We start from the raw sequence: 71,668 nt of genomic DNA, 5'->3' as shown, positions 1-71,668 counted from the left end.
ATGTTGTGCATCGGTTCTACAATTGTGTGGCTAAGAGGATCAAAATACGGAAGTTCCCATAGGACGGAGTACCGCACGCCGTATTCAGCAAAGATTTCCTTCCGGCGTGTTATCGTTTTTGCATCTCTCCAGGCCAAAGCCTGTTCGCGAAGTGTATGTGTGCATCGTCTTCTTTCTTTAGGAATTCGTAATAGATGTATGTCGTCTGTTCCGAGTAGACAAAGTGAGCAAACATGTCGATTTGATGAATGGCCTGCCATCCCCAAAACCTTTCGTATTGCGGGAAGATCACAGATAATGGGACCTAGCATAGCACGGATTACTCTACCATGTGTAGGATACTTGGCGGTAGAAGAAAACTTGACGCCCTTCCATAGGACCTTGAGTTCTTGGACTAAGGGTGCCAGAACATGGTTCATTTGCTCTACGTCCGGTTCGGAAGGACCAGGGGTCAGCCCTACCAGAAATATGTTCTCTTGAGATGAACGAATCTCTGGTGGCAGATTCAAACAAACTAAAGCAATAGTTCCAAGAGATATTTGTTTCGACGCAGCCTTGTTTCCATTTGCATTGAACCAATCAACATTCAAAGCAAACACCAGATTTCCGGGAGAGGAGGTAAACCGCTGTCCATCTTCCCCACGAAGCGAGTGCCACATTGAAGCGTCCCGGACATCCTTCATGATTGGACCTTGCGTTTCGAAATAGTCGTCTCTCCATTCCAGCAAATCCTCGATCCCAGGTCGATTCAAAAAACGAGCTAACCAATCAGTAAAGGATACAGTCGAAAAGAGCCGGCATGCTTTTGGGGTTGTCCCATCATGAATACCTGCTTCGTGTAAAAGCTGCTCTGAACATACACGGCTCCTGGGAGTAACTTGAGACGTGCAAAATGTAGGAATCTTATCACCATAGTACATACTGAAGCATTTGGGGCAGCACACTGTTCTGCGAATCTTTGGCTCAATCCGTAGTCCATCAAGAAATGTACTCATAGCCTTTGGTAAAGTGGCCTGCGAAGACTTTTCATCGGTGTTGAAGGTGGAGACTGCACCTATGACATGCAAGCAAAGCGTGGCAGCCTCCACACTGATATTTTTGATAAGGTGTAAACATGTGATCATAAGGAAGTAAGCCAGGTCAGAAGGCTTCCAACGTCGAAACTTGTCGTAGTGTGTTGTACTGTATATGCCTGCTTGTCAAAAATTCAAAAATTCAACGAAATTCACATAAAGATAGAACTCTATTGAATAAAAGATGATGAAACACACTTGAATCTATGATTGGCCCATCCCATGATGGTTGGAAGTGGCTTTCTGTGGCTTTACGATTGAAAGCTGTTGTTTCTAAGTTCGAAGAAGCAAGAGGCAAACTTTCCATTGAGGCCTTTTGGGCATCTTGTGATGGTGATCGTGTATCTATCAACCGCTTGCTCTCAGACTCTCAAGGAATATTAACAATTTAACAAGAGAGAACGTCTACCTACCTGAAATATCCGAGGATAAAGAGAGTTTTTGTGCCGTGCATGTCGCGCGTGTCCCGAAGCTCTTGACATGTTTTTTGTGATTTGCAGGTCTCCAGAGCGTTCCGTATACTTTAGCATTGGTCTGGGGATGTTGGTAGGTGTTTTTTTCACAGTCGGAACAGTGGCAAGGTATCAGAGCTAACGTTTTCATCTTTCAAGACTTTGCTTTCTTGGGTGATTGGCCTTAATGAATTGATAAATGGTGTCAAAGTGAGATGAAGCGAGAAACTGTTGAATATGAAGATGATCGCGTGAGTTGAACCCTATCTTATATGGATTGAAATGCGCATCTGGACTATTCATCCTCAGAAGAACACACTATTCTGAGGATGCATACATGCTGAACATCAAAGGAGAGTATTGGATCTCAGCCTCTCCGCATCACCCTGACTACATGGAAGCACTTAATCGCAAGAGTGGCTACGTGCTGAGTCTTCAAGGGCAAGTTCGAACTTCAAAGTCAAGTTCGAACTTCGAAGCTTTATATGTCAAGGTCTCTTGAGGCTCGAAGCCCAGACCTCTGACACTCGAGCTTAAGATTCGAAGTTCGAAGAGCTCGAAGAGCTCAGATTCGAAGTTCGAAGAGCTCGCAAGACAGAAAATTTTTCTGCAATTTTTGTGTCGATTCGAGACCAAATCGGTCCTACGCCGATTGCATCGGCTGCTTTTGGAATGCGTCGCTAAGATGCAACCGAAGTTGCCTCGCCAGCGAGATTGAATCGGGCATTCAGGGGATTGAATCGCGATTCAAACACCGACATGAAATCGAAAAAATGATTGAATCGGGACAAAAGGCCCGACATTTAGTTGCTCAGAGGGGATGCGATGCGATGATTGTATCGCACATTTGTTTTAGTCGGATGAGCGCTATACGAGTAGCCATCGGACCTGATCAGACTGAGGTTCAGTCGGCGGCCACCAATGCGGTTTGGGATCGGCGCTCAGTTTCATCGGTTGTGCCAAAGCGATCCTCAATCGGACTGCGGATCCCATCGGACAGTGAAGATGTGATTACACATCGCACAACAATTCTATCGCACAATTTGGCCCCGACCCTGCTTCGGAACACCGTCCACGATGTGACATCGGAAGGGGCATTCCGACGTGAATTTCTTGGCGGTGAAACCTGTTCCATCGCATGGCTTGGGCGTGATACTGAATCGGGGCACCGTCCCCGAATTGACAACGGGAAGGGCTTCCCGACGCAAATTTCTTGGCGGTGAATCTAATTTATTGTGATATGGGAATGAGTCAGATGTTATCAAAGGGGAAAAATGGATTCAACAATCAATTGTGACAACTACAAGACAACTACTTTACTCCTTTTAGTTCCTGGTCTCCAATTATTTCAGAGTTATAGTTTGTTTGTACACTTCTCTTGTTTGAATTTCTTTTGGTTTGTATTTATATGGAGTCAAGGATTGTGGTAAAAACAAAAAAAATCGGGTTTTTTCTCAAAAAAATGGGTACAGACCTCCTCTTTGGGCTTACCGCCAGATATGTGGCGGAGAGCCGGTTTGATTGTTGGATTCAGGATTTCCCAGAAAAAAAACAAGCTTGATCTTTTTTGATTGGATGTTTTCAAGAAAGAAAAACTTTATGTCATTGAGGATTATCAACTTAACTCATGCATTTATTTTTTTGGACATCCCATCTATAAACTTTTTTGTGAATCAAACCTCAAGACAGTTCTCATCTGAAGATCTATTAAAGAATTACCATATTTTAACTATCCAGCGGAGTCCCCTTTTCTAAATTTTCCACATGCAGAATGACTGTTGACGTTCAGGAATTTGCCTTTCTTTAAATATCCATCCAAAGACCCTTTTGTAAATCAATTTATTACCCATCCTCTCACTGCAACTGGGATTGGTTGAAAAATACCAGAAACAATGTGCTGCTAAACCTTGTCGCAGAGTTTGGCAGATACTACCATCAAGACTGTCTCATGAAAGCACAACCAAAGTTGTCCTCCAAAACCAAATCCACCAGATTTGTGTAAGGGGCTTGCTTGCACACAGGTGCGGGTAAAAATCATTATATACACAAAATGGATGTAAAAAAACAAGTAAAAAAAGAAATATGACCTTAGGGGGTTTCAAGTTCAATTTTTTGCATAATTTTTATAAATTCAGACAAGTTGTTTGTAAAAAAAATCTTTGTAAAACAACATATTTTTAATTTGGGACACTTAAAAAGGTGTCCTGGTTTTTTTTAATTTAAAGTATGGACAACTTGTTGGACTGTAAAATACCCTAAATTCCTTGACTTGAAACCCCCTATTACAGCTACTAAAATAAGTAGTTTTTGGCAAAATGTGTTGCACCAGGTATTAAACTTGAAGTCCAAAACTGGATTTAGTACCATTTTTCCTTGATATCCTCCAGTTGGACTTTCTCTCTCTTGGCTAATGACAGAGAGGTTCTTTGCTTGTCAAACATCCTTCTGTAGCCTCTCACCAATCCACTCTGATTTTGCCTCCTGTTAAGGCTAGTCTCTGGGATCACTATTGGTTCACGGGAATGGAGGAAAGGATTCTACCAAGCAATCTAGTTGATTACACAGATTGTCGGATGAGGAAGGAAAGAGGCTAACTACGTAATACAAGTATATAGTCAACTCTCAACCGTGACATGTGTTGTATCTTTCACAAGTGTTACATGTATGGATTCATAACATTATCCCCCTTTTAACTCCCCCTTTTAACGCCCAAACTCCCTCTTGAAAGTTCTGCGTTCTTCCCCCAGGCAGCATTAAAAAACCCATTGGGAAAAAGCTATGCCCTCTCTCATTTTCTCCTTCTTCTCCTATATCTTGACGCGCCATCTGGAAATCTTCTGTTGAAATCATTTAATAATTCTTTGCTATTGATAAGATTCACCTCAGGTTCCCAAGAGTTATGATTTGACTCGTATCCTTTCCATTTGACTAAATATTCAATCTTCTTGTGTCTTGATCTGCAATCTAAAATTTCTTCCACTTCCCATTCTTCTTCTCCATCAATCTTGATTGGCGGTGGTTGTTTGACTTCTTTTCTATGTTCAATTTGATCAATTTTATGTTTTCGTAATAATGAGACATGGAACACTGGGTGGATGCCTTTCATCGAATTTGGGAGTTTCAATTTGTAAGCTGATGTGGATATTCTCTCAATTATAATGAAGGGACCTAGCCATCTGTGTTCCAGTTTTGGAGTAGGTCTTGTTGTCGAAATGTTCTTTCCGTTGAGCCAAACCTGATTGCCTATGTTCCAACTTGGTGTTTGACGCACATGTTTATTGAATTGATTCTTCATTGATTCCTGTGACATTTCCAAACAGCTTGTCAGTTCCTTTTGTACCTCCTCTATTATACTTAGTCTATTCTCCACAATGGGGATGCATTGATCACTCGACGGAATTTTATTGAAGGTAGGGTTGTATCCGTAATTGGCTCTGAAAGGTGATATTCCTGTCGATTCATGATCTCTGTTGTTATAGGCGAATTCCGCTGTAGGTAGTAAGATTGCCCAATCGTCTTGTCGGTACGCCACAAAATGCCTGAGATATTGTTCAATTGACTTATTGACAATCTCGCTTTGGCCGTCAGTTCTTGGGTGAAACGCCGTAGAAGGATGCAATCGGATTCCTAAACGGTTGTCTAGCTGTTTGGTGATCTGTGATATAAAAATTGTACCACGATCAGAAACAATACTCTTTGGAGTACCATGTAGTTTCCAAACATCTTTAATCATTATGTCAGCTAGTTCGTTGGCCGTCATCGTTTCTCGACAAGGAAGGAAATGCGACATTTTTGTCAATCGATCTACCACAGTTAGAATGCTGTCATGTCCGTTTGATTCTGGTAGTTTAGTTATTAGGTCGTAACTAATGTCGGTCCATGGCCCGGCAGGAATCGGCAACGGTTCCAGCGTACCAAAAGGTTTCTGAGTGCTTGATTTTACTCGGAGACAAGAATCACAACCATCGACATATTTGTTTATGTAAGATTTTTGAGATGGCCACGTAAAACACCTACGTACTAAGCTGAGAGTTTTAGATCTCCCCGGGTGTCCTGCTAGGAGACTATCGTGTCTGCTTCGTACTATCAAGTACTTGATGTAAGTGTCATTTGGTACTTCGATTCGGCCTTGGTTGTAAAGTACTCCGTCCTTGATGTCGTATTTGTCTGCTGCGGTCTTGAGCGTTGAAGACATTGGATTCTTCTTTGCTTCCATAATTTCAATCAATTGTGAGTCCTTCTTGCTTGCTTCTCTAATTAAATCAATGATAATATCATCTGTCACAAATTGCTCTATTGATTCATCGGGAGTCTTCTCTTCTAAGTCATTTTCAATTTCATTTGAATCAGATACTCCCAACACGTCCACTTCAAACCAGTGTTCTGCGTTTCGCAGTTCAATCTTTTCGTCGTCAAAAAATGAGTCGAAACTGTCCACATCAACGATGAAAGAATCTTCGACTAGATTTTCCGGTTTAATGAGTTGTCCAAATGTTAATTTTTCAGTGTCGTTCGGTGCTAGGTCTGGTCGTCGTGATAATGCGTCCGGTTTAGTTGCCTTCTTCCCTGGTCTAAACTTGATAACGAAATCAAAGCATCCTAAGGTTTCCGCCCAGCGTGCCTGTCTCCTCGTCAACTGTTTAGTAGTCATGAAAGTTTCAAGGTTTCGGTGGTCTGTATATACAATAACCTCAAGGCGGTTTGGATTACCTTCTAGGTAATGGTGCCATTCCTTAAAGGACACCACGATTGCAAGTAATTCCTTGTCAAATATTTCATAATTTCTCTCTGCCTGAATTAGCGATCTGGAGAGGTAGGCCACAGGATGTAATTCATTATCAACATCACAGTACTGAGATAAAACCGCCCCTAAAGCAAAATCCGAACAATCACATTCAAGTATGAATGGTTTGTAAGGGTCCGCTATTTTGAGAATCGGTGCTGAAATGAAAGCTGTTTTGAGTGATTCAAAAGCCTTGTCACAGGCAGCGTCCCAGACGTAAGGAGTTTTCAGTTTCGTCAAATTATGAAGTGGCCGATTTGTACGAGAAAAATGGTCAATGAAGCGTCTGTAAAAATTGGAGAACCCGATAAAACGTTGGAGTTTGGTGACGTTCTTGGGTGCAGGCCACTCTTTCACGGCATTTACTTTGGTGGGGTCCATCTTGACTCTGTTCTTTGAGATGATAAGGCCGAGATACTCTATTTCAGTTTTGGAGAACTCACATTTTTCGGGCTTCAGCCATAGATCATGCTTGTCGAGGATATCAAGGATGCTGTCGACAGTTTTCTCATGATGCACATTCTTCTTCGTATAGATCATCGTATCATCCAAATAGGCTGCCGTATCATTTCCGATCCGTCCCACTAATATGTCTTGAATGAAGTACTGAAAGTACCCTGGAGCGCCTGTAGGTCCGAAAGGCATGGTGAGTGGTGCAAATTGGCCATGTTTGCATATAAAAGCCAAAATGTCCTCGTAGCCTTCAGCTACTCTCAATTTTCCATACGCGTTTCTGAGGTCTAATTTTGTATATTTATCAGCGTCCAATAGACTGTTGACCAAATCCATTGTCAAAGGCAATGGATATTTATTCTTGATAGTCAAAGAATTGAGCCTGCGATAATCGAAGCAAGGTCTCAAATTCCCGTCCTTCTTCCCTGTAAATAACACAGGGGCAGCCCAAGGTGAGGTCGTCCTACGGATAGTACCGTTTTGGAGTCCTTCGTCTATCATCTTCTTTAACACCTCATCTTCTGCAGGTGATAAAGGTATTATTCGACCGGCTTGCGGTTGAGCTCCAGGTACCAGATCCACTTTAAAATCGTATCGACGACGTGGCGGAAGTCGTTGTGAATTAGACTTGCGGAACATGTGTAGATGGCGGTGATAATAAGCTGGTACGAGTTCCTCAACGCTCTTAGTGGGTTCCTTCATCTTTAAATCGGCAGCAAGTCGAGCAGAAGTGGACCAGGACGTTTTTGCGGAATTGACATCGATCGTTGGGCAACTATTCAGGGGAAGATTACACTGGCCAGCTGCTTCGGGTTGTAAGATGAAATTAGGACTATCGGACTCACCTCGCGGGGATGCTAGCGTGTCTGTAATAACACACATCCCCTCGTCAACTTTCCTAGCTTGCCCCTCCGGCATCACGTCAGGATCCATGGGGGTGGTTTTCGGAATAGACGAAACTGCTGCAGCAGTCGCGAGTGATCTATACGGTTCGGTTGGTGTAGAGTCTGGTACGTTGATGTTTGAGATCGGCGTAGATGATGTGGTATCCTGTGAAATTGGAGGCAAACACTGCTTGCTAGCCATTTCACATGATAGCTGAGATACTAAGAGATTGGACTCACATCGCGGGGATGCTAGCGTGTCAGTTAGAACACACATCCCCTCGTCACAGTTCCTAGTTTGCCCCTCTGGTAACACGTCAGGATCCTTTGGGGTGTTTTTCGGATAGGACGAAGCTACCTTAGTAGCTGCGATGTTGTCAGGATAATCTGTTGGTAATGTGGCGATGGACGTCTTCGTGGAAATCTGTGAATTCATGGGAAAAAGGTGATCGCCCCATGTTTCTTGAGAGTCTGAGAGAAAATGAGAATCATACGCACGTTGCGGGGATGTTAGAGTATCTGCTGCGATACACATCCCCTTGTCACTTTGCCTAGCTTCCCTTTTGGGTTCCACTCCGGGGTCCTGCAAGGGTGATGTCGGCCTGGACAAAGCCACTAGGGCTGCAACGTTAGTTCTGTAATCAGAGACCTGTCCGATCGTCCAATTGATGCGGTTGTGATGCTTTTTGATCCAAGGGATTCCTAAAATCCCGTCATAAGTATCTTTCACTTTGGTGATAATGAAAGTGGTGGTCGAGTTGTCGTCGTGGTTGATTAAGGTCGCCTCATACATCGCATGGCTTGTAGATCCATCAAAACCAGTCACGACTCTCTTGGATTGGTTGGCGTACTGCAATAGGTTGCAGTCAGTGGCAAAGGTTTCACTCAGGACGTTATGTGTCGCGCCAGAGTCAATGAGAAAAAGGGCTTCAAAAGAGGGAAGTGGTGTGGCGCGGGATTGGGACAGTGACAGAGAAGTACGCAAGAAAAGACGAGGGTCGTCTGCATTGCAAGCTTTAATAGTACTAGCTCCTAAGTTAATATCATTTAATCCCCCCGGTTGGCTCAGGATAGGCACACTCATTCCTGAGCACCGCCATTTTTTGATTGGTCGGCTCGACTTCCTCCCTGTTGCTGATCTGATTGATTGACTTCTGATGTACTCATAGCTGCAATTTTAGCTTCTAATTCGGCGATCTTATGTTTGTAACTATTTGAACCAGTGAGACCCCCTCTTCTTTTTCCATAACCCTCATTTCTCTTTACAGGACAGTCCGCCGCAATATGACCCTGACCGGCACAACGAAAGCAGGAGCCCGTTCGTAAGCGTTTTGAACGTTCTTCAGCTGACAGTCTGACATATCCAGATGAGATATCCATGGCATTAGGATCCGCAGGAACATGGAAAGCCGGCGTCGTACTGGTGGCTCCGTGAATTTTGCTGTCGAGTTTGATTGCTAGATTGGCAATTTGCTCGATGGTAGTAAAATCTTCTTGAATCATTACCAGGGCGACTCTGATCTCCTTCTTGAGTCCTTGCTCGAAATGGCTGATGAGTGTAGGCACCTCCCAACCTGTAGCCGTCGCATACGTATTGAATTCGTGTGCGTAAGCAGCAACAGAGCCCTTTTGAGTCAAGGTACGTAAGGCACGTTCAGCTTTCGATTTCTTTTCTGTATCAAAATACATCGCTTTGAAATTAGTGATGAATCGTTCGAAAGTGACTAAATGAGACTTCGCGTCATCGAGTAGTTCTAGAGTAAGGGGCTGAGCCCAACTACTGGCAGCGCCGGTAAGGTAGGATACCGTGAATACCACTTTGCTGCGGTCATCCGGGAATTGATAAGGATGAGCCAGTAAATACAACTGGACTTGAGTTGCGAAGATCTCCGCCGCTGCTCCTCGAGTGCCATTGAATTTGTCCGGAGTCGCTACCTTAGGCCCTTTGGGAGTAGGTGCAGACGCAGACGGGAAAAACGTAGCAGTATTGGCCGGTGTCGAGTTTGATTGGTTACCAGCTTGACTAGCTTGCATAGCAGCGAGACGCGCCTCCGCCTCATGCGATCGAGCTTCTGCTTGCTCCCTAAGGGTTCGTTCTTGGTTCAACGAGTTAGATAGCTCATTGAGCTGTCGTTGAATATCCTTCATAGTGGGAGGCGGTTCAATAGCGAGGCGTTCTTCAAATTCAATAGCGAGAGGAGCTGTAGATGGTTCAATAAGATGCGTTTCAGTATCAACGAAGTTATGAGATGTATCGGTGTCGGAATCGACGTCGTCGGCGGGGAGGCTGTATGACGGTGACGTTGTGGCGTTTTTGAAAGTTTAAGTTCTAATTCAATCACTTCAATTCAGTCTAATATGGTTTTGATGTATTTGGTCGATTATGAGGCTTTGATAGCTTTGATGTATTCAATCAAGGTTTCAGTTCAGTATCAAATCTAAGTCTAACTATATCTGAATTAATATGATTCGTTCTTGAAGTGAGTCTATTCTAATTTCCTCGATTCCTAATTTGAGATCCGACAATATGTTAAGGCTAGTCTCTGGGATCACTATTGGTTCACGGGAATGGAGGAAAGGATTCTACCAAGCAATCTAGTTGATTACACAGATTGTCGGATGAGGAAGGAAAGAGGCTAACTACGTAATACAAGTATATAGTCAACTCTCAACCGTGACATGTGTTGTATCTTTCACAAGTGTTACATGTATGGATTCGTAACACCTCCATTGCACTGGACCCTACTCCTACTCCACAACCGCCTTCTGTTCTCAATCAAACAATTTGACTTCTCACCCAATTCAATTTTTTCACGAGTCAAATCATCCCTTGCTGTGATTTCTCAACTGGAGAAAGCATCAGTGTTGTTTCTAGAATCAATACCTGAAGCGTCCCGCCACAAAAAGCAAAAGCGGGGCGGCAGAAGAGCGGCTCGCTCTGCCTGCACTACAGTCCTAGCCAAAAAGCAGGTCTAAGTGCTCCGCCTGCGCTACCGGCTTCTCTGATTTCATAGAGCGGAGCGCGTTTTCAGCGGGGCAATTGCAAGTCTTGCTGTGCTCTCAAGTTTGGCATGGTTGACCCAGCAAGCCAATATGAAAGATCCTGAAAGATGTCAAGAGACAAATATCAAAACATGCCTCTTTGAATAGTGGTCAATATTCTATTCACATGAATGATTGAGGTCCAATCTGATTGTTTATGATGATTTCCTCCTGAATGTTTGTTCTATGTATCTTTCATATATTGTTTGGCTTCTCCATGATCATTGCATATACTTATTCTTGTGTTTGCATGAAATCAAACTATAGAACAATCCGCTCTGCTCTGAAAACCAAAGATCCTATGTGACGGGGCGCAAGCGGGGCGGGTGTGTCTCATAAGCAGAGCAAGAGCGGGTGTCAGATGTAGCAAGATTGCGCCCCGTTACAAAGAAAAAAGAAAAAAGCGGATCAAAGCAGAGCACTTCAGGTGTTGCTAGAATTCAAGAGTGATTCTAGAAACTCAGTCCTCCGCCCGGAAATCTCATCAATCCACTCTGCTTTTGTCAATTTGTCCACCTGAAAAATTCAACTTTGCCAACCAAACAAAGCACAATATTGTCCAACCCCACAAATTGAAACATTCTATACCAAAGATTGATTCTAGAACGTCAGACCTACAGACAACAAATTTGATTGAACCTTCTTTGGTTCAATAAATATAAGAGTTTCATTCTAGCACTCAAATGGACATCCTTTCAGCAACATCTCAATAAGACTCATCATCAGTGCGACTTCAACAGAAATCACAATCAAATGACTGTCAGAAAGGGCATAAGCCGCCTCAACAGCATATCACCTTCCTTACAATGAACCCATCACATATCAAAAAACTACATGTAATTAACCATTTCCTTGTAGTAATAGTAAAACCAAAAATTTAATACTTCATTACATACAAACAAATGCATGTAGTCATTAATCACATACAAACAAATACATGTAATCATTAATTACATACAAACAAATACATGTAATCATTAATTACATGCATATGTGCGCAAACTGTCTATTTTTTCTCTCATTTCATATTCAGTTATCATTTCTATTTACTTATTTTCTATTGTTTCTCTTTCTACGTGATATTTAAAAAGATGCACATCATTCAAACAAATAAATGACACACAGATCAATTTGGAAGATGATCCTACGTGCTTTGTTTTATGATAATCTTTCTAATAACCACATGTAGTCCTAGTTCAAGCAACTAAGTTAGATTGGGAACCGAACTTAGTAGCTGTTCATTTAAAACCGATCTTCTTGGCATGTGATGGCCGCCAAGAAGGGATGTCTAGGGTTCTTGTGCCAAAAGGAAGGGTTGTAATAGAATGAATTACAAGGGTGAATCAGGGATCATGGGAATTAAAGATCAGTAATACTAAAAAGTAGATCATTACACATGCAGATCTTGTTGTAATAATCATATGTGATCATCTACAGATGATTGATCAGTTGTTAACAGCAGATGTTCACATTAACCTCCTTATTTGTATTTTCTTATGTTGCTGTGCGCTTTCTGCTTGTTCTGACGGGTATATAAACCCTTGTTTTTGTCTTATTTCTTTTGTTCCTCATTGTAAGGTTCGAAGGAACCTTCACTCAATACTACGAACGGGACACCGTGAGAACACGGCAAAGGGTTTTCTAGAACCCAAGAGATCTAATCTGTGAATTGCAATATCAACGAAAGCACTGGTTCCGAATGATAAAGGGCAAGAGATTAGTCCCGATATCTCTAAGGAAGGCTATACTAAATGATAAAAGAGAAATGTAGAGAAATATAGAGAAAGAAGTCCTACCTGGTTCCGAATGATAAAGGGCAAGAGATTAGTCCCAATATCTCTAAGGAACCATAAATCAGAGGGACGCGTGAACAACTTTATAAGTAAATGAAAACAAGGCTTAAGCTTAAGTGTTAAGTATTAAGTATTTGTATTGGGTGATGTGTAATGACCGTAGGTCTTACACTCATCCTTTACAATAACCAATCAAGTTTACCAAGCTTTATAAACCAATCAGTCCGTCCATAAAAACCTCCAAAAGCCCTTACAAGTCCCTTATAAGCCCTTTTAGTGTTAGTATCCATAGATCTGGTCTTTATTCTGCTATTTCTCTCTTAATTACTATTGTCAACTACTGTCCTACATATGTGAATCATATGTAATCAACCTGTAACAGTTGTATATCAACTATTACACGGGTATTTCATTGCTCAATAAGCTTCCATATTGACAATGAAACTACACCAGATTGAAAACTTACCGCTGAGTTTATAAAATTAAGAAAACATAGAAAACTATACACAAGGCACAAGGGGTCAAAAAAATATGGAAAAATGAGGGTTGTGTTCCCCTTTATAGGTCTAGAACTGGAAGTCATGGAGGCCTTAACCTTGTGAGACCAATAAAATTGTCAATTTTGTGTCAACATCTGCAATGTCCGCCCATTCTGAAAGCTGTATGTTTAATTTACCACATACACATTGGAATGAGTGGTGTGTGCGCAAGAATGAATAAGGTACAGCAATCAGAGTCCCCATCAGCAAAGCTAGAAAAGTTTGTGAATCTTTGCTGCAAGGGTTTCAGCATCCAAATGAAAACTGTAGATCCAGTATGTGGCTTTCAGAAGTTGCAACTGCCAAAGTGATTGAAAGAAGATTGTTGTATTTGTGGGTTATCAAAAGTTTCTGCCCAAGCCTGGGTAGTTTTGGAAAAAAATTGAGTTTCTGACCAAATACACCTCAAAATCATTCTTCTTTGGAACATCTTCAAGACTCAAGGTAAAATTATGAAAAATTATGCAAAATCATGGGCCATCACAGGCAGATTTGACCACAATTTTTTCAAACTTTTCTAACCTCTCAGGCATTGCTGAGGCTTTTCTACATCTTGACTTTTCTAAACTTCATGGTATATTATTGATTTGGTGTAGTGTGATGTCAATGATTTTTGGCTGGTGTATATTTCACGTAATAAATTATACCAAAGATTCAATGTAGCAGTTGACCGGACTTCCAGCATCATCAGTGTGACTTCAAAAGAAACCAAGATCAATTTATGTTCACAATTTGCCACTAAAATCTCATATCAACATGTTTCTAACGTTCAGTGGACAACTTCCAGTTCAGTCACAGAAAGCACATGGTCCTTTTGACTTGTCTTGGCTATCCAGAAACAAAATTTGACACCACTTTGAGTTCATAGAGTTAGCAGGCTTCCCTCTAGTCAGTGCCTACGGCTATAAAAGGCTTGCCATCAGTCAACTTCAAATGCTCCACCAAGAAACTATCTGCTATCAATTTTGAACATCCAAAATCTTCATTTTTAGTCTACCGCTCTCATTCTTCACACAGATCCTTTATCTTTGTAGTCAGTTTTTTTGCTTTACTTATTATATATGTATGTAATAAGTATTAATGTCTTTGCTTTTGACTCCAAATTTCTTTTTTGCTTTAGCCTTCAGTCAGCATATTTCCTTCTCCATTCCCCCAATCTTGGTCTCCGTTGACTGATATATAATGATGTTTTCCATTTGTTTACTCCAGGAATGTCTCAAGTGTCTCAAGGATTCAATACCCAAGATTCTCAAGTGTTGGCTGCATATAATCTCGACTCAGCTGGAGGCCACATGAATCAATGTAAGCTACCTGTCTCTGCATATCTATTACGTAGTATAAGACAGTATACTGAAAACCGCTATGTTCATTGCCCAGTGTTTCAATTGATTACAACCATCACCAAAGGTGACAATGCCCCAGCCTGCTTTGCAGTGGAGCCCCTCTACCAAAAGGGAACCAATCCCCAAAAGTCCTTTGATGAAAAGCACAAAGTAGTGGTAGCAGTTGTGGTCAAAATACACACTCCAAATCAAGTCTCAGTTGTTCCGCTAGCAGCTCTATCACAAGTCATCACCTGCAAGTCATCCAGTGCTACCAAGTTGGAATTTCTCAACTCTAAATTTTTAATGAGGGTGAACCCTGAGAGCTGAAGACTTGCCTCTATGATGTGTCATTGAATGATTTCAAGCGTCTCTGTCCTGTCATTTGTAATGATTGTGCTCCAGGTATGAGTAACCTTATACTTGGCAGTGATTTGGCTCAGTAGTTCACTTGAAAAGCCATTGTTGGTTGTGCAAAGGTGACATCACGTGGATTCAAAACTTGGCAACAATTCCTGGATATGCTTGAAGCTTTGAAAAATAAGAAAGGAATGATCATGATCCAAACAGAAAATGAAACCGCAAAGGGAAAAAAATTAGCACAAGTAAGCTAATGTCAGCTCGAGTCTATAAAACCTAGCGTTTTTGATAGAGTAAGTCTGAAATTAACTTACAAATTGAAGTAAATGATTTTTTGAAGGTGAAGTAACCAAGGTTGAGGTGTTTTTACCATAAACAGTCATCTGTTTTATTGAAGTAAATTTGAGCCTAAATGAGTTGCTTTGACAATAAGGGTTTTTTTTGTCAAAATCTTTGATGAATATGTACTTACAGAAAGTGTGTTAGATTTTCAGCGGTCTTCTTTAGATAGGTAATTTAATATGCTTATCTCAGGGCAGGTCTATTTCTACCTTTACTGATAATGGCTGGCTTATCAAATATTGCATTTTAGAACATATCAGACAGGGGTGTTATTTGAAAGAGTTTTGATCTTGAGCGGTATAACAGTTTTTGAAAGATCCAGAATGAAGAGATTTGGAGAAAAGTTGTTTTATCTCAACCACAATGTACAAACAAAAAGATAGAGTACCACAAGTGAGATGAGGCTGTTTCTAAGTCAAAAGTGTTCTGCTGGGGTTTAGTAAAACAATTTAAATTAAGTAATTCCAGTTCTAGGTTTTCAAAGTTTTGTTGGTTTAATGATAAGATGATCCTTTTTTAATTTGAGCCAAGGATTGTTAGCATTTTATACTCTAATATTACCGTGGTGATCTTCATGTTCTATGGGTGGCTGCGTCATCTGGTCAGGGTTGTAACCCTGACCAGGGTTTTGATCCTGTGACGTGTTTATTGTTGTTTTGGCTTAGTTGGATTGTTATTCTGACTGGGCCATTTCCCTTTTTTATATTGAATGGTTACAACCTGGTTTTTTGTACCACTTGGTAGTAAGTGTTCAGTCTTCTTCTTTTCTTAATTTATTATCCTTGACTATAATAGTTAATCATAGTCAAGGGTTTTTCATTGTTGTATGATTGATTTGGAAAAAAAATCACTTGTTTTCAAATGTCTTTCCGATTGGCAAATCTTATCTTATCTTATCCAGACTTCATTCACTTGTTTTTCAGAGTATTTCTCCTTCAAGTGCCTTTTTCTACTGTGCGTGTGTGTTGTGCGTGGAAGGTGTTTTGTTTTATCAAATAAATGAGATATTTGTGTCAAATATCAAACATTGACAAAGAAGTGGTCCAAAAGCACTGCTTCAGTCCAAGTGTAAGAGCAAGTTGAGCATTTAGTGTCATGACATTATAAGTAATGACATTGTATATAATGTCATCATAAGTAATGTCATTATAAGTAAGAGCAAGTTATGCATCCAATAAAGACCATTGTGTGGTCTTTATAAAATTAAGATTTTATAAAGACCAATTCCTTGTGATGAAGTATTTCAGATCAAGTTTGTTTTGGAATACTTGATCACTTCTACCAACCCAACATAGACCTGAAATTGAAAATAATCAAAGTCCAGTTTGGAAATTTATTTTATTTTTGGTTATTTGTTTTATTATGTTTGCGCTGTGACATTAGTGGCTCTCAAACCTGACCCAGTTTCAAAAAACCCGGTCGCCCCAGTGGAATTTTTGGCTGGGAGCTGTCAACAAATGTCAACTTGATACACAAAGTTACTGCCAAAAAACAACTGGGTCAACTGGGTTTTTTGAAAACTGGGGCAGGTTTGAGAGCCACTATTGTCTTAGAGCATCCACAGTGGTGGGCTCCAAATCGGGGCTCCAAATCGAGCGAATTCAAATTTGGTGGGGCCCCAAATCAATCCGGATGCAGTCGTTCGGACTTCAAAAGTGTAGATTCTATGTGTTTACACACACTTTGAGATTGGTACGCGTGGGCTTACATGTGTGAGGTATGGGATTGAACAAGTGCGGGAATTTGGAGCCCGGCTTTTTGTTGCCAAATATGTAGCCCAAAGCTCGAAATTTGAAGCCGGCTACAAAAAAATTTGGCGATGGGGACTGCCATTGCACCAAAAAATCGGGGCTCAGTCACCAAATTTGGCGATAGCCCCGATTTGGAGCCCACCACTGTGGATGCTCTTAGATTTAGCATCAAATACAGTAACATTCTTTTTATTTCACATACAGCCATTCCAAAATTTCTTGTCACTCACATTTTTGAAAAGAAAAGGCTTATGAGCTCAAAACCTAAGTTTTAACCAGTTAAAACCTGAAAATTGGCTGTACTTCCTTGAATTACAGCCAATTTCAAAGTTTTATTGAGTAAAAACTTAGGTTTCACCGAGTCTCACTTTTTCTTTTTCAAAACGGAGCAACAAGAAATATTGGAATGGCTGTAAGGCAACAAAAGAATAAAAAAAGGTACAATAGAATATGATCATTTCATAGTTGATACATCAATTGATATGTATCTAGCATCACATAAGGGGACAATAGAATAAGGCATAAGGGGAAAATAGAATTCAAAAGAATCATAGATAGCCACAGCCTCCAAGAAGGCCCTCACAGAGAGAAGGGGTGAGAACATCCATAGCAGTAGTAAAAATGACTGCTTTTTCTTCTTCCAAAGTCAAGGCACCTTGAAGAAGTTGAGATTGTCTCAACCTAGCCTTGAGAACTGAGAACCTTTTCTTGATGGGATTAAAGTTGGGGCTGTTTGACAGATACAAGAGCCTCACACCACAAGCCTTGCACAGGTCAGCTACGCGCCCACTGTGATGGATAGGCTTGTTATCCATCACCAAGAAAATATTTCTAGCAGGTCAAGCATTCATGGTGGGAAACTGCATACAAGCACACCAATGTCATAGTTGGGGATGAGAAGAATAGGGATGTAGGAGGCTACTTACTACATCATGCTCCAAATATGATTCAAAATCAATACAAGAGTAACCTCCCATCTGGATCTTACAAGAAATGATGACATCCATTGAGATGGCGTGTAAGACAGACCATTGAACTGCCACCGTTGGCCTCTCAAGGCGGCTTGACCATGCACCAACAGGCAATTGTGCATAAGCTTGGTACAATTGGTGTTTTGTAATAGCACTTTCATTTGATCAAGTTTCAAATAAAGTGTGGAACATAGTATGAGCAACATATACAGATGAGTACTGATATACAAAAGGTTACTAACCTGTAAAAACCAAACGTCTACAATCTATTCCATGTACCAACTAGATATAAACACTTTGGGTGACCATAGATCGATTTGGGTAATTTAGACAAGCTTTCTTTCTTGTCCATTTCAGTCAATGTCAAAGTTCATTTGAGAGAGTCATTGTTGACACATCAAGGCCAAACTGATCAAAGATCTTTCTTTGTAACACATCTAGGTAGAGAGTGGTATCCAGTCAAAGAGCCTCAAGAACTCCTTCACAGCTTGTCGTAGAGTGGTTGGCGGCCCTTGGTCCATGTGATTGCCGGTGTTGGTGACCACAGCTCAAATTCTTAGGTAGAGAGCATAGCACCGCCTGACCAATGTAAGGGAGAGTTCCATTCCAAGGTTAGTGATGATGTTACAAAATCACATCCCTCGGAGAATCATCCGCACAACCACAATTTTGATATCTGGACTATAGAGGTTAGTTGGCATCTATTGATTGTTTGACGGGGACAAAGAGAAGCAGGGTGTCAGTAAGTGATCTTGAACACCCTTCAAGATCCTAAACTTTGCCTGCAAGAACAAACCTTTGCTGTATTTTAGAATCCAGTTGATCAAGGCAAAGAGGTTGAATCATGAGATACAGTAGACCAATCCTATTCCAGTCTATAGAATCAATTCATCAACAGAGAAAAATGGAAACATGAGATAGAAAGAATCCAAGGCTCACAGAGCAGACTTGGTGAGAATGAGGGGAAGTGGGATGGATACGAGAAAATGTGAGGAAATGAAAACAAGGGGAGGAAATGGAAACAAAGGAGGACTCAGACAGACCCTATTGAGAACAAGATCAAAGGAAACTCTATGTGATATTCCTTTCCAAGCCTTGTGAAGTTTCAATTGACATTTTGACAGATATGGAAGTTCTTGCTATGTAGGAGAAGAGAGAGAACCTCATGGTCTCTCACGGTACATTGCCTTTTTTGGGGAAAAACTCAGTTTTATCTAATTATTTTAGTAGCTGTACATTCATTCTCAGAAATGTTGGAAAATCCAACATTTTGAGCTGAGGTTGTGTCCCAAGGAGGTGACTTTTTGATGACATGTGTCACGGAAAAAGTCATGGCAGCTGTTGAGTAGAGGTTAGTGTCCCTTTCACCACCCTCAACTCCCTTTTGTCCTCTCCATGCCATCCTTCCTCTGATCCTCAGCTTGTGTTCACATTCCTTACTGTGAAATCATGGGTTTTTCCCATAATTCTGAGGACATCAAGCTGTTAGCCATGTGGCCATTGGCAAGATAGTAGTGTGGTCCTTGGGGTATGATGGAAAGTAATTGAATTTTCATCTTGAGATAGCTGTCAAAAACAAAGTTTTTTTTGTATTGCTCAGCGCACGGACCCCGAGCTCAGCTCAAGATGTTGCATTTTTCCAGCATTTCTGAGAACGACTTAAACTAGTCCCTTTTGTCATTTAGCTTGATTAGATAATGCTCATGAAATAAAGCCTTATGCACCTTTTGTTTAGAAAAAAAAACCTCAGATCAAAACCTTGGAAAGATTCTGTCTGAGGATTTGAGTCCAATGATACCTTGGGTTGAAAAATTCAAGATACATTTGTTGGCTGTGATTGCAAACAAAAATGGTCTAATGAAAAACCTCATAAGATATCAGCACACATCAAGGTTTTTGTCAATTAGAGTGGTTTGTTTTTAGATAGTTTGAGAAGGGCAGTTTGGCTTGGACCCCTGAAAAGGCCAATCTGGTTGTTATCCTGGACAGCCCTGATGCAGCCTGGAGTGCTGATGACACCGGTGGCTGATGATCTTTTCACTGGAAGCTATGATTGTACTCCAGTTGCTGTTTTGTCTGGAATTAAAAAATAGATCTATTTATGTGTTTATGAGAGATTGAATGGTTTGAATTGACTCCACAAGAAAAATGATGAGATTTCAAGAGGAGGTGTGAGGTCAGGTGGTGGGCGCGGATTTGGCAGACAGGGGCGCGCCCAGGCGCAGAATCCATTGTCTGGGACGCGCCCAAATAGCAGGGGGCGTGTGGGCGCGCCTTTGAAGCAAAAAACCATCAAAAACATGAAAAAATCTTCACAGAAACAGCAATCAAGGCTGTGATGAAGCGCAAACACAAATGGGGATGTGAGAAAATCTGTTTCAAGTCCGTATGACCACACTTTCAAGATAAGAATCACTGAAAGTTTTTGTTCAAGAACTAGTTTAAGCGTCTCCCGACTCAGATGAGCTCATCTGTAGGGCTTTCTCCGCCTTGAAAGTCAAACGGACCAGAATTACAATTTCATAGGCTTCCTCTAGCCCAAGATTAGGCCCAAGAAGACCTCCTACGCTTTAGATTATCCAAGTCTTGTGTATGGGCACGCCACCCCCTGTTTTGAGAAATGTTTGACGCGCCCGGCGCGCCTGGCCGGGCGCGCCTTGTGACGCGCCAAACGCGCCGCGCCCACCACCTGAGTGTGAGGCACAATTTTGGGTCAAATTTCTTTGCACCCGATCAGTGTAGAATCATTGCTTTTTGTTTTCTGTTTTTAAGATTTAAATCATTAATTCAGTTTTCAAATCTTTCAAAAACTAAAAAATGACAAGACAATCAATCCCAAAAAATTTACCCAAAATTGTAAATATCAAACAAAACAAAAAACTAATTGCTAAATAAAAATGCAACACAATAATACCCAATGTATCAAGAAATAAAGATCTATGTATATAACAGTACAGATACATCAAAATAAATTGCACAAAACGACAATACACAGCAGCAACAAAAAACTTTTGTAGAAAAAACTACTTTTCATCATCATAATTTGGTGTTTTGTTTTGATGTTTTATGATAATGGACCAAAGAAAGGTGACATTGAAGGTTGAGATAAATGATCCCAAGATGAATTATCTTCCTCTTCTCCTTCTCCTTCTGCTCCTTCTCCTTCTTCTAGGTCTTCTTCATCATCTCCTTCCAATCCTTCACATCCATCTAATTCTTCCAACTGACTTTCTTCTGTTTCTCCTGATCCTGATTCTTCAATCTCACATTGATCTGATGATTCCATTTGATTTTCTTCTTCTTCTTCTTGGTTTTCTTGGTCTTCTTCTTCTCCTCCGAGTTCTTTGGTTTTGTTCTTTTTAATCAATGATTTCGCGTATTCTAAATCCTGTAAAACGTAATGAAGAAATGTCAGAATGTGATCAACTTCAACAAAAAAAAAATTAAGCTTACTCGATAAATACTTTCAACAGCTTTACTAACTCCAGATTCCTGTGGCAAAGAAACACACCACTCAAATCAATCCCCCATCTCTCTATTCTCAATGTTTTCTTTATATCTTAATCTGACTTACTGATCTAATCAATTCTCCAATCATCTTGGCTTTCTTAATCATCACTTCATCTTTAGTTCCAATCTCTAATGCTTTACATAAACTTTTCACATTCATCTTTTTTAATCCTAATCCAATTCCTAATTTTTCGACTCGATCTGCCCAAAAATATTGATCACCTGATATTTCAATTCATTCCAATTCCAACAAAAAATCGTAAGTTTCTTGAAATCTCAAATCATGCTTCTCTTGTCTTTTCCTTGATGGATAAAATCACTCACCAAAAAATGGTCGAATAATGGTAGGAACTCCAGCTAAAAAAACCCCACAAAACAAACATTACTTTCAAGATACATTCAAATCAACAAAAGATAAGAGAATTCCAACAAACCTCTAAGACTAGCACCAGTAGTACCAGCCCCACCATGATGACAAACCGCATCAATCTTAGGAAACAACCAATCATGTGGTACAGATTGTAAATTAAAGATTTGTTCAGATTCATTGATCAATTCGTCATCTTCTTTAGTTTGATTTTCTTTTTGTGGTTGATTATCTTTTTTACTCATTCGATCTGACCATCCTTTTGATACCACTGCATGAACTCCTGATTTTTCTACTGCTTCTATTACCATCTTTGATAATCCTATTGGATCTGGAACCACAATCTATTCCGAGAAAAAAAACGTGATCTGATCAATTAATTGAACCTATTTAAGACAATCAAGAGAAAAAAGAGTGATCTCTTCTTACCGATCCAAATCCAATATAAACAATTTTCTTTCCCATCTCTCTAGACCTATTCAAGAACTTGATCAATTCTTGATCAATCTTTTTATCATCCTCACCTTGACCTTCGTCTAAAAACCAATATCCAGTAATATGAACCCATTCGAACCAATCAATTGGCATAGGTACAATCGAAGGACTAAAGTTGTATAAGAACGGTACTTTATGACATTCCATCTTATCAAATGTAGTGGATCTCAATCCTAGTTTTTCTTTTCTCCATCTATTCACTTGTCCTGAAATTGCTCTCCAGAAAACTTGATCAAAAACCGTATACCTATATTATGATGATGATGATGATCGTTAGTCTTGATTGAATGAAAGAAATGATGAGGCGGAAAAGAGAAACCAACGTCATATAGTTATAACCTCCTCCCATCCTATGATCAGGTACAGCGAATGCATGCGGATAAGTACGAGTGCGAGTCCAAGGCATGGTGAACGCTCTAAAGTAAGGGATTCCTAAAGCTTCAGCTACATGAATCCCTGCCATGGTCGAGGGACTTTCAATCAGAAGATCGGTTCCCTGACATGCTTCATAAGCACTTGATAGTAAATCGTCTAACCATCCTCTGAACTGAATGGTTTTGTGAGTGACATTAGTCTATGTAACCATGTTCGAACAGCGGGAAAAAAGAGTACTTACTTTGGTGAGTCCTTCCTTTAAGAATGACAAGGTGAACATTCCTGAAGATTGATATCACATATCCAGATCGCAGATCATCAGCAAACCAAACCCAACATAGGTAACTGTCAAGGTGAATAGAACAGACCATTGTCCACACAAATCTTCATCAACTCAGCTGGATCACCACCAATCTCAACAAATTCAATACCATAACCTTCGATCCAATCTTTATATTCACCATGACTAGCAATTCGGGTCCGATGACCATCTTTAGCCAACTCGTTACATAGTGCAATATAAGGTTGAACATCACCACGGCTACCGATGGTAAGGCAAGTGATATGAAGTGTTCGATTAGGTTTGAAATTAAGGAAATCAGAGGTAGTTGATTGAAACATGATCGGTGTGATTGGTTCTGTTTTCTTCTTCACAGATTTCCTTCTCGATATCCTTTCAGGTGATCCCTTTCCTTCAAGTTGCCCTGACATCAAGTTCATATTATCCGAATCATCTGATTCTCCTCCTTCGTCATCGTCATCGTCTTCATCATCCAAGTCGTTTCTAAATACTGATCCCAATTCATCCTCGTTTTTCTTGGATTCATCTTCATTGCCTTTTTCAATCTGGTTGATACCATCTGCCTCCACTTTTTTAATCTCTTTTATCAAAAGGTTCATCTCCTCCAAGACTATACTCTGATGTGTTTCATTTAGAAACTCCAGGAAAATTTCTTCATCTTTCCCGTTCTTGACAATGATCACTAACCCATGGTATCCGAACCGAAAACCTTTCTTTAATCGGATCTGTAGAATCTCTACTAATGGTAAGATCATCTTGGTCATTGAACTGGATATCGGTTTTTGCCCCTTGAAACAGATACAGGCTTTCGTGTAATTTCTCGCAGTCATCAGGGCCGGTTTACTGATATATAATCTTCCATAGATTGGCAATCCTCGAAAGAGGTAGCAATTGGTCTTCAAGCTCAATTTCACCACATGCTGATTGTCTCCTTCTTCGGTTTGAATCGGATTGGAGAAATTGAAGATCTTTTGAAACTTTTTCTCATCTCTTGCAGTGATAAGTGAAATACCTCGAGGTGTGTCAAGATTTTTGTCCTGATTGTCCACCTTGCTACCAGATTTCAGTTCACACGATGATGATACGGGTTCAACTAGGACCATACTTTTCTGTAAGTCGTTTGCCCTCGATTCGTCGTTGATCGATGATTGATTCGGATTGGTAACAGTGATCGAGACTCGACTACTGACAGTATTGCAATGAGGTCCGAGTTTCTTTTCGCCCCCTGCTCCTTGATCATCAACTTTGTGAGTTCCACTACCGCTCAAAGGTGCGATCAAGATATTTTTAGCGGCTGCGACAGCTTTCCAATGGATATCTTTAGCCGGTTTACTGATTGATGGAACAGCTTTTAACCAACCGGGGAAGATACCCCAGCTTGATGAAGGATTAACTGAATCGGTTGTTTGGCCATCGGATCTCAATGGCTGCGCATTTGCATACTTTGGACTAGCAGTGAAGTGACTGGATGAGTGTGCCGAATGTCTACGATGTGATCCAGGGGGATAGATGTATGATTGATCCAATGGTGCAGACTTGTTAGTCTCTTGTTCGTCCGTACTCGACGAAGTGTTCAGTGGAGTTGTACTTAAAGTTTCACCTTTGTCTGCAGAGGTGTGTGATAAGCCACTTAAGTTCTGATCAGATGTTTCATTGAACTGGTCGACCAGTGGTTCGACAGGTGTACGTCGGGTATGATCCTGTAGTTTACGAACTTTGATAGAGGTGGATCGAATCGGGCTACCGACGAGCTTATTACTTGTGCTTGAAATATTTCGAATTCGTTGAGTGATGCTACTCGAAATTGTTTTAGGGTCGATCAAGGAGTGACGCGTGCGAGAGGATGATGGAGAATGAACTTGAATTGTCGAATCCTTGCGTGGAGCGCGCGCTGTTGATGAACTCCTGCGTGGGGGGTACTCCGCTGGATTGTGAGGTACGGCGCGGGTCGAATCTCGAACAGGTGGCGGAAGTGATGTTGGGTCTGCTGATGAGGGAGGAGAGATAAAGAAGTCTGAAGAGGGGGTCGTAGTCGCAGACCCGTTCAAAGATGTTTGAATGGAGCGAGGTTGAAGTTGATCAGGTTGCGGATGTGGATGAGGTATTGTGACTGAAGAGGTTTGGTTTCGAAATTGGGCAATGACGTCTTGAATATGATTGAGTGGAGTCAATAGATCTTCAGCAAAGGCGAAGAAGTAATCATCGGGTACAGCAATTGCATCGGAAATATTGCTACCCATTGCGTCTGAAGGGGTGGTTACTGTCAAGGCATCAGGTGATGGTTGAGATGGTTGTTGAGAAGCAGTGTTGTTGATAGTCGAGTCACGTCTCTCAATCCATTCGCTTGTCTTGATTCGGATCGTCTCAACAAATTGTAATGACTGACATTGTTCAACCTCTTCAATGGTCTCCAGAGGGATTGAGATTTTGACATTTTCACCCGAATGTTGACAGGTGAAGACGACTTTTTTGAGAAGCTTGATCCATTCTTGCTGACTTTGTTGACTATCCGTTGAAAAGGTATAAGCCTTATTGGAGACCACCAATCTGAATTGATGAGGATTCTTTGCATTTGAAGATCTTGACTCGATTGTTGTACAGTAATGTAAATCAAGTTGACCAGTAGGAAAATAAGGTTCATAACTTGAAGGATACCAAGATAAGATTGAATCCTTGAGAATAAACCAATGCTTCGAGTAACGATGTGTGAATTTACTAGAGTTACGCTTAGCGAGTGTACCTGCTCTGATGATCTTTCCTTCTGTTTCTTCTTCTTCAGTTCGTTTTAGATAAGCATAAAAACAAAGATACCTTGTGGTAAGGTAAAGATAACCTTTCAATAAGACTGAACGAAAGAGCCAACAGGGATATTCTCCCAAGACATCTTCATTTGTAGGTAAATTGAAGATTTCCTTGAGTTTAGATGCTAAGAGGGTCTTTCGTTCTTCATCAGTGAGCTTCCGTTTTGATCTGCTAGGTCGATGTGTATGTGAATCCGAAGGTATAGGGATGACTGAGTTTGACATCTCGGGTATAGAAGCAGCTTGAGGAGGATGTTTCAAGGTCAAAGAGGATGATGTTGGCTCGAGGTGTGATGATTGAAGATGACGAGTTTGATAGGAGCTCGATTGAGGAGGTAAGCCTCGTTGGAGTTGATCATGTTGCGTGTTGAGTGTATGGGAATCTGAATGGAGTTAGATCGAGAGAAGCAACAATGAAGTCAGATTAACAGTTTGAATGCGGAAGTGTGAGCGAAGTGGAAATAGCAGTGTCAGTTGGAATGCGGATCAGGAGTGTCTGATCAAGTATCTTTCTCCCGGGTTTGGTAAGAAGGAATGTGATTGGAATTTGTTTCTAAGATTGGAGAGCTTACCAAGATTCGATTGGTGATTGAAATCCGCTGAGAAAGGAGTCGAGTTGGGGTGATCATCTTGATCGGAATGTTGAGGAGAGGGTTTGGAATGCGATTGGGGATTTTCTTCGAATAATTGATGGGAAAATGATCGATGGATGGCATAGATTGAGGATTCGATGGGAATATGAGGAGAAGCTGAAAGGAGATAAGAATGTCAATTCTGATACAATGAAACGAGCTGATTGAATTTAGCTTACATTGAGTCAAGTGTTTCGAGGGTGAAGGAGGACTTGAAGGATGATGAAGAGTTTGAAGTTGATCTGCATCGTTTGAAGATGAAGTGGCGATTGGAGAATTGATTGTTGGTTTCGCACTGGATTGACTTTGAGCTTGTGATGATGACGGTGTTTGTCGAGTTGAGGGATTAGGTAAAAATGAAGTTGAAGTTGGATTGGTTTGATGATAAGATTGACTAAATTGCATTGCTTTCAAGATTTGAACCATACCCTGATTAGCATTATCATAATTAAGATTGATGTTTGAACTTGAAGAATTGATCTGAGAAGTCGATGATGATAATGATTGATGAATTTGGGGATACAAGTCATTGGTGGGCTCTTGATCATTACTGTCATCATCGTCGTCATGATTTTGATTGTGATTTGATGAACGGTTAATTTGATTTTCAATTTGTTCTGATAATGGTTCCTGTGCTGTTGATGATTGTTGTCGTTGTTGTTGTTGATTTGAAGTCATTTGTTCTTGATTGATTTGTTGTAAGATGAAGATAAGGATAAAGTTAAGTTTTCCAAAATGACATTTAAATTTAAATATAAATTGATTGGTTTTCAAAGTGAAATAAGTTTCAAGTTATAATATTGTTGATGCCAATGGCTTCAATGAATGATGAGGATGAGGATGAGGATGAGGATGTTGATGATGGTTAAATAGTTTGTAACAGGAACATAGGGAAGCTAGGTAAACAGGAACTTGAAGTGTAGATGTAGATCTGAGTGTATGCACTACAACTTTAAATTTAGTAAAGTAGACTTTAACCTCATTTCTTGGATTTAAATCAACCAAGATCTCATTCTCATTCGATCGATCTACTAAGTACACTCTTGTCGAAAACCTCATTTCAGTTCCCCAAAACGTTCGGGTAAGTGATGTTCCTCAGAGAATCCGAAGCTCTGACCAAACCACAAGCCTTTAGAGCCTCTTCGCTCTTCAGGCTACCGACCATGTATTTGATTTACCAAAGCGTAATGCTTGAATTAAGTTCTCCGTCTGCTTTCACCGAACCGCGAGATACATCAGCAACCAGGTGTCAGACCGAGCACATTGGAATAACCAAAACAGTCGATGTTTCCCAAATGTAACCCATCCATCACATTCAAGCCATCCAACCAAACCATACAACAGGACCCTGGAATACACCCATGGAGGGTACTTACGAAAAAACCGACCTTTTGTTGACGTAGTTTTTCGATACTAAACTGCACTTTATCAATACCTACAGGAGCACAAAAGATGCACCAGAATGAAGGCTTTCAAATGCACTAGCTCGCAGCCTGGTAGCACCAATTTTACCTAAGATATATCAATGTAACGCCCAAAAAAGGGCCAAAAATCGAGGGTCGGTTTTTGGCCTTGGAGGTCGAAAAAAAAATTGCGCCATCGCGATTTACGCCGCCGTGAGACATGATGCCGGGCTCTGTCTGGTCTCATCTGATAGCCCTACTCCATGCGCATCTTTTGAAGTGCTCTGCAGCTTCATAGAGGCACTGATGCGTAGTGAACAGTCGATGTTTCCCAAATGTAACCCATCCATCACATTCAAGCCATCCAACCAAACCATACAACACAAACTGCCTCACCCATACCCAACCAGACGGCCAAAGCTGAGCACATCACACCTCCTCAATTGTAATAACGAGCTATGTAAGAGAAAGGATAAAAAATAGATTTCATAAAAGTGGATTCATCAACACATTCTCAATCTTAGCCGAGTACCAACGTTTAAGTTGATCCGAGTTCTTTTCTATATGTGGAACCAAAAAGTTGTTTTGAGACAAGAAAGACAAAAAGTTGTAAGATGAGAAGTAAAGATGCCTAAATGAAACAGCCTTAAGTCAATGATAGAGCTTGGGATATACATTCCATCTTGATTTGTTGATAATGTTTTCGCTAGGACTTCAAAAATCGATCTCACTTTGACACAAAGAACGAGAGTAATCTCGACCTCTTTTTAATCCTTCTCTTCAATTCATAGTCTTCTTTGACACTTGATGATTGATTGGGGTTAAGAGCATACATATACCATCTGTCTTGATGACACAATATCGCTTTCAACAATTTCAATCAAGAGCTCAATTCAATTGGGAAGCAAGATCATATATGTATTATATCTTCAAGATTAAACATTTCATGAAAAAAAGAGATGTAATTTTTTTTGTTTTGCTTCTCCTATGGTAGAAAGTATTTCCACCGCTTGCTTTCTTTTTTACTGATGAAATGAGATCATATTGTAAGATTGGATTTGGTTGGTTTCGAAGAAAGTTGAAATCGGCAGACTTTACAAATGATAAAGAGGGTTGATATTTAGCGGGAGACAATGGTTGTGTGCTTTGCCCATTCTTTGCGGGGTTTGGATGAGGTTGTTGGTTATTAGATGAACGAGACAACACTTTTAATTGATGAACGTGTTTCAATAGGTTTCAATGCGTTCGGATCAATTTTCAGCTTTGGAAGGGAAGTCAAGTCTTCTTCTTCATCGGATGGAACCACAGGGATGTGTGCCAGTGTGTGACAGATTCTAACAATCTCATACTTTTGCTGTTTATCCTTTTGGGGCATTACAAATTTCTATTTGAAGAGTGCGGGAAAAAGGTCACTTTTCTTACAGACGTTGCTCCCACTGCGATCCACTGCGTTACAGGACATGGGACAGTGGGTAGCGGCTACGCTCGCGAGCCTCGTGGTTTGGTCAAAGCTTCGTTTACTCTCATGTTCCTGGTCGATGTTGAAAGATCTCTTGGGATACGACATTAATCCATCTGAAGTCAGCACTGATGAGACCGAATGGGCTGTCAAAGGGCTGGCTCACTTGGGTGAACTTGGATGTGAAAATGTAATATGGTGATGTTCAAAAACTTCTCGATGGTGACTGTCACTTTCAAATAAAACAGTCAAGAATTTCCATAAATGAAGCAAGAAGTGTGAATACCTAAGCTTAACTGAGCCCCTCTTTCGACTTCGAGAGCGGACGTGGCCGCGTCGGAAGAGGGGCTCTTTCTCTGTCGCTTCTTCATTCGATTGAGTACCTTCGTGACCTGGGCAGCGGGCTAAGCTTAACTAAGCCCCTCTCGGACGAGCGAGTAGTCGAGAGAGGGGCTTATATCGGACTCGCGTTTCATGGCGGGAGAGCTCCAGAAATTAAGTGCCTTTATGTACTTTTCTGGAGCTCTCCTCAATTCCTCACCGTAGGATTTCTCAAGGTTCAGGTATGTTCTCCTTCATGAGGAGCTACACAACCTCGTACCACTTTCATCAACAACTGAGAGCTGTGACGCTTTCAGGAAACGTTGCGCAAATGGTTTCTTACGTCCTCCTGTAACAGCCTAAGCATGCCAGTACAGGCCTGTACTGGCCTTCACCGAGATTTGGATGTTTGGTCCTTTGCCGAAACTGCCGCCGAAATGGATAAAAGCTAAAACCCTTAAGATATTCATCAAAACCCTTGGATATCGAGGGACACTTATCCCGGTGGCGCGAGGTCCTTTATTGTTTTTACAAAGACGAAACCCTTGTGGTGTTTTGTCAAGAAATTGGTAGTTTCCGACAAAGCTGCCATTTCAGCCTCCTGGTCTGAAATAGCCAGCTACACATTGCAACAAACTGGAAATCCGTTTTGAATACCCTTACTTCCAACAAATCTTGCTGAAAGTGGTACGAGGTTGTAAGCTTGAGAAATCCCACAATGAGTATTTGAGGAGAGCTCCAGAAAAGTACATAAAGGTACTTAATTTCTGGAGCTCTCCCGCCATGAAACGCGAGTCCCATTTAAGCCCCTCTCTCGACTACTCGCTCGTCCGAGAGGGGCTTAGTTAAGCTTAGCAGCGGGCTGTTTACCTTGAAACCACTTTCAGTCATTCGATTTTTGGCTTTAAGATCACGTCCATTTTCTTTATTCAATTGATTTGCTTGATGTAGGTTGGTGTATAAAGGGACTGGCTGTTGATCAACCTCAAAGCGGGGTCATCTGGTCACCTCTGGTCACTCCTGAGTCCTTGCGTATCCAAAGCCAAAAACTTTTTGGATTGAATAACACCACTACTCAAAAAATGAACGTGGGTGGCACATTCCACTCCTCCTCGCGCCGGTGGAAAAAGCCAAGTCCGGGAGCCGTGTGTTGGAGGAACAAGTTCAGTATTTCTATGAAATAAAACCTGAGGTCAGCAAGTGTCTGTGATCGGGCCACTTCCTTACCTGAACTTCCTCCCTTATCATTTTTTCTCTCTGTCAATCTTCACTCTTTTCAGGACTGTTGCGCGTGTTAGGACACCTCAAATCCAATTGACGTACTTCTTGCTCTCTTGTGATACCCAAGAATGCTTCACGGCCTCCTCAAGATCTCCTTTTTGATTTCTTGCCTGTTAATTCATGATATAGAGGCGGGCGAGACTGTTTGGTGCACCGGGTCGTTTTCACCCCTCGATGAGGACTCTTCAGGCATGTGATCTCGTTGAAGATTTCTCTTGCCTTTATCACTGCAACTTCAGCATAATCGTCAAGTGTCACTAACATAGACCTGTCTTGTTATTGATCACATCAACAGATTGTCTGTCATTGATCCCTAAAAGGCAAACATATAGCTGTAAACCTTCAAGCTGCCAAGTTGATTGTAAAGAGCTTTCGAATACCTATATCATCATCCATCATCTCTGATGTCCATCTCACTGGAATGTTAATCAATGTGTATCTATTTTATGCATCGGATTTCAGACCACCAATGGGTTCAGTGGTACCCTTGCCAGCTGACCAACTCAAACGATAAAGGCGTCAGTACTCAACAATGTGTGAAATATTCATGGATCAAGCCGATTTTCAGTCAGTACATCTTTGATCCTTCCCGGTTCTCGTCAACTTCACTGATTTTGCTTTCTGCTGAATGTGTAACGTTCAGCTTGTTATAACCCCAACAATACACCTTATACATGCAAGTATACTCCTCAAACTGCGCCGCCCATGGGTCAGTCATATCTTTTTCCTCCATCGAAAGCATTTCTTATCTGAAAAGAATTTGTTTCTACCAGTCTGTACCGATTGCACGGAGACAACGCCGGGAATTGCATAAAAGTTCATCATCACATTTCATTGACTTCAGTCAATCAGTTCATGTCATTCTTTATCACATTGATAGAAGGAGGTTAAGGAGATGAATTCCCGGGATATTAACATCTTACCTCATTATTAAATATCTCTTCTAGGGCGTGAAGGTGGCCGTGCAAGAGGTGCTCAGTTAAATTTTAAAATACCAATTGTCATCAAACTTTGAGATAGCAAATTTAATTCTCTTGTGCATAAAACCTTTGAGCTTTGAGATAGAGTAGATATATCTTGACCCTCATCCAAAAATCAAAGTCTTCACAAAACTCCACAATAGTCAAAGTTGTGACCATCAGCATTTCCACAAAATAGGATCCAAAAAGATCCATTTGGTCAATTTTATGGAGGCTTTTGAGATTCTATCATCATGAAGCTTTTTTATGTCAAAATCTGTGTCTGGTTTCCAATATCATCCAAACGGAACAAAAGGTCTTGATCAAGGCATGTTCTTGCTTTATGAATAACACAATCACTTTACTGTTTGTTTGGCAAAATTTCCACGTAAGTGATATTTATTCAAAATCTACATGTTTGTTGTCTAGATCAAAGGCAGTATGGACTTGGAGGTGTTTTAAATAAGAAGTCATGCTTGAGGCATTGGACCCCTGCCCCGGCCTCACATTCACTAACCAAGGCAATTTGTGCCTCATACTTCAATATCATCACCACAAGAAATTTGAAAAAAAGCCCAGCGCTGAAGCCGCTATGTATAAGGTGAGGTCAAGCATGTGTGATAAGTCGCTTCCTCCCGGATCATACCTCTCATACCTATCTCACTCGCGTTAAATAGGACTGTTGCGTTTTGGAATACATATTCCAATTGACGTTCTTCGAGACGCCGCGGTTCCAGGGACGACTGGTGCGAGGGACTTGTGTACCGCCAGTGGCGCTTTCTGCTTCCCGCTTCTGCTCATACCAGAGGAAAACCCCTTGAACACAATTTCCTGAAACGGAGTTTTGTATGAAGAAAAGAAGTAAATTCATTTTCCACAATTTGTATGTACAACATTTTTTGAATCTAACATACTTCCAGGTGCTTCCTCCGGGCTCCCAGATCGTTTTCTCTTCGTGTACTCAACCTAGACGGTTGCAAGTTCAATTACCTCATCTGTGGTTCTTCTTCCCCTTCACGTTGTACCCAAGATGCACCATCTTTTCTTCAATATTACCTTTCTGATCTTTTCCCTTTGGATTCATGGCCTGGAAGGCGATGCTACAGTCTGGGCGTGCAATGGAGGATATTCAATAGACGAAAATGGTCATGGAAGTATGTGATTTCATTCAACCCTTCATCGCCTGGACACCTAAGCATGATCTACACCCACGACTAATGTAAACCTGATTCTCGATTGCTCAATCTGAAAGTATGCAAGATGCAAGGTCAATTCAACAGGAAGTATCAATGCCCACCTAACACTTGCTTAACTGATGGTAAGTACATCCTCTCCAAGCTGAGCATCATTACGACATGAACTATCACCGTGAAGCTGATCAGAGGGAATTTGTTTTCGACTTACAACGTCAGATAATCAACCATGGGTGCCAATGAGTGGCTGCGTACTCAAACATTCTCCAATCAAAGGCCAAAGTAACCAACAATGTGCAACATATGATTACAATGAGCCAACCGTTGATTACAGTCAGTAGAGTCTTGAACTTTTGGTCTCCATCAAGTTACTTATTCTTGCTTTACATTTTCTCCTGAATGGGATATGTTTAGCCTGTACCAACTCTGGACAAAAAACGTATGTATGCGCTGGAACTCTTGCTACTGTGCGACCCATCAGTCAGTCACTTTTTTTTACATTTCAAACGCTTTCTTGACTGAAATGAGCTTGTTTCTTTCCAGTATGTAAATCTTGCATCCGGATACTGTGGTCATGAAAGCACACAATCCTGCAACATCTTGTATCTTCTCGCACATAAAAAATGAGACATTCTTCGAGAGTCGCGTCGCGCGTGATCGACTTTGTTTCTGGAACACATCCTCATGTCTTGATTTGATTGAATCAGGCGAATGATTGAGACATCCAGGCTCTGCTTCCACCATTCCCTTGCCCATACCTATCTGTGATGTACTTATCTCATGTTGGCCATCCACTTTGTGACATACACCTTCAAAGAGTTGTACTGCTTGTGATATACTACACAAAAGTCAGGACTTCCTAGCACAGAGCCTTATAGCATCTCTCTTGGATATGTTATTTCTCATTTGATTCTCATGAAGACTCTTGAAAAGGCGGGATGAAGAGTGGGATATTTATCGATGTAATCATATATGTTCGCATTTCAAAAGACATACTTGTTCACACTGTGAGTGGACCACTATTAGGCCTAGTGGACAGATCTTTTCAAGCTTCAGCTTCCAATTTAGAGGCATGTTTGATATAATATGGTACTAGGATCACCGGGATGCTTAGTTGGAGTCGGACTGAGATAGATGGACAAGTGGAAATGTAGATATCAACTCCTGAGCTTATACTTTATTTTGCAGAAATAAATGTGAATAATGAAGATGCGAGTCCTCAAACGCGAGTTTCTGGTTGGCTTTGTTGAAAATTCATTGTGATGAAGCCGTGATGGATTCAGGAATTGGAGCTGTCTTTATTCTTTTATTCCCCATCTTGAGTTAGAACTAATAGGTAGTAACAAACCAGAAAGCTGAATGTTGCACGCGAGAGGCCTTACGCACCGCTCCGTACCGCTTCTTCTCACATAGTTACTGGAGGAAGCATCCTAAACTCAATCCCGAAGCTGGGTTTTCTAGGAGAATATCATATAGTATCCTTCATAGGGGTCCTTTGTGATCATCTTTCCTTGGTAAAATCTCACAGATTCTATACTCTTGCAAGTTGAGATACATGATCAGTGATTATTCCTCTTCATCTCTCGTTGTACTCGAAATACTCTACTTCTTCCTTCAAATGAGCTTTTTGATTTTTTCGATAAGGATTAATGACCCGAAGGTGTCAGGCAGCGAAGGTGAGGTAGGTTTTGAGTGTGACATAGGCTTTGCGATTGGCAAAAATAACAATGCAGGTATGTGACAGCTTTTATATCTTCCTTACCTTACACCAGCATAAGTTTCATCATACCCATGCCCACCCACGGCTGACGTATACCTCTTCCGTGATCGCTCGAATTAAAAGTATGCACGCGGACAGTACACACGTATATCATTGCGCATTTCCATCTTAGGCCATCAATGGGTTGAGATGACCGGCTGTCACCTTGGACCCAGCGACAAAGGTGGAAGTGATCAACATTGTGCATCATACCAGTACAACGCATCATACCAAGCTCACAGTCAGTATTTCGAGACTCGCACATTACGGTATTACAAAGTGACTTATCCAAGATCCAACCTTTGTGACCGGATGGAAAATTTTCAGCTTGTACCAACCCCGAGAACGTAACTGTACATGCCCTGATTATGATCCTTATAATGTGCCCCTCACAAGTTGGTCATATCTTATCAGTCAACTGACACAAGTTTTCTATCTTATCAGCATGTACTGAGTGTCTAGAGGCGAGGTGACACCTTACACCAAAAAAAAACAATCTCTTAACATCTCGTACCGGAAGAGAATAGTAAATAGAAGAGGCAAATTTTACAAAAATATTCGATGACGCCTTAAGACAAGTAAGTGAAAATAGGTTGAGGATATCCTAGGTTTAAGTTGTACATATATCTGCTCACGCTGGCTCACTTCTAGACAGCAGCTTAGTGAAGGGCTGGTTCGACTCAGCTTATGCTCATTCTGAACCCAATTTGATATTGTATGATACATATGAGATGATGAGAATGCTGAGGATGTTGAGGGCAGTTGAGTTATGTACATATTTGTAATTCCTTAAGACCGAGAAAGGTACTGTCAAGTTGCCATTTTCGATTTCTTTTCTCAACTTTCTCCACTCAGATCTCAACTTTGACTTCAACTCATCCATCTCGAACCAAATCAACAATTCACCAACTCAACGAACAAAGAAATCTCAAACTAAACTATCCGACTCATCGTTCTTCAAAATGCCACCACCTTCTTCGTTCACTCAATTAGTAGTCGTCGCCCTCTTGGGATCTTGTTTCATCTTTCTATCTTCATCATCAAACAAACCTCAATCTCAAATCACTTTCTCAACACCATCTCAATCAGTAGAAGCAACAACATCAATGTTTCGAATTGCCATCATCGGAGCTGGTGCAGCTGGAACATCTACTTCATTCTTTCTATCTCACCTTTTACAATCTTCTAATCAAGCTCATCAACTCTCAACTGAAATCTTTGAAAATTCAACTTATATTGGTGGAAGAAGTACGATAATTTATCCATTTGATTCAGAATTATTTGAACCTATTGAATCAGGTGCAAGTATATTTGTCAAATCAAATTTAAATTTAAATAAAGCGATCAAACAATTCAAATTGAAACTCAAAACTTTTGATGAGAATGATGGTGGTAATCTTGGGATATGGGATGGTACTGAATTTGCTTTTCGAGAGACTGGTCAAAGTTGGTTAGATACAGCTAAGATGTTTTGGAGATATGGTAGAGCTCCGTATCAGCTGAATGGTATTAAGGATGAAATGATCGATCGATATAAGGCAATCTATGAATCTGAATTTATCACAAAGGGTCCGTATTATAATTTAAGCGCTTGGGCTGAGGCTAGTCAGTTAGCTGGACTTTTACCACTCTCTGGTAGCAAGAAACTCATCGAGGAACAAGGCATCAATGTTCAAGCTGTCAACGAATTAGCTGCTGTAGCTTGTCGCGTGAATTATGGACAAGATATCTCTGATATACACGCGTTAGGGACATTAGTCAGTTTAGCTGGTTCGGATGGAATGAGTGTGAAAGGAGGAAATCGACAGATTTTTGAAAAGTTTGCAATTGAAAGTGGTGCGACTGTTCATCTAGCTCACCAAGTGACAAGAATATCCAAAGTGAAACCTTTGAACGCCGTTACGGACGAGAGATCAAAGTACACGATTTCATATAGGGATGCCAATAATCATTCTTTAACATCCGAATCTGGTCCATTCGACGCGGTGATCATAGCTGCTCCATTCCATCAAACTGGAATCGAATTCGATACGGCAGATGTTTCGTCAAAGATTCCAAATCAACCTTATGTTCACTTACACGTTACTTTTGTCATCACGAATGCCACGACTCCATCTGGGAAATTCTTTGGACTACCAGCAGAAGAAGAGATGCCAAAGACGATTTATTCAACAATGATGAGAAACGTACTAGGTAAAGGACAAAGACCGATCTTCAACAGCCTTAGTTATCTACGGAACATGGGCCCTAAAGTTGGTGTGATTGGTGACTTACATATTGTCAAACGTATGCACTCTTTATTTCGCTTTATTCAAGAAGATCTTTAGGTTTTCATAATTTCTGTCAATTTCCTGTTTTCTTAGTGTTTTCAGAGGCTACACTGTCAACTGAAACCTTGGGAGAAATCTTCAATTTGCCTCAAAATTTGATCTGGGTCAAAAGAATCGAATGGGATGCTTACCCAGTTTTGAATCCGATCGTTGATGTAAACCAATTAGCTCCTATGAAACTTGATGAAGGCCTTTATTGTTCGTGGTTTTCCTTTTTGATTCGTGTCAACAGGTTGAAAAAAAAATTCTACTGCTTCCTTTTTGCTGATGTGTGATTTATTTGTGCGAATAGATATCAATGGATTCGAAAGACTAATGAGCACTATGGAAACTGAAACACTAGCGGCTTGGAACGTTGCTGATATGATTTCTAAAGATCTTTGGAACTTTCATGCTAATCAATCTTGGGCGTCTGAATAATCAAACTGCGTCAAATCATTTTCAGAATCACACATTTTTTTGCATTTTATGTAAGTCAAGCTCTGTAAACTTAGTGTACCTAAAAAAGTTTCAAAATCATGATGAGACCCGTGGTGTTAGTTTCTGGTTATTTAATTTCTTAAAGGTTTGTATGAGTTGAAGAAGTATATGTATATACCTTATTGAATGTATTTTTTTACCCCTATCATCGTTCATGCATTTTGAAGGTTCCTGCTTGTTTTTTTGTTGTTGATGATGATGATGAGTTGATAACCATAAGTTGATCATCCTGAACTTTCCATTTTTCTTCTGGGTATAACATGGACCATCAGTCCGGTGAACTTGATGTAAAACTACTCAACGAGTAGAGTAGTCAGCAGTTCCGGATCAGGAATCAATCTTGAGGAGTGATATAAGTTCCATATTCGAAGACGGAGGCAAGTAAGAAGATGTCTTGGAAAGGATCCATACATAGATTGGCGTGAGGCGGTCTCAAAGCAAGTCTGGATACAACACACACGGAGCTTTACATGGAGGGAGTAATATGCACATACGTGACACGGTGTCCCTCGCGTACGGAAGCCGTGACGTGAAGTGACCGCCACCGTTTTTTCAAAACTTCGGTTTTCGGTTTTTGGTTTTCGGTTTTTCGACTTTTCAGGTTTTTAAGTACAAATGCCAATATTTGCAAACCAGCCCCTGCATCTATAAGACTACCGTGCCCCCTGGCAAAGAAGCTGTCATTATTGCAGCCTAAAAGTGACCCCTTGTGTTGCGTCTTTCTGAGCAGTCCATGAAAGTTTTCAACATGGTTGCTTTACGTGTCCTCCTCCCTTCATCCGAGCTGGCCAAAGAACTCTTCACATTTTCTCTCCATCACCAAAATCATTCAATTCCTCTTTAATTCCTAATCTAAACGCTCAAAACTATTGATAATGGATCATCGAGTAGAATGTGAAGGCTGTAGCGTTCACTTTCCAAGAATGACCACACCAATTTGTGGTCGCTGCCAGAGGATGGAAGAGGACACGAGTGTAATGTGCACATTACCTCAGTGCTTGGGTTGTGGCAAATGTTATCGCTTCCTTACCAACTCCAAATGCCAACTGTGTAAGGGAAGCAATGATGCTCAGTCCGGTATCCCAACTCGTGCTCCACATCCAAATCCGGCTTCGACCTTGACCAATCCGGCTTCCGCTTCAGTTCGGAACACACCTTTAACCGCTTCAACTCTTCCACAAGAGCTGTTCCAGGGCGGAGACACTCAGCCAGCCTTCAAACCCAACTATTTACCAGTCGCATTGAATTCACAACTCCAAGGGTCCATTCGCGCATCCCAGTCTGGAAGGCGCACTGTAGGTCAGCCAAAGGGTAAGAAGAAGAAGGAAATTGAGGAGGTAATTGAAGAGGAAACTTCTGAAATTGAAATCTCGATGAGTTTTCTTTACCTGAGTGGAACCGGCAAGTCCAACTACGTACGACATGGTCTAACACCTCGAAAATTCAAAATCAACCTCGACAGCGCAGATTGGTTTTTCTCTCTTGGTTGGGATGTCTACAAATACTACCTACAAGAAGCCAAGGATTCAGCGTTCCCATCAAAGACTCAGCAGCGAGATAACAAAATCTGTGCTCTGCCACCAGACTTTTCATCCACGTATTGTATCATCGTGGAAAATGGGGTATCAGTGACACAGGATTCAATGAAAACAACTCTCATCAGCAAGTGCAAGACCAAGAAGCTCGATAAAACTAAATTTGGCTTGTTATTTAATATGAGGAAATACCTTGCGACTCTTTCATCGGATTCTTCTCCTGAACCTGATCGAAGTCGAAAACGGACGAATCGATACGAACTTACCTCTGATGAAGAGGCACTGGATGAGTCTCCGGAACTCGATCCGGCTCCTAAACCCTATCCTCACACGCGAAAACGCCAGTGAGCCGATCATTCATCGGACAATGATGATGATGATCATCATCATCATTCTATAGTTGATGAATCTCTCAAGCAACTTGTCCGGTTTCAACCTTCAAAAGGTACCCGGCCGGTCATCAAGAATCACAATCTCCAATCATCACATCTCTTGCTCGATCGATTCAACGATACAGTGTCGATTTCGGAACCTCAAGACCAGGAAGCAGATCGTTTTGAAGAAATCATACACGTCAACTCTGCAAGCTCGGCACAAGTTCAACTGGTGCAACTTCAGCAACCAGTTCCTCCTGAAAGAGATGACAGTGCTGATGCTGATGGACCGAAAGTAAGTTGTTTTATTATATTAACATCCTATTATCGAGGTTGATTAACTCAACCTCGATCTTCATCATTTTGTTCAATTACTACTACAATTGAAAGAAGTCCGTGTGTGTATGTGTACAAACGACTCGGAAACTCTCAATTCACGATATCTTGGTCGGGCAGTTAGAGTGTGATGAATGTGAGTCTGTAGAGCTTCTTGTAGATGTGTGATGGTCCTGATATTATTTCTTCTTTTTTGTTCTGTAAGCTATGTACCTTGAAATGTTTGGTAACACACATGAATTAGCCCGCTCGGCGAAGGAAATCCTGCCATACCCTCCTCGCCCGATTGCGAATTGGAACGAAGGCTGGCTACTCTCGTTGATCACTAAAAACCGAAAAGCCGTCTTCAAACCAGTCGCCATCTCTTTCCGGGTCGATCGAGAATCTTTGATTGGTGCGGGTCGATTCATGCAGTGCTATAAAGCAGAATTGCTTATAGCACTTCAAGCTCATCGTGTTGTGGCTAAGCAGGTGTTTGGTGACCACTGTCCATTGGCGCAGTATCAGCTTCAAGCACAGACATATGTGCACGTTGAAGGTGTTATTGAGAGGTTTAAGGCCAATGTTTTGAGTAACGAGAAATTTACTCAACTAGAGAAGGATTTAGTCAATACTTTGAGAGTAAGATTCTCTTCAGTTTCATTCATCAGGCTGGGTAATTGCAACTGAGCTGACAAGAAATTCTCTCTGTACTTCTTGAATATTGTAAAACAGATTGTGAAGCGTTGGGTTGTGCAAATCGTGGGTACTGAAGAATCACACATGGATTTCAAAAACAATAGCTCAAATTTATGGATCTTTGAAGAGGAACTTGTAGGTGACTATGTGAAGTATGTTGGAAACAATAATTTCACTATTGAATCCAAAAATGAAGGTGACCCACTTCATGAAATGCTTCATGCAATGTCACATTATGATTTGAATGAGAATCAGGGACGCTCTTTTGTGTGTGACCTACAGGGAGTTGGTACTACACTCACTGACCCAGCAGTCATTGATCTTGAGTGAGTGTAGTTCATATTTCTTTTTTTATCCTAAAAAGAAACTAGTAACGTGAATTAATTTTCCCCATTATTTTGAACACAGTAAATCCTTCGGGAGCGGAAACTTGAACTATGATGGCCTCAAGCTCTTCATATCTCAACACAAGTGCAACTTGTGGTGCAAAAAGTGAGGCCTCACTTTGGCAAGAAAATGGCAGTCAGAACTCAAGAAGTAGATGGTTGATCTATACAATTTGGACAACAGAGTTTAATAGAGAATTTTTTTTTGGAAAGTTTTGAAAGAATCTTATGAATAAATGTATAAATCTTGTCTATACTTCTACTTTTTTTTGTTGAAATAAAATCGGTGATTATCCTATTCAATCTTTGTTGAAACCAAATGTGAGATTACACATCTTCATCTTCATAAAACCCCTCTAAATCAAACTCTACCTCAATGAGTCGCAACAAGGGCAAAACCCTTTCAAAAACTTTCCATACATTGTTGACAGTGATATTGGCTTCTTGAACACCTAACCGTTGGATTAAAATGCCGACTTGCAGGGAGAACTGAGGAGGAGAAACTTGCAAAAGATCTGCACGGTCTGGATATTGATCATTGATCATTTGATCAATTGCCTCCAGGGGTACAGGATGAAGTCCCTGAGTCCCATCATAATTTTCAGGAGAATAATAACATGTATTGGGTGCGACTCCAGTTGGGAGGTGTGAATTTGGGTTTTTGCGAGTCCGGTATGTGTTCTTCCTTTCCATGAATGAATTCATCACGTGTTGAACTAAAGGCATCCAGAGGTGTAAAAACAAAGCCCTACACACAAAATTTGAAATCACATTCATTAGCAAAGAAACAAAAAAGAAAAAGGCTGAAATCAGTGTAAGAAACTGACTTCTGAAGTGGGTCCTTTGGATTATACATCCCGGTATCAATAGCCAGTTTGATATCATCACGTAGAGTTGTATTCTTTGCGCGCATTAGCTGTGACCAAAGTGACTCTATCTTCTGATTGTGAGTAGAAGTGGTGTAGTGGTGATGGCTCAATGCGTCTTCAACACTTTCCCCAGCGTAAATGTGTGTAAACAAAGCTTGAAATGTAGCCATATCACCAGTCTCGGTTCCATGATCGGTTGAAGTTTTGACTGGGAATCCTCCAACAGCAGAAACAAGCTCTAGAAAATATAGACCAACTACTCGTGGGTTGTTGTTTGTTCGCCCAACTCGAAGACTCAAAACCTTCCTTGACCATGTATCAATAAAACCATAAATACATATCCCATATGGCTTAAGTTTATCGTGCCCGTCACTAGCCCATAGATGATTGGGTCCTGGAACGTGAAAGATCCGTCGCTTGAGAACACCACGATGGCGAAGTTCGATTCCTTCAGGGTCAATTACACGCATCAACTGATAGACTGTGTCACGATTGATCTTGATGTGGTGATTAACCGCAAGGTTTTGCTGCATAGTTCGATATCCTGCATTCCGATCTTCACCTTCAATTGCTTCCAGTAATAAATCTACCACCTGATCCACCGTCACACGGCCTTGTTGTACATGATCACGTCGCCAATTGATACCCAAGTCTTTTGACATTGTTTGAATGTTATACATATTGATAGGAATGTCATATGTATCATTAATTGCACACATGGCTTCTAGACGTGTCATGCCGAAGGTGTAGTATTGTTCCAGTAGAGGGTAAGCTTGTTCCTTCTGCTCCTGAGTCATTGATGCTCGAGCGGTGGTGAGGTCAAAGTTCTTGAGAATACGCTGCAGGGTTCGCAAAGTTGTCTCAATATTGTGATTGTCCGAAAGGCGAGTGACCATTGTAGCCTGGGTGATACCCTCCTCACAGTAGCCAAGAAGGATTGGGCCAAGAACTTCATCCTGTATTTCATTTATTTGCACCATGCTTTTAAGTTAATTACAAGGTTGATCTAATGTTCACAATTAATTTGAATGAGTGAGTGAATTTTGATCTAATGATATCAATTAATTTGAATGGGTGAGTGAATTTTGATTTAAATATCAATTGATTTGAATGAGTGAGTGAATTATGATACAATAAGTGTTCCTTTGAAAAAACAAAGGTCAGTGGTGGGTGGTGATGGTTGAAATGACCTCGGTGGAGGTTATCGTGGTAGCTGGTGATGACGAGCAATCGGTGTGTTGTGTGGTGGTGCGAACGGTGAGGTGAGGTGAGGTGTGATGGTGGTGGTGGTGGTGTGATGTTGAAAATGCGGAGTCGGAGATCGGCAATTCGAAATTAAACGAAAATCAAAAATCGAAAATCGAAAATCGAAAAACCGAAAACCAAAAACCGAAAACCGAAAACCGAAAACCGAAGTTTTGTAAAAACGGTGGCGGTCACTTCACGTCACGGCTTCCGTACTCGCGTCATCATACTACATATCTCCTTGCTTCACGAGTCTGGTCATTCTCTTCGATGCTAAATACGACCACAAAATTTAATCTTCATTCACAATCTCTCTTCGCTGGTTGAAAGGTGTCTTGCGACTTGCTTCACTACTTTGTGAGCATTAGATGTCCCAGACCCCCTTTATTCATTATATAGCACTGCTTGTAGGTGTATTATAACCTATTATAACGTCATAGCGTTTCTTTTTGGTCACTTGGACTTGTGTATCTCTGTTACAAGGATTTGCGCTTCGAGAAACATCAAAGCAAACTCATCTCAATCATATGGCGTGTTACCATCATCATAATTTCATGATATGACAACAAGATGTAGATGAGTATGGTTATGATTATGGCGGATTGAATTTGAAATGCTTATAAACAAAGTCCCTCGCCGTATGGCCACTTTCTTTCATCTATTGCAGTGAACTTCATCCATCATATCTCAACAAAAATCAATTGGAAATCATTTAGAAAGGGAAGTTTACTTACCTGGCACCAACAGATTATCATTTTGTTTGTTTTTATTTTTCTCACTATGTTCGACTTTTTTTTTGTTATTGCGATCCTCAAGACATAAGTTAAATTTATTCATCTTTCTATTTTTTGGTGTTATTGTCGATTAGTCTCTCTCTTTTTCAATATCGCCTCTTTCATAAGATGTGTGCATATTTCGCAGATACACACTTGGTATCATGATGACATATGTAAGAAGAATAACTACACCACGGGGTGACTTTCAACTGGCCCCACCTGAAACGAGGCATAGTGGCATCTTGTGGTGGGGCTATGAAATTATCAGATGTTTTTACGTGACAGGCACATGAGGGAGGCCATGTGGTTCTCACCCAGGCCGTCACATAGCCATCACATGAAAAAAATTGACCACATCGGCGTAGTGTGGTTTACCAGCCGATCGGTAGGCACCTCAGGTCTGTCTGAGGACGACCTGTCATCCAGGTGGTCAGCATTCAAAAGAGCATGGATGATCGGCATCCAAGCTCTTTCAGATGCTGAGGACCTGGATGACAGGTTGGTCAAGTAAGGAAATACCGACCTGCCATCCAGGTCCTCTGTGAGGCTGGCATCGGCTGCCGAGCTCACGCCGGGTGCTCAGCACCTGGCCATCGTGCAATTGACAGGTGAAATATACCTGGGTCCTCAAAGTAAGGACAGCAAAAGATCAGCGAAAAGATTTGAAAAAAATGATTCAAGACTTTGAATCATTTTGTTTACCATCTGTTTGATTGATCCTAAATCAAACCACACCAAATTGAAAACTGTGAATCTTTGATTCCATTGAAACCTGTTCTCTTCGATTCCGAATCGAACACCATCTTTGATTCCATCAAAAACTGTTTTCTTTGATTCAAAACCAAGAATAAGCTAACTCAAAACTGTCCAACAAAGTCAACTCGAACAACCTCAATTCAAACAACCTTGAGCGTGTGTCTTATACATAGGACCAATCTCTTTGTAATTAACTTTTTGTGGATGATTCATGTAAACTTGATTAAATCAACTTAAATCCCTAAGCCCCCCCTTAGAAAATTTGGCCAGCAACTATGCCATGAATTTATGCTCTAAGGTGGAGGTGCTACAGGGATTTAAGTTAACGCATTCCCCTTCTGGGTATCCCAAGGTCATTTGACCAGAGGGACCCAAGGAATGTGGTGTGTGTGATCCTATTTTGGCTGATCCATTGGCCCTCTATTTATACCTTTTTCTTGCGCTACCGTTTTCTACACGTAAGCTTTGAATTGGTAATGTGGGCCTTTCAAACACTTTTAAAAAGCACTTCTTGTAAGCTTGAACCCTCCTGGCGTCCCCAACCAACACCTCAATGCTTTTCAATAGCAATCTAACCTTGCTTTTCAAAAGCAATGGAGCTATTTTTACCTCCGTAGATGCCTTAAATGTTCGTCCGCCACCCCTCATGCTTTTTAAATAGCACTTCAACTTATCCTATCCCGTAATCTCTACCTGTTCCTTATGCTTTTGAAAAGCACTGAAACCTGAGCCACATGTTTATTTTTGAGCTTGTGAGCTTTTGTATTTTTACGCTGTCGATAATCTTATGTCTGGTTTTCAAACACTTTTGAAAAGCAATTCTTATCAGCCTATGTGCTTAAAACATCTCTGACCTATACTCCTCATCAGCACTTCACCCATGCTTTTGCAAAGCAATGCAATTGTTCTTATCAGCTTTTACCCTTCATATTGCTGGAACGAATAACGGTATGCTTTTAAGGGCGCGTTCACTTAAGGAATTTCTGACCAGAAATCACATTCTGTAAAATTTTTAATGCAAAAATGAAACATACACCACCAAATAGACACTTTAAATTTTGCAGAATGTGATTTCTCACCAGAAATTGCTTAAGTGAACGTGCCCTAAATAGCACTGTTTATTGTATTGAGCGCATTCTCTCTGTAATCTCTTTCCTTTCCAAAAGCAATTCTATGTATGTCATGTAGTTGTTGACCCGTTACAATGTTTTCAAAAGCAATCAATATCATTTCTTTTTGAATGCATATATGCTAGCTTTTCGCATCAAAGCATTGTAAACGATGCTTTCTACATTCTTGATTATGGCCTGCAAACCTGTGTCTTTATGCTTTTCAAAACCACGGCTGCTATTGGTTGCAGCAAATGTCTGATTGTTTCAAAAGCACTTTGAATTATGTTTTCAAGCAAGGTGGACCAATCTTCTTATGCTTTTCAAAAGCCCTTCGATATACGCCATCAATCATTAGGATTGTTTTTCCGAACGCATGTAACAGTATGCTATCTAAATGCATATGAATACATCATAGCAAATCATAAGCCAGATTCAAAAATTTGCCAATTATGAACAGGTTATCAGAACAATCATCCACCCTATCAAGGGCTGCCAATATTCTAAAGTTGTGTCTCAAACTATTGGCTCATTTATTGACCTTATAACACTTGATTGTGGCAAACCACTTTCCCTCTCTCCCTCTCTTTCACTTCAACTCACTCAACAAAGTTTTACAACCTTTATGTTGTGAATTCTTCAAATCGAGCCTCGCCGACCAAGCTCTTATCCAAACTGTCATCAGGCTGTATTTTTCTCATTGACTCTTTAGCTATTTCTTAATTGATTTATCCAAGAAATTTCACTTTTGAATATCCTTTCTTTTTGTTTGCCTAACTCTCTGTGGATATGTGTATTGCCTTCTTCAAAAATCTGAAACAAGGATTCAAATCCCATCATACAACAGCTGTTACAAAAACAACTCCATATCAACTTTTTGATTTTACTCAGCTTCACTCTTTCACATTTTTTATCTTGGTGGTCATGGATTTTGGTTTGACCGCACATTGCTTCAGTCCCCTCTTGATAGACTTCAAAATTTCTTAGTGCTCACTCAATCAGCATTCATTGGAAAACTTTACAATCATAGATTTGGTATTCTTTGGGTCATCTCTTTAGATTAATCAACCTACTTGCTCAGCTTATTATTTTTGGATCTGAAAATTATTAAGTTGGTCTCAAATTTCCATCACTCACCCTTCCTTAAACCAACAACTATTTTGATGTCATTCCATTCTCAGAATTGACTACCTACTTTGTTCAGATCAAAAATTGTATGATTGTATCTCTATCCAAATCCTCTCTGCTTGTCTGACAGTGTCAAGATTTTAACCCGTATCCTGATCACACCCACCTTCACGTACATCCTGGGTTTCTTTGGTCTCTTTTCATCTTTTCAACTTATCATTATCATCTTGGATTGAGGCATGTTAGATAGTAACTAATCCCTGCCCTGTTCTTGTACAAACCTATTTTATCATCTGTGTTTGTCTTCCAAACCTTATTTTTTTCACCATCTCATACAATCAATCCATACCCTTTTGACACTCTATAGAAGATTTAACCTCTGTATATCCCTTAAAATCACACCTACTGTCATTGTATCCTGTACCTCCACATTCAGCTCATCAGTGTTAAGTTTTCAATTTCATCGACTTGTCACTAATATACTAAATCATAATCAACCACTATTATGTTGGTTGATTAGCTTCATGCCATGATAATTTTACACTCACTACTCTCCCTCAAGTTCTAGCAAAATACAATGTGATAACAAAACTCTACTACACTCTGTACAGGAGACCAAGTCAACAAAATACCAAATAATTCCTTTTTCATATGAGCTCAAATCCATCAAACTCAAGACATGTATTTTAGACACCATCAAAAACTTGTTCTCAATTTCTAAGACTCTTCATTTTGTCAAATCTATGGGCTTCAGCTGAACTTTTGTATACCAGCTTAAATCCATCAACAAATAGAGTCTACTGCCTATGACCTATCATGCCAATTTTGAATCATGATAAATGTCATATACTCTAGGCCTCCGGGTCAACTCTCTTGACCTTGAGTTCTTGATCATATTACTTGGGTGAGTCTGTAGTTCAACATTCTACTGTTACTACATCGAATTTGTACACATTCATTCTAAAATCCATCATTCCTTTCCTATTTGTGTAACCCTGTCTCTTGCCTTCTGCGAGAGTCTGTCAGGCTGCAACTCATTACTCTGAACTTGAAGTTGTCATTTGACTAATTTTGCAACCTGAAGTTCTCATTCCTCTATGCCTGTTTCATACACCTTGGCTATGCACACTACATACTTTGACGCTTAGCAATTTACATGATTAAGTGCTATATCTTGGAGCAATGTTGAATCTAAAGGCGGGCAAGCCCGCCTATGTTCTAGTAGAGTACTAAATCAATGGTCTTGATCTGCAAAATTAAAAGTACAGTTTGGTCTGAAGAATTCAGCATTGGGTCTTCACATTGTCGTTATATCTCGCGGTTCTTTGGGTTTACAAAACATCTGACCACTGGTACAGCCGTTTGCAGTTTTGATGAACTTGCGACAAAAGATGAGCAAATGTTGAGTCAAACATTCATCGAATTTATATTGAATAAATTTCAAATGAAAAAACCAAAACCCATAGTGATCACATAAGCAGCTCAATCGCCCTATTTTTTTGCTTTTGATCTTGAGCGAGTTCCACTTTGACCAATTCAATGATCAATCCCTACTTTGATCACTCAAGATGAACAAAAACTCTCATCTCAATACCACTCAATTTATTGATGATGATTCACTCGACAACTTACCAGCCTTTGATGAAGTTGAGCTGATGCGACCTGGAGCATCCTCAAACAACAGTCCAGATGGTAAGACATAACACACTCTCTTACTTTTATTAAGCAATTGCAATATACGCTGATACTGTGTATTTTAATTACAATTCAATCTTTACCCTGCACGCTGTAATAGTTATTGAGGTTCTCTGCTGCATTTGACAAGGCAGTGCGTGATTACAAAGGATGTTTGATCATGGACACCACTTGGCGAGACGCTCATCGATCTCTTCTAGCTACCCGTCTTTGAACCATCGATCTCAACATTGCTCGTGAAACTAGTCATGCTCTAGCCAACGCTTACTCGCTTGAATGTTGGGGAGGTGCAACGTTCGATGTAGCGATGCGATTCCTCTATGAAGATCCATGGGAACGACTTCAAAAGATTCGTACCCTAGTACCTACCATTTCTCTCCAAGCTTTAATAAGAGGAGCGAACGGTCTCAATGCCGAATGCTTTACAGCTGTTTCAATGCTAACGTAAAAGCTAGTGACTCGGGTGTTTATGAGTTGAGTATTTGATCTGGGTAAAGCTGACCTTATGAGAAACTTACAATGCTTCCTCTATGTGATTGTAGGCATGAGATGCCCGGTGGGCAATACACTGACCTCATCTTCCAAAGCCAACAACTTGGTCTTGCTACACAACGGGCTGTGGTGAAGAAAGCTTATGTACGCGGTTTCCTGCTTGATCACGCGATTGCCTCGCTGACTTGGCTATCTCACTTCCGGTTGCTCATAGATTGAAGCCAATCAACTATGTGGTGATATTGTAAAGGTAACCCATTCATCAAAAGTTGTGGGAGACTTTGCTCAGTTCTTGGTGTCCAACAAGCTCTCTGAGGCTGATGTCAAAGCCCGAGCCGATAAACTTGACTTCCCTAACTCGGTGGTTGAATTTTTCCAAGGATATCTCGGTCAACCTGTGGGTGGATTCCCAGAGCCGCTACATAGTCAAATCATTCGTGATAAACCTAGAATTCAGGGTCGTCCGGGTATCAGTATGGCACCATATACTTTTGATAAGACCAGGAAGGATCTTCAAGAGAAATTCGGAAAGAGTATCACCTCAACGGTTCGTTGTCTTTTTCAGACTTGATAACGAATTACAATTCCTGCAAATGCCGAATGACTTTTTGACAACTTTTATAGGACGTTCTCTCTTATTGCATGTACCCCAAAGTGTACGAAGCACAGCTACTGCTTCATACTGTTCTGAACTTCAATACCTTGCTTCACCTGTGACTAATCATGTTCAAAGTGCCCACTCTCATAATCAATCCGTGAACTCACTGAAGAAGAACAAAATGAAGATCAGCAAGATGATGATGGATTTGGAAATGGGCTTCATGATCTCTCTGTAGATGAAGACACTGGTTCACCTCAAGTTTAAGATGATTTTCTGTTTTTTTTTCAATTTTCTCAATTTATTTGTTAGGCTTTGTTCTTAGTGTAATTACTATTTCCTTTCTCATTTGTATTGTTTCTAGTCTTCCTGCAATATACTATATGTAGCAGGAATGCTATAGATGTGAGATGCCTGAGCCACAAAAATAAATTTGTGTCTAATGAAACAGGACTGGAATAAGGTGAACCTGAACAGGTGAGCCATCACCTGTTCATTGGGCGAGACAGCCCACCTGTTCATTAGATAACAGCTCACCTGGTCATTAGGTGATGGGACACCTAGTCATGGTGTGAGTCATCTCACCCAATGAACAGGTGTCCCATCAGGTGAGATGACTCACACCATGACCAGGCCACGCTTCTCACATAATGACAAGGTGAGCCATCACCTTGTGATCACATGGCCATGTTGGGTGATGGTCACGCTGGCTTTCATGTGTTGCTGGTAGATGTGGCATGGTGTGAAGAGCCTAGGATTTATTGGCAGAGGCTGATTTCACCTGATCTTCACATGCCAGCTGCCCCGTGGTGTAGATGTAATGTCTGTCTTGTGGTTGTACTTCCTTCAACTCAAATCCTTGCTCGTCCGAAACCTCCATGGACTCTACTACCCTTGCATAAAGAGGTATAAACAAAGGAAACCAAAGTATCAAGGTGCTACAAGATTCCCGAATTTCTTTTTTTCCAGGTGATCTATTTACCCTGTTTGCAATTGTCACAAACTAACAGGAAACAGACTCTTTTCAGTCCCGTTAACTTTTGACCAAGAAAAAATATCACTGACCCATCGGAGGAATATCAGGACTCCCGGGACTTGGATCGCATATATAATCCACGCCTGCGGGGTTCCTGCAACCTAAACATCAACAATTCAGCATCAGATAATGTAGCTCAAATCAGACACTTTATGAGGACTGGATGTCTTGGGAGTCAGGGTACTGACTGAAAGTGCGGTCTGGAAGGGAATCATATTCCGCACAGTCTTGATTACTTGTGCCTTTGATTTTTGATTTTTTGAGCCGGCATCCTGTGAATGGGGTCCAATGATGATCTTTGATTGTTTTAAAAAGATGTCTGTGAATTAGCTCTTCGACGAGGAGATGATGATTTACGGAGGGGGAACTATCTTACTTTGACACCAACATCTTGAATAAGGGCAATCATAATTCTTTACATTATTCAGATCATTTTTCTTACAGACTGTGAATGTGAGCGATCACAAGACAGGTCGGCGTTGAGCCTGGACGTCGAGAATGCTATCAAGTAATGAAGATTCCAATGAAATCACATACCTGCATCAGTTTTGTCTTTGTTCACTGTAAACCCTGCGGTGCAGAAAATCAGTTCACCATCTACGGTCGCCACCTCAAGACTATAAATCCACAAGGATAAGAGTAAAGTTGAGATCTTTAGAAAGTATCTTAGCATTTCTGTCAAAGAAAGCGAGGAAGATGAACTATCGAGGTCTTTTTACTAGAAACAGTTCCAAGAGGATTGAGATATGACCGAGGAAAACTTGAATGAGAGGGGTCTGTGGTAAACAACAGAGAGATCAGTCCGATCCGTTAAATATAGAATTTGCCCCTTTGCAGATTGTGCTCCCAAAGGTTAAATACAACACCGGCGGTATGAGAAGAAGTGGAAAGCAACAAGCGCCACGCGATTTCGCATGATTTTTTTAGGCTTTTCCATTTATGCAATTTCAAGAGAGGATTTGCCGGATTGAGTGGGATTGCTGGGATTGCACAAACTCAAGAGTCAACCATCTGGTCCCTCTAAGTCTCTCTCCCTCGCGAGTTCACCGGTCGAGTTGGGGATACCGAAGCTTGCGAGGGTCCTTTTTCAATATACCCATAGGCGTTGGCCAGGGTCATATATAGTGACGAAGAAGATTGAAAATAAGAATGAGGATGAAAACAAAGGAAAATTCACTCTGAGATGATTGAGTGAAGGAAGTAAAAGAATGGTAATGTGGATTAAACTTTGTATGCTGTACAAGTCACCAGCCTGCATCAGCATCAGCATCAGCATCAGCATCAGCATCAGCATCAGCATCATGATCATGATCATGATCGTGACCATGGATTAATGCAGAAATTACGAAACCCCGAACAAATCCTTCATGAGCGCAAAAGTAGATCAGACACCCCGAAGTAGTCCGAGCAGTCCGAGTAGTCCGGGTAGTCCGAGTAGTCCGAGTAGTCCGAGTGGTTATTCGAGTATCTGAACTGATCTGAAACCGATCAAATCAGGAAATCCCAACCCAGAATCACCAACAAGAACAACATCAAATCAAGTTGAAAGACCAAGAACATCATGGATGAAATCTTAGCACAACAATCAACCACTACTTCATCATTAGATTTATTATTAGATTTAATGAGAAGATTACCACCAGAAAAAATCGAAATCAACTTGAAATCATTAATTGAAATCTTACCTGATTTAACTGATGATTTATTAACTTCAATCGATCAACCTTTGAAAGTTAAAAGATGTCAATCTTCTGGTCGTGATTTTTTAAATTGTGATTATAATCGAGATCAAGATTCGTATAGGTAAGTGAATCATACTTTTTTAAAGTAGGGTGAAATGTTTATTGATTTTGAACTTTTTTCGACTACAGGAGTCCTTGGACAAACGTTTATGAACCTGATTTGGCCGAAGGTACTTTACCTAGTGTACGATTAAGGAAACTTGAGATTACCCTCAATGACGCTTTCGATAAATACAGAGAACTGTTGAGTGATTGAAATTTATCTTTTGTGGAGTTTGAGAAATAGATTGATATGATTTTAATCAGATATTGATATCAATGGAAACCTTTTAACAATCGGTAGGTATTATGAGGGAGGTGCATCATCTGTTTATCTATGGGATTTAGACGAAGATTTTGCTGGAGTAGTCCTGTTCAAAAAAAGTGAGTCATGGTCACGCTTTTTCTTTTTAGTTCTTGAAAGATCGGGGTCATTGACAGCTTGATTTGCTTTGATTTCTAAGATATTGATCCAAGTGATCAGTTGAAAGGAACTTGGGATTCCATTCATGTTTTTGAGACGACTGAAAGGGGTCGAAACGCGCAGTACAAGCTCACGTCTACTGTGATGTTACACCTAGTAAAATCTAATGAATCATTAGGTGAATTAAGCTTAGCTGGTAGTATGACACGACAGGTGAGTACCATGATGTCTTTATATCTTTTACTTTCGTCTTTATTTCAGAACTGATATGAACATTGTATTTTGTGAAAACAGCATGAACAAACCTTTGTTTTATCACCACCTTCGACTAGTACAAATTTATCAACAAGTCATTTAAATAATATAGGAAAATTAGTAGAAGAGATGGAAATGAAGATGAGATCGTTATTGAAAGAAGTTTATTTCTCAAAAACTAAAGATATCATTAATGATTTGAGATCTATTGATGATTTGAATGAATTAAAGAAACGAGTGGGTGTACAAAAAGAGTTAGTAGGATTATTAAGAGTTAAAGGACAAGGATTGGGTAGCTAGTTACTTTTATAGGTTTTTCTTTAATTTTAATTTTGTTTTGTTTGGTGATATATATATATGCAATCTTATCTTTGAGTGTGTAAATTGAAAATTTTATTAGAGCCAGGCAACAAAATAGTGAAACTGTGTTTCATTACCCACACGATAAACTTGCTTTGTTTTCTAAAAAGCAATTTGTTAACCAACAAAGGAATGTCAAGTGGAGTTATCAACCAAAATTTACCTTAGAAAGACGAGAAAGGCTGAAGATTTGATTGATCGAGAATTTGATACTTAAAAAGTTACCGTTGTCAGAAAAATTCCACCGAATGTAAGATCATTATTGAGCTTGTTGTTACAAATTCTTCAAAAGATGTCAAGAAGTTAAAGTGGACGAGAAGGCTCACTTCGCTTTCTTTCTTTTTTTGCTTTTGGTATGGTAGGCCTCGAAGGGAACTTGATTAAGTTAGACAAGAAGGCACGCTCTGCATCTTCTTGGCTCGATGACTTTCTGACTTAAAATCTGCCTTTCCTACAAGCCTCATTCAATGGATCTCATCTTCAACTCCTTTAAAAATCAAGTTGCATCGATCAACCTAGCTGGAAGTCGCTATGAAGCCTCAATCAATGAGAGTCAATGTTTGTATCCTTCTGCAGCTCTATACAAGACTTTGTGGGAAGTGAAGATACTGGGTGAAGAAGTACTGTGACTCAAGTCCAAAGCTTTGTAAAATGAAACTGCCAAATCTTAGATTGCTGACATCTTGGAGCATGGTTCAGAATGAGAAACTGATGTTATCTGGACCGTCCAGTGTGAACAACGGATGTCAAAGTTCCCTTCCATTGCACTTGGTGTTGTAGATATTTAGGGGATACAAAGTAGAATCCAGGCACGCGCCCGGATTCTACTTTGTATCCCCTAATTGTGCGTTAAATTTCATGTTTTCACATATGTTTATGGGAATGAACTTGAGATGTGTGTCACGACAGAGATATAAATTAAGTACAGCTACTAAAGGGATCATTGGTAGATTCCGACCTCAATGTGTTACACAAGGATTTTACTTCCAAGTCCAAAACTTGAAATTAAGATGTTTTTGACTTGAAACCTTGTAGTTCATTAGAGCATCCACAGCCGTGTGGCGTAAACCGTGTCGTACAGAAATTTAGGGCAAAAGCATCCACAGCCAATGCCCTAAATTGTCACATAGCTAAGGGGATTTCCTCCGTGCGAGCCAAAATAGAAGGAATTTGTTCTATTTTGGCTTGCTCCCTAAATTCATCCATACCTCGCTCTTCCCATAAAACTCCCACTTCCTTGCCGACACTCCCTGCAAATTATCCCCCTTGATGATCAATAACCCATAACTCACCTTGCCAAATATGCTTCAAGCCGTACTGTACGGAACCACGGCTGTGCATCAGTGAAAAATCATGCCTCAAACACTTCCCTAAACGATCCGTGCGATCCTCCATACGATACTGATTTACAGCACGGCTGTGGATGCTCTTATGTCTAATGGTCTCTGTCTTGGCTCATGACTGACATAAGCCAAGACGTATGATGTATGACATTCCATGAGATTCCATGGACCCGACCCTTCCATGACAATTTCAGGGTCGGATATTGCAATCAGGCCAGAAAGCGTCAGAATGACTCGTATTGTATTTACTCATTCAACAGCCAGATTTCTTTCTTCCCACACAATTCACCTCCTTGATTTCATCCCTTCTCACCTTTTGTCCCCAATCCGACCTCCACCTGCCTCCGACTCAGTCACCGGTGTGGAAGCCGGTGTTCTCAGGAAACAACACCACCTATGAATCATATGAAACCTTCTTCACTTGCCTGACATATACGACCTTATTTGGCCAAATACCTTATTTGGTCAGATCATATCATCTTGTATCACACAAGGAACGTTTGAAAGGTATGATTTCAGTTCATTATCACCTCTTCTTACCTAATGATCTAGCTGATTCAATATTTCTCATTTTGTTTCTTCTTTGTTTCGCTCCAACAATCTCCCATCAAATCTCGTTTCCAAATACATCAAGCTTCATTTTGATTCCAAATGGACAATTCTCAGTAGATATTTTCTCATTAAAATCAGATTACTCATTCACTCAGAAGCAATGTTTTTTGACTTCTTCATTGGCGCCGATTGAAGGCAATTAAGAAGTTTCCTCAAATTGATACCATCAAATTGCTTGAACAAAGGCTAATCAATCAAACATAGTGCTACCTGACTTCAATCAAACTCAATTCGTCCGGCTTAAAATTGGCCAACCTGACTTCAATCAAACTCAAATCCTCACGTTTGCAATTTGCCGCCTTGACTTCAATCAAACTCAAATCGTCATTTTGTCAAATTACCTAGCTTCTATCTAGCCATCTAGTGTTCAAATTTTTCAACCTTTGATTCTACCACCACAAATTTTATATGTTTCTGATTTTATGCCATCATCTCGGTCAGATCAAGTTATTCAAAGATGCCTCAATTTGATTCAATCAAATACCTTGAAAGAAGACTAATTAACCATTGTCCAGCCTTACATCAAACAAACTCCAATTGTCACTCTGCCAATTTGCTGGCATCTATCTAGCCATCCAGTGTTTGAATCTTTCACCCTGGGAATCTACCACCATGTTTTTCAGCTGCTTCTGTTGCTTTGCTATCATCTCGGTCGGAACAAAGTTTTCTCCCGGCCATTACCAACTGATCACTTCAACCACCAAGTCTCTTTGACTTCTACAAGCTGTGAAACCACGTTGTGAAGCTATAAAGGTCGTCATCAAAAGCAGTCTCGATTTCCATACAAGCCTCTTGCTACCCCGGTTAAACCAAGCTACACAATTTGTTTTCAATTTTTTTACTTGTCTTGTCAACAAACCCTTACACAGTAGTCTAGTCAGTATTCTATCTCAGCCCCTTGCCTTTTTATTAGTCTAAACGCCACACTCATGTCTATTTTATTTTATTGTATTCCTTCCTTGCATTAGTCTAAATGTTGTTCTTCCCAAAATTAGTCAGTTTTGTTTTGATCAACTCTTGTTCCGCGAGGGCTCTGATGCCCCTAAAGCTTTTGACCAAACTCACGAGGTGACCATTGATATTGTGTTTAAGCTCCATGCTCACAATTCAATGCCACTTGCGGACGCGGTTCCTGCAAAGGTCACCAATGGATGTTGGTCCTCTGGAATCCCCAAGTCTCCTCTTGTGGAATCTAAGACCTTCAACAACGGGGAACCAATCGAGTTCAAGACTTGCCTGTATGGCAAGTCTTTGAATGATATCAAGAAACTATGCGCCAGGATCTGTGATGTGCATGCCCTGCTGATGGAGCAGCTGCTCTTGACTAGTGAACTTGCTCTTTTGATCATTTGGAAGGGAGTGGTGGGTCGCTCCAAGGTTCTTATTGATGGTTCTAAAGGTTGGTTTGAATATGTTGAGTTGCTTGAAAAATTGAAGAAGAAAAAAGGTTCTATCATGATTCTTCACAAGGACGAGGCTTTGAAGGCGCAAAAGAACGCCAAAGTAAGTATTTTATTATCATTTTTTATTTGCTTCTTGGTGACTGAATGTCCTCTATCACCATGTCTAACAGGTCACTGCGGCCAAACGTGCCGTTGCTACTGCGGCTGGACCGGGTTTGGCATTGGGAACTCACGATGTCAAAGCTTTAAATGCCTGATTAGCAGTGAGTTTATCCCCTGGTTTCGTTCTTTTTTTATGTTTGGTATGGGATGGTAACCAATGCACAAAACCAGGCATCCAAGGCTGTGGTCAAATTACATGAGACCACAGCCAAACTTTACCACCAGCACGCTGAAATGTCCAATGGAGGTGATGGAGTTGTCCTGGTGGCGCCTTGGGATCCCATGTTTCAATATTGTTTTACCCTTCAATGTGCCTTCGAGTGGGCCAAAGCCATTGTACATTTCTCACTTTCATCCCTGGCCATTCACACCTTTCACACAAGACTGACAGTCCAATGGTTTATGTTACTCCATTAGGAGGCCAAATTGGCCACCTACCATACCGCGCCAGATACTAAAGAATACCGTGCTGAAATGGCCAAAACTCGGGTTATTCATCGCTCAATGAACGTTGTAGAACTTATAACCCAACAAGGGTTATACAGAGCTGGAAGAGGATAATCTACTAATAAAATGACTAGTAGAATTTGTCTGAGACTGCTCCTCTAAAACAACACAATCAGTCAAAGGCTCTGTTGTATTGAGTACAGATAAGGCACCAGAGAAATATATCTTTCACACGTATTTTAACTTCAAAAGCACAATTTTTATTACTATCAACACTGCTATAGTGTTATTCCCAAATGATAACTGAAGAAAATAAGCAATATCTTAATGATATTATTCCCAATGAGTCTTTTTGACTATAATACTAAAGTAAATTTCTCTTTATAGCTATAATAAAGGGTGTATTTAAGTGACCAGGTACTATTAACATAAGTTTATAATGATAAACAAAATAATAACTATGTGAATGATCAAGAAAAAAGGGGAACAACAATCCCAAAATCATCTCAAAGTATATATAACAATGTACTCCAACTTTTACAATGGTCAACAACCTCAAAACTGTTACGACCTCATAGAGTGACACTTGTACTTGCACTTCTGTGAAATGTACGTTGAGTATAGCCAAGGCGCTCGTGAGCTGCAGGCTTTAGTCCTCACTTAGCAATCTAGTTATAGTACCAGACCACCTTTGCCTCACCTTGCATCTCATCACGCTACCTGGATCCTTACATATTGCTAAGTCTTAAACACTCGAGATCCAAGATTGAAGGCAACAGAAAGAAATCAATTCAAAGATTAAAAGAAGAAAGAAATTGAAAAAAGAAATTAGGAAAAGAAAGAAAAAGTTGAAGAAGAAGAAGAAAAAAAAAGGAGAAGATAGAAGAAAGAATTAAATCAAAGAAGCAAAAAGAAAGTTAAAACAAAGAGAAAGAATAGAAGAAAATTTAAGAAAACTCACCTCAAAACCTTATCGACTGAATTGGAAAATCTCATTACCCCACAATCTGCAAAACTTTAAATCACAAAATAGATCTGTCATTCCAACTTTAAACCCGAATAATCAGCCACCACGCCGAACTTCACAGTACCTGACACGCCATCTGAAGGTGAAGGAGAGTTCGAGGAAGCACGAGAAGCTCAGATGTCTGAAATCAGTTTAGAAGATGTGATGAAGAAGATGGAAGAGAGTAGATTGAGGCAGTTAGCTGAACAACGTTGGCTAGAATTGAAACAGAGTGTTGAACGGAATAACTCAACGATGCATGAAACAACCGCAACAACTCCGATAGCTGCTCCTTCAACAACACCAATCCCTGAACGACAAACTCCTCAACTTAAAGCGCCTAAAATCGCAACCCCAAACAAGTTTGACAGGGCAAAAGGGCAGAAGGCAGAAGTTTTTGTCAATCAAGTCAGTCTGTATATGCAAATGAACGCGGCATCGTTTATAAACAAACAGGCCCAAGTAGCGTTCACGCTATCTTATATGGATGGAAAGGCCAGTCTGTGGGGACAATTGTTAACTGATCAACTGCTAGATTTGGAAAAGATGCATCATGTTACTTGGAAGAAATTTATTGAATCATTTAAAGCAACATTTTTTGACACTGAAAGACTTGCCAAAGCTGAAAAGGAGATACATGCACTAAAACAAACTCAATCCGTTTCCGATTATTGGATTAAATTTGCAGAGCTTTCCTTAATTGTCAAGTGGCCCGAATCAGTTCTAATTTCCCAGTTCAAGCAAGTTTTAAAAGGTGACATACGAGTTCATATGATTCGAGATGTATTTGATGAAGTAGAAGACATGGCAAGATTAGCGATTAAAATCGATAATGAAGTCAATGAAAGAAATCACAATTTAAATCATCAAGTTCAAAGCTCAACAACGCCGACACACACGACTACAGAACCATCTCCAATGGATTGTTCAGCCTATAGATTCAACATTTCAACAGATGAATACAAAAGGAGAGGGATGGCAGGAGAATGTTATCAATGTGGAAAAGTTGATCATTATATTGGAAATTGCCCGGAAAAGAAGAAGCAAGGAGGAGGAAGAGGAGGTTGGAGAGGAAGGGGTCGTGGTTATTATGGTGCATTCAGTATATTCAAATCACGAGTAGCTGAAGTTGATGTAACAAAAGAAGAGGGTAGCAAAGCAGAAAGCTCAAAAAATGGTGACGCTCAGGAGTGCTAGTTGTGCCCCCCCTGAGCGGAAATAAGTTAACTGTAGACTGTAGTGATATCACATCCCTTGAAATGAAAGATACTAGGATAATTGATGAAATCACAATTTTTGATGTTAACCAAGCCACAACTGTAAGAGCTCAAGCACTAGTTGATAGTGGAGCAACCCATGAAGCCATGAGCAATAACTTTGTTATGAAGAACAACCTATTCACTGAGCCCCTCAAGACCGTCAGGAGCGTAACAGCTTTCAGTGGTCACGAATTGAAAGTTACTCACACCGGTGACTTCATTGTAAATTCCAACAACTTTAATACACCACCGACCACATTTATTATCACTGAGTTAAGAGACAAGTATGATGTTATACTGGGAACGCCGTGGATCAAAGCAAATCATCAGAACATCGACTGGACAGAAGGCAAACTGAACTCTGAAAACACAAACATTGCAGTCATAGAAACGACTTTGTCAAAACCGAAAACCGCCTCGAAAGCCTGTGGAACAGAGCCTGAAAGGCAAGCTAGGTTCATTGACGAGGGGGTGGAGTGTTTCAACTCATTAACACCCCCACAATGTGAGTATTTCTCGCTTAAAGATTCTAAAGTTGAAGACACAGATAACCATCAGAAACACCATTTAGAAATCCTTCTAGACCCAAACGAAAAACAAGAGGATAAAAACATACCTGCGGCTGGTGGAAACCAAGCTTTGTCAATGCCGAAAACCGCCTCTGAGGACCACTTGGACTGGAAGCCTATGAGGCAAGCTAGGCAACTTGACAAGGGGGTAGAGGTTAAAATAAACTCATTAATGCCCCCGCAGAGTACATGAATTAATTTTCCTGTACCCAAAGAAAAAGAGTATACTGGCAAGCATAATTTTCCCTTAAAGCAGACATTCCGACGAGTGCAACCAAGCATATTACGATCAAACTCGAAAATTTGACAACTGCGCGAGTCAATGAAACCTACGACTGCCATGATTGACGCAGCGAACGCATCATGGAACCTATCAGCAAGAATAGCGGCAGATCAGATCAAAGACGTTGCAGTACAGACAGCGGCTGAATTGGTTCCTCAAGAATATCATGCTTACCTTGAAATGTTTGAAAAATCAAATTCCAATGTTTTACCACCACATCGACCTTATGATTTTTGAGTCGACTTGATTCCTGGTGCCACGCCTCAAGCTGGCAAAGTCATACCTTTATCACCAAAGGAAGGAGAAGTCTTGAATGAGATGTTGGAAAAAGGACTTCAGAACGGAACAATTCAAAGGACCACCTCTCCTTGGGCGGCTCCAGTGCTATTCACGGGGAAGAAGGATGGGAACTTACGCCTGTGCTTTGATTATCAAAGATTGAATGCAGTTACAGTGAAGAATAAGTATCCATTACCGCTGACAATGGAGTTAATTGATAGCCTTCTCAACACCGATAAATTCACCAGTCTAGACATGAGAAATGGCTACAATAATCTGAGGGTACGTGAAGGAGACGAAGGCAAACTCGCATTCATCTGCAAAGCTGGTCAGTTCGAACCATTAACTATGCCGTTTGGTCCAACGGGAGCTCCGGGATTCTTTCAATACTTCATTCAAGACATACTACGTAACCATATTGGACGTGATGTGGCAGCATACCAAGATGATATACTTATTTATACTGGACCGGGAGTAGATCATGAGGCTGTGGTGAAGCAAGTTCTTGACATCTTAAAAGCGCAGAATGTCTGGCTCAAACCCGAAAAATGCAAGTTCTCCAAGAAAGAAATCTCATACTTAGGACTAGTAATATCCCGTAATCAGATAAAAATGGATGAAAGTAAGGTGAAAGCTGTAAAGGATTGGCCATCACCAAAAAATTTATCAGAGGTTCAGAAATTTCTAGGATTCTCAAACTTTTATAGAAGATTCATTCACCATTTCTCAAAAATAGCACGACCATTGCACGAATTATCCAAGAAAGATGTTGAATTCAAATGGAATGATGAGTGTAACAAGGCGTTTGAAACTTTGAAAAATGCTTTTACAACTGCACCGGTATTGAAATAGCTGATCCGTACAAGCCATTTGTGCTTGAATGTGATTGTTCTGATTATGCGTTAGGAGCGGTTTTATCACAAATATCTGACGACAACAATGAACTTCACCCAATTGCTTATCTATCATGGTCTTTGATTCAAGCCGAAAGAAACTACGAGATATTTGATAAAGAGTTGTTGGTAGTCGTGGCGTCTTTCAAAGAGTGGAGACAGTACTTGGAAGGCAATCCAAACCGCCTCAATGTTATAGTGTACAGTGATCATAAAAACCTTCAGTCACTAATGACAACTAAAGAACTAACACGTCTCCAAGCAAGATGGGCAGAGATTCTTGGGAGCTTTGATTTCGAAATACGGTTTCGACCTGGACATCAATCGACAAAGCCGGATGCACTTTCTCGAAGACCGGACTTAATGCCCAAAGAAGGGACTAAATTGACGTTTGGCCAAATCCTGAAGCCCAAGAACCTCCCGAAGGACGCTTTCATTGATGAACTGGAAGTTGCTGAACTGTGGTTTGAAGACGACAACTTGTTTGAAATTCAAGATCAAGAGATGGAAACTGGCAGTGAAGAAGGTGAAATCATGACAAACGCGCCCATTATCAGTGACTTGGAATTAAGAGACGGAATCAAGAGGAAAATGAACAATGATAAGGATATAATGAAAATCAAGACATTATGTGAAGAGATGCCAAACTCAAAATTATTGAAAGGTTATCATATTGAAAATGAAATGTTATACTTCAGGAACAAGATTGTAGTACCAAACGATAAGGACTTGAAGATTCAAATACTGAGATCTAGACATGACAGTAAGTTGGCAGGTCATCCTGGTCAAATGCGAACACTAGCGCTCGTCAAGAGAGCCTATCACTGGCCGTCGTTGAAAGCTTTTGTCAACAACTACGTCAATGGTTGTCAATCTTGCCAACAGGTAAAAGCAAGAACGGAAAAACCTTTCGGCACACTCCAACCGCTACCGATACCTCAAGGCCCGTGGCAGGACATATGCTATGATCTAATCACTGATCTTCCCATGTCTAAAGGGTTTGCCTCGATACTGACAGTAGTGGACAGATTAACTAAAATGGCTCATTTTATCCCCTGCTGTAAGAATATAGATTCGAAAGAGTTAGCTGGAATCATGGTTAAGGAGGTATGGCGACTCCACGGAACACCAAGCACAATCACCTCCGATAGAGGTAATGTGTTCATCTCAAGAATGACAAAGGACTTCAACCGAAGACTAGGAATCAAAACGCAGTCATCTACAGCATACCATCCCCAGTCAGACGGCCAAACTGAAATTACGAACAAGGCTGTAGAACAATTTATAAGGCATTTCACCTCTTATGAGCAAAATGATTGGTGTGACTTACTTCCTTTTGCCGATTTTCATATAACAATAACAAGCACTCAGCAATAGGAGTATCGCCATTCAAAGCAAATTACGGCTTCGATGTGATGTTTACAAACGTACCGTCTACCGAAAGATGCTTACCAGCAGTTGAAGACCGAATTACACAAATCAGAGAAGTACAAAAAGAATTGAAAGATGCCATGTTACTGACACAAGAAAATATGAAAAGGCAGCACAAGGAGAAATCAAGGCCTACGCCGAATTGGAAGGAAGGAGACAAAGTATGGTTAAATAGCAAGAACTTGTCAACAACTAGACCCACAGCTAAGTTTTTGCACCGCTGGCTAGGACCATTTGTTATTTCATCTAGAGTTTCAAAAAATGCTTACCATCTGTTATTACCCAAGTCAATGAATAGAATACATCCAGTATTCCATGTCAATCTTATGAGAAAATTTGAAGGTAGCAGAATAGAAGGTCAAGATAAATCAGCACCGCCGCCAATAATTATAGAAGAACATGAAGAATTTGAACTTAATGAAATATTAGATAAACGGAGGAAAGGCAAGAAAATTGAATATCTAATCAACTGGAAGGGATATGGCCCGGAGTATGAATCATGGGAACCAGAGGAAGGTCTTCAAAACGCAAAAGAAATGATGAAAGACTTTAACAACCAACATCCAAATTCAGAACTTAGATACTCACGGACACGGAGAAAGAAGTGAGGGTATGGCTTTTTCCCCAAGTGGGTTTTTTAATGCCACCCGGGGAAAGATGCTAACCTGCAAGAGGAGGTTGAGAGATAAAGGGGGGAGTGGTGTTACGACCTCATAGAGTGACACTTGTACTTACACTTCTGTGACATGTACGTCGAGCATAGCCGAGGCGCTCGTGAGCTGCAGGCTTTAGTCCTCACTTAGCAATCTAGTTATAGTACCAGACCACCTTTGCCTCACCTTGCATCTCATCACGCTACCTGGATCCTTACAAAAACCAATCAAATCCACCCAGAAATCCCTAAAAACCCTATGATGACGCAATGTAATGATTTTGTTACTAATAAATGATGTAATTTTCACAGCTAAAAGTGATCAATGACGCAATAATATGATGTACAGCACTCCTTATGATGAATACAGGTGATTTTTTCCTTGTAAACTAGCTGAAAACCAAATTTTGGGATTACAATTTTTTTTAGATGTGCTCCAATTTTTGATTACTAAAGTGCATCTTGTAGCCCTCATGTTACTGATCATTTATGCCACCCATATGACCTACAGTCAATCCAGTTTTGCTTGTCCAATCAGATTTTATTTATTTATTTATTACAGCAATACAGGTAATCCTATAAGCATGAACATTTGAGTCATATGCTTATGCTTATTTGGAGTTGCAAGTGTTTAGTTTTGATTGAACCTGTCCCCATCCCCAACCCAGACCAACCTTTCATCCTCACTTGCATCGTTCCAGCTTGATCTCATCTTTCATAGTCCGTCCTCTTAGGCATGGAACTTTACTGTGAGTTGTGAACCCGTCTTCAGGCTCCGAATTCAATCTATTTGCTTCGATTCACACCCCAGCTTTGAAGAATAGTTCTGACTTTGATTTGAACCTCTTAACCATGATTTAAACCTTTTAGCTTCTATTCAAGCAACACAAGGTCTACAAATCTCTTTATTATGACTCAATAACTCCTTTGGGTTCAAGGTAAGCTTTGAATACAACCTTGAAGATCTCGATGTTTACTGATTGACTCAATCGTTCCATTTTCATTTGTCTTGATCAACTCTAAATCTGTCATATCATGTTTGAATCCATTGCTTCAATGTCTATTTTGCTGGCTTGTATGACATTTGTCCCTCTTGACTTTGTAATACAAGAATTTGTGAAATGAAGTCTATCACCGTATTAGTTTGATTGCTTTCCAAATGCATTGATCCCAGGTCACAAAGCAAGGAGATATAGAACTTGAAGTCACAGATGGTGTGATGTTGAAGAGTTCTGACACCAAGTCACAGAGGAACAAGGCAGTTCATCATGACCAGGAACTTGGAAGTAGAAAAGCTGTGCGTGTCTAGATGCATCTACAAATTTCATACACTCTGAGCTCAACTTGCGTATCTGATGAGACACGGAGTACTCATAGTTAAAGGAAAGCATCCAGAGACTGTATCGATCATAAGAATCAAGGATAGTGATCCAGGTTAGGTGTTCATTTTATTGATGTGAGCATTTGGATGGCAGGTACAAGCTTTCTATCACAAATCAGAGACACTTCCATCCTTGAGTACAAGTACAACAAAATACAAAAGCACATCACTCAAAGAGAAAAAATACAATGAGATCCTTGAATGTCAATAGATGGGTGCGAAGCTCTGAGCAACCATGTTACTGAAGATTAGCAATAGACAAGTTACAATCGTGAATCAACAGTATCAACACAAATCAACTTAAACAGGATTGATTGTTGCCGCTGGATTGGATTTAGTAAATTGATCGATCTCCGAAGTACTGTGAAATGTCTGAACCAATGACTACATAGAGCTTGAATTGATGGGCAGGAAGGAGTCAAAAGAAGTCAAACATTTCAATTAGCGGGTGTTTAGTTTTGAGTCAAAGAACACGCACACCTTGAATTAGCGATAAGATAAGGAATCGAGTTGATGAACTTGAAAGTATCTGATGAACGGACCAGGATATCGAACCCGCTGGAAAGATAAGGAAGATATTCAGCAATCAGAGGATTGTATCATCATGAGAAAGACATTAAAGGAGCTTACTTGAGTCAAATCCAGTCAAGACCAAAAGGGTACCATCACGGAATGAAAGCTTGAAAGATATACTCAATTCTCAAAGGATATGGTGAGGTAGAGAGAAGGGATTGGATGATTCAAGCAATGCATGGATGGGATCGGAGGCAATGGATTGGTGCCTATTGGTGCTATTGGTGCTGATGAGTCGGCAGCACCGATTGTGATCGGTGGACAGCCCCCTTCAATTGGATACACTTCAATCACGATTGAAGGCTATGTATGCTTATAAAATGGCCTGTATTGGCCTGTATTGATGAGAAAATAAAAAATAAAAAATGGGAATGGACAAGCAAAACTGGAATGACTGTATTTCTGATGAGTTATGAGTAAGATATTGAGTTGTGAAGTTAAGGTTTTTAGTGTTACATGTTGACTTGTGACTGTAAATTCAAGATTCACACCAATTCCTTATTTACCTCATAAATTTTTACATAAACCTCTGCTACTATTGATTTAAAGTTTGTACATTATGTAATCCACCATTTTGCGTTGAATGAGCTATCTACCAACCTAATCTGACGTCATTCGTCATATGTAATGAGCTGAAAACCTTCATTTTTGACGAAATTCACCCATTTTCTTCACTTTTCACAGCTGCTACTCTCTTTTTCTTGCCCATGTAATACAACATCATCTTCTATAACCTTAAAAATCCCGGAAAATACTCTTGGCAACCTTAAATTCCACTACCACTATTACCACTGCGTCCACCACCTCCCTTCTCGACGTCGAGAAGGGTAGAATGGTCAGAGTTTGGTGCGAGAAAGGTCTTTTCAAAAAAATCGTTTCTTCCACTCATTCAAAAACTCAGCAACCCTAAGCAGCCTAAAGCTATTTGAAAACCTAGACAGCTCAGACCTGCGCATCACCGTACCACCTGATTTTATTCAACTGAACGATTCCCCCTTGCCCATTCAATCAATATTCCTCCAAAGGATGCATTCCAAACGAAATGATCAATAACCATCCTAGTAATATCCTTTCAACCAATAATCACAACAACAATCCTAGCTCAAGTACTCTACCTACCTTAACTTCTATCAATAGCAACGATTATAATGTTTTGTTAGGGCTGGATGATTTGTTTGTATCGATCTCAGTGGTAGATGTGCATTTGGTTTGCCCAGAGGTCACACTCGGCTGAAACCCAAAGAACCAGCTTGCGAGTCAAATACCAGAGATAAAGAAAGGACCTGTGACACGAACCATGTGACACACTGTAGCTGTTAATGCCCCTTTAGGCCTACCACCACAGAATGCATCACAAAAACTCGTAAGAAACCATTGAAATGCTGGTTCTGAAGTGTTATCGTCGGGTTTCATCTGAAAAAGTGCTGACCACCCTGATATCACTCATTTTGCGTGGCCGTGAAAACAGACAGAGAGAATTTGAAGTAGTGCGCATATAATCAAGTTTGAATGGTTTGTGAGTGTCACCTTGGATGTCACGCGTCCAGAGGTAATATCACCTGACTGTCACAAGGCCTCAGTGAACTTGACATGACCGAGGGGGCCGAGCAGCGTTCAACGTGATCAACACGTCCAAGATTCCGTAAAGCCTTCTTCACGTCGAATTCTAATTTCAGCTCGAACACGATTGAGACACCAACTGTCCTGATTCAATCATCATTCATATACCAATCCACATTCGATCTCACAGGAAACATCGCCCTCTTGGACTGAAAAATGTCTCAACCACGACAAAGCTTAAACCCACCGAATTGACCTCCAGAAGATGAATCAGAGCCAATCCCTTCCCCAGCTCAAATGTGGGATGAAACAACTACATTAGTTCAAGATACCACAGAAGTCATCAAGGAAGGTATAGATGAAGATCCTGAACTGGTTTATCAAGCACTCAATCAAACTTTTAAATGGTTAGAAAGATGTCGAGAAAAATTAGAAAATGGGAGGAATGAAATGAATCGTGAGTATCATCTTTGGTAAAAAAATATTCTACGAGTCTTGAACTACTGATCGATTTTGAATATTCATTTATTTGCGCAAAGGAAGGTTTCGAGCGTCAAGCTGAAGCTAAGCAAGAGGCTTTGGACAAGATGAAAGCCAACTCAGTGGTGAGAGAAACACAAGCAGAGATTTACGCACTCGAACAGGATTCATATGAAGAAGCGAGAAAGTTGAAAGTTTGTAACGTTCCATCCTCAATTGCTAAAATCAGTCAAAGAGCTAACCAGAATGCTGGTTTAGGAGCTTGATAGTAATGTAGGGGTCACCAAGGCTCAAATCGCTCGTTTGCAAGCTGAGTGCGAACAACTTGAACATTATGAGCCTAGTCGGTCCGGCGACTTTGTTTTTGGTACTTCATTGTAAGTTTTACATTCCAAGATATGTAGAGCCGGTATTGTTAACATTTATCATTACAACTCAGATTGAAAACCAAACTTAATCATGAACTCGGGTTCGTACAAGTACCCCGCCGGACAACATCTGAAAAACCCTCTGACAAATTATTTCTGTGTAAGTTTCACACTTGTACCGCTTGACCTCGTCTTCCACTCATCCCTCGCTAATTATCCTTGGTTGCATGATATTCAAACACAAAAGGATGTGATTTACATCCTGAATCTTCACGAGTGGTCCGGAAAGCTGAAAATAATCGAGATGGATTTGTCTTGGGTAATCAACTATGGGATTTGATTTCACCTTGAGTCGAGCAACTCCGTCACTTTGACAACTTGTAAATCAGGACCTGTACTTTCCAGCATATTGTAATTTTACTCCAGGATTTATATCTCTAAGAACAAAGTTTTCGGTGTGTGTTCTAATACCTCAGTTCATCGCGTTGTTTGACCAGATAGGCTCAGAAGGTGCGACTGGGCTGTAAAGTAAACAATCAAGAAGTCAATATTCTAATACTCCCTTGCAACGTACTCGTCTATTTTTGAACATGATACATGTGATTTTCAGAAACCAACCTGTGATCCCAGACATCTTCACTATTAGGTCTTTCCAAGATCTTCTCAGCTTTCCTTTGATGCCACAAACCAGCACATTGTTCTTTATCAAGAGCTTTCAAACTAAGACAAAATTTGAAATCGTCCAACTTTGATGGACATGAATGATTTGATTCACCATAGCGATAGATTGATTTAAGTTGATTTGAGAGTGAATAACATAATAAAAGGTTATCAAAGGCTGTTAGACATGAGATTGATTTGTTGCCTGAGATTAAGTGAGTATGAAGTTCTAAGGAATATCCTGAGGCTGAGAATCTAACGTCTGAGGAATTCCCTGAGGCTCAATGGCTTCTGATCAATCACTCGTGCATCTCTCAGTCTATGCTGAGTGGGATACTCAGTAGTGAAACTAACCCGCAATAAAGTTGGAACAAAGTTGAACCAAATCGGGACCTTCTACCCTTCTCGACGTCGAGAAGGGAGGTGGTGGACGCAGTGTACATAACCAAACTACACGTGTACCTCTTGTTTACACCGCGGGAATCAATGGGTTCGAAACCCAATTGGAAAAAGTTGCGGTGACAGGGTCCGCAACTTGCTCCAATCGCTAATTGCGTTTGCAATGTGTTCACAATTGGTTCGCTGTACATCATCAATACCGTCACGGTTGCAAGCTATCAGGCTTTGTGCCATGTTTCAACCTTGTTCAATTTACCTCTTTATAAAATATTGGAGCCTCGTTTTAAGATCAGACACGGCAAGCATTGTCTCTTTTGAGCAGGTGACAAAACTTCTCAGGAGTACTCACCACAGATAAGTACCCTTTAGAGGGAGTATGCACCGGGGTCCTAAGCAAATCATTTCATTTAAAACAATGTTCAATCACACCGGATACATCTTCTGGCATAATGTATCAAGACCATTCGAAAGTGCTATCACGTGCCTAGCTGCTACTAGCTTTGATTGTGCTCTCTCGAGGGCGTACAGCGAACCAATTGCGAACCAATTGCGAACGCAATTAGCGATTGGAGAAAGTTGCGGACCCTGTCACCGCAACTTTCTCCAATTGAGTTTCAGACCAATTGATTCCTGTGGTGTTACCAACTTCAAAAAAGTACCTTTTCTCTAATAACTTTTGTTTCTTCTTATCAACCTTCAAGATTAAAATTGTTACAGTATACTATACTGTTGTTCTTTCCTATTCTAACCTCATAATACCCATAACTTTATTTTTACTACCCCAAAAACCATTTCTCAACCTGTATACCTATATTTTCGAATTTTTCTTATGTTTTTCTTTCTTTCTTATTGTAATGAATTTGTGAATGAACTCTAATGATCTTAATAAGTAATGTGAAATAAAACAATGTAATACCAACCCAATGACCAATACATAAGCCTATAAGAGCTTCAATTGATCCAAAAACCTCCATTTCGAATTTTCTGTCCTGCTAAATCTTTCTAATCAACTGGTAAACTACTTATTATGAATTTTTTAATTGATCCCTTAACACTACCCAAAATTTAAAGTTTTCCGGGCAGAAAACTAAATTATTTCTATTACACAATTACACAATAACAAAATATGATACTAGGGGCATTTGAATGTTCAAACCAAATTTATTGCACCCTGTGATTATCAATTGGATGAGCCTCATATCTTATTCAGCTAGTCTAATGTCAAACTACATGGTATGAGGCAATATCTGATTATATTACATTTTGTAATTGTGAATTAAATTATTCAGAGCTCTTATTATGTTACATTTTGTAATTATAAATTAAATTATTTAGATATCCAATTCTGTAATTAAATATTTTTTCCAATGATCAGACAAAGAAAACTCAGGTCTCAGCTGCTGACTTACTCTGAGCAGCTCTGAGCCTGCCCATGTACACGTACTTGGTTTGTTGTTAGGTTGTGTCATAATTTGGTAGTGTTTTTATTATAATGCATTATCTATGTACATCCACAAGGTGAGGCCACCTTTGTTGTCGACTTTACACCGCACATTAATTAATTCTACAGACATGACGTATCAGATCTTGACCCAACAAATTATCAGGTGTGAGTGAGTTATTCTTATCAAAACCCTTTCATGATTGTAATCAAACAACAGATGATTGACACCTTACCTTCCAATTCCAACTTCTTCCAGATTGATGTCACCAAATCATCAGCAAGCCCACGGTAAGATCAACTCCGATGGCCCATTGTTGCTGAGAAGTTATAAGGGTCTTCACAAGATTATGTTTGAATCTTTTTCTCGATCTGCCTCATGATCAATCTCACACATCCGCCCCTCGCTGATATTATCTATACTTTTAATTAGATTCTTCTTGCCGACGGTATGTTTTTCTCTACTCCAATCCCTTTTGACATCTCATTTTGATTTTGTCTTTAACTTCAATCTTGCTCGTAATTTTAACTGATATTTGATCTTTTCTCGCACTCCACTAATAGGGTCAATAATTCCCAAGATGACCAGATCAAAAAAGAAATCCACCCCCACAAACTCTCCAAACTCACATGATCAGAACAACGCAACAACCTCCACATCTAAGCCCACGATTCCTGAAAAGCAGCAACCCAAATCCGAAACGACATTTGACATCCCGCCTAAACTCTCTACTTCCGATAATTCAAATAATGTATACTTTAAAATTGAAACTTTAGATGACAAACTCCGTACAATCATCTTACAGCATGATGCTGAACAAAAGCTTCAGGAAATCACCTGCTTGCAGATGTATCAAATCTTAGTACACTTCAACCCGGCAACCAAGTCTCGCCCATATCATAAGAAGGCCCTACTGACAAACAATTTTCTAGCCAACGTACTTCCTCTCGTCCGGCCATATGCCTTACCCGCGCCGACTACACAGCCCATGCAAACGAAGCAATCGATTGATAATGATTTTGACCCTCTCAGTCGGAAAACAACTAAACAACAGCTCACATCTGCTATTCGCAATGCTAATCCCAAGTTTACAATTGCACCTGGCTCTCGCACAGATAGCTTGCTCATCCTTTATAAGGCGTTCGGGATAAAGACGTATCCTCTACAGCAGCTGCCGTCCTGGGGGCCCACCTGATGACGCC

The 71,668-nt window shown here is 40.4% G+C and overlaps 10 protein-coding genes across 10 annotated transcripts in view; 7 read left to right on the top strand and 3 right to left on the bottom strand.

The window, feature by feature from the left end:
- MELLADRAFT_114184 (uncharacterized protein) overlaps positions 1–1,555 on the bottom strand; it is a gene marked incomplete at both ends in the record, with an annotated part of 3,316 nt that extends 1,761 nt beyond the window's left edge. Inside the window, 3 exons of the mRNA XM_007419022.1 lie at positions 861–1,192; positions 1,272–1,440; positions 1,487–1,555. Coding sequence (XP_007419084.1) covers positions 861–1,192; positions 1,272–1,440; positions 1,487–1,555 — 570 coding nt within the window. The remainder of the gene's footprint in view (positions 1–860; positions 1,193–1,271; positions 1,441–1,486) is intronic.
- Positions 1,556–20,829: 19,274 nt separating this feature from the next.
- On the bottom strand, positions 20,830–23,133 carry MELLADRAFT_41206 (family 1 glycosyltransferase; the record flags this gene model as incomplete). The annotated part of the gene is made up of 9 exons (XM_007419021.1): positions 20,830–21,153; positions 21,219–21,257; positions 21,340–21,497; positions 21,600–21,632; positions 21,710–21,986; positions 22,072–22,384; positions 22,461–22,684; positions 22,754–22,794; positions 22,881–23,133. The coding sequence occupies 9 exons, from the start codon at positions 23,131–23,133 to the stop codon at positions 20,830–20,832; spliced, it is 1,662 nt and encodes a 553-aa protein (XP_007419083.1).
- Positions 23,134–30,778: 7,645 nt separating this feature from the next.
- Positions 30,779–31,524, top strand: MELLADRAFT_123568 (uncharacterized protein; the record flags this gene model as incomplete). Its single annotated transcript, XM_007419023.1, has 5 exons — positions 30,779–30,899; positions 31,006–31,071; positions 31,173–31,277; positions 31,354–31,419; positions 31,484–31,524. 5 exons carry the CDS (start codon positions 30,779–30,781, stop codon positions 31,522–31,524), a joined length of 399 nt encoding a protein of 132 aa, XP_007419085.1.
- Positions 31,525–32,699: 1,175 nt separating this feature from the next.
- On the top strand, positions 32,700–33,440 carry MELLADRAFT_123220 (uncharacterized protein; the record flags this gene model as incomplete). The annotated part of the gene is made up of 5 exons (XM_007419024.1): positions 32,700–32,823; positions 32,922–32,987; positions 33,082–33,195; positions 33,277–33,342; positions 33,406–33,440. The coding sequence occupies 5 exons, from the start codon at positions 32,700–32,702 to the stop codon at positions 33,438–33,440; spliced, it is 405 nt and encodes a 134-aa protein (XP_007419086.1).
- Positions 33,441–34,480: 1,040 nt separating this feature from the next.
- Positions 34,481–35,094, top strand: MELLADRAFT_123789 (uncharacterized protein; the record flags this gene model as incomplete). The annotated part of the gene is made up of 4 exons (XM_007419025.1): positions 34,481–34,595; positions 34,755–34,862; positions 34,949–35,020; positions 35,066–35,094. 4 exons carry the CDS (start codon positions 34,481–34,483, stop codon positions 35,092–35,094), a joined length of 324 nt encoding a protein of 107 aa, XP_007419087.1.
- A 384-nt stretch (positions 35,095–35,478) lies between these two features.
- On the top strand, positions 35,479–37,678 carry MELLADRAFT_79816 (uncharacterized protein; the record flags this gene model as incomplete). Its single annotated transcript, XM_007419026.1, has 3 exons — positions 35,479–36,907; positions 36,985–37,149; positions 37,244–37,678. The coding sequence occupies 3 exons, from the start codon at positions 35,584–35,586 to the stop codon at positions 37,369–37,371; spliced, it is 1,617 nt and encodes a 538-aa protein (XP_007419088.1).
- Positions 37,679–38,387: 709 nt separating this feature from the next.
- Positions 38,388–40,376, top strand: MELLADRAFT_84804 (uncharacterized protein; the record flags this gene model as incomplete). Its single annotated transcript, XM_007419027.1, has 6 exons — positions 38,388–39,310; positions 39,412–39,422; positions 39,484–39,635; positions 39,797–39,812; positions 39,882–40,297; positions 40,347–40,376. 6 exons carry the CDS (start codon positions 38,388–38,390, stop codon positions 40,374–40,376), a joined length of 1,548 nt encoding a protein of 515 aa, XP_007419089.1.
- A 10,006-nt stretch (positions 40,377–50,382) lies between these two features.
- On the bottom strand, positions 50,383–51,117 carry MELLADRAFT_123752 (uncharacterized protein; the record flags this gene model as incomplete). The annotated part of the gene is made up of 5 exons (XM_007419020.1): positions 50,383–50,411; positions 50,474–50,545; positions 50,633–50,740; positions 50,821–50,889; positions 50,982–51,117. The coding sequence occupies 5 exons, from the start codon at positions 51,115–51,117 to the stop codon at positions 50,383–50,385; spliced, it is 414 nt and encodes a 137-aa protein (XP_007419082.1).
- An 888-nt stretch (positions 51,118–52,005) lies between these two features.
- MELLADRAFT_41209 (uncharacterized protein) lies at positions 52,006–53,204 on the top strand (the record flags this gene model as incomplete). Its single annotated transcript, XM_007419028.1, has 5 exons — positions 52,006–52,247; positions 52,316–52,429; positions 52,530–52,609; positions 52,690–52,876; positions 52,982–53,204. The coding sequence occupies 5 exons, from the start codon at positions 52,006–52,008 to the stop codon at positions 53,202–53,204; spliced, it is 846 nt and encodes a 281-aa protein (XP_007419090.1).
- Positions 53,205–71,046: 17,842 nt separating this feature from the next.
- MELLADRAFT_114177 (uncharacterized protein) lies at positions 71,047–71,661 on the top strand (the record flags this gene model as incomplete). The annotated part of the gene is made up of 1 exon (XM_007419029.1): positions 71,047–71,661. The coding sequence occupies one exon, from the start codon at positions 71,047–71,049 to the stop codon at positions 71,659–71,661; it is 615 nt and encodes a 204-aa protein (XP_007419091.1).
- Positions 71,662–71,668: the final 7 nt, after the last annotated feature.

This window comes from Melampsora larici-populina (genome assembly GCF_000204055.1).
Source record: "Melampsora larici-populina 98AG31 unplaced genomic scaffold MELLAscaffold_120, whole genome shotgun sequence".
Classification (NCBI taxonomy): Eukaryota; Fungi; Basidiomycota; class Pucciniomycetes; order Pucciniales; family Melampsoraceae; genus Melampsora; species Melampsora laricis-populina.
This window is presented reverse-complemented; position numbering and strand designations above follow the sequence as displayed.